The 70126-nt window shown below is 55.8% G+C and overlaps 2 protein-coding genes and 1 long non-coding RNA gene across 15 annotated transcripts; 2 read left to right on the top strand and 1 right to left on the bottom strand.

Annotated features, from left to right (window-relative positions):
- Positions 1–17712: 17712 nt before the first annotated feature.
- Positions 17713–19230, top strand: LOC112909788 (heat shock transcription factor, X-linked member 3-like). Its single transcript, XM_025985856.2, has 2 exons — positions 17713–18201; positions 18640–19230. Exons 1-2 carry the CDS (start codon positions 17713–17715, stop codon positions 19228–19230), a joined length of 1080 nt encoding a protein of 359 aa, XP_025841641.1.
- A 673-nt stretch (positions 19231–19903) lies between these two features.
- Positions 19904–54949, bottom strand: EOLA1 (endothelium and lymphocyte associated ASCH domain 1). Of its 13 annotated transcripts, none has more exons than XM_025985861.2 (4): positions 54461–54918; positions 53624–53676; positions 21610–21891; positions 19904–20745 (listed from the first exon to the last, which is right to left on the bottom strand). In XM_025985861.2, exons 3-4 carry the CDS (start codon positions 21860–21862, stop codon positions 20522–20524), a joined length of 477 nt encoding a protein of 158 aa, XP_025841646.1. In that variant the 5' UTR covers positions 21863–21891; positions 53624–53676; positions 54461–54918; the 3' UTR covers positions 19904–20521. The 13 variants fall into 13 exon arrangements, with proteins under 13 accessions (XP_025841646.1, XP_072600768.1, XP_025841645.1 ...); XM_072744667.1 differs by having other exon boundaries at positions 52443–53676; positions 54636–54918; XM_025985860.2 differs by having other exon boundaries at positions 54636–54918.
- A 108-nt stretch (positions 54950–55057) lies between these two features.
- LOC140596256 (uncharacterized) lies at positions 55058–57005 on the top strand. The gene is made up of 3 exons (XR_011998289.1): positions 55058–55274; positions 56530–56593; positions 56756–57005. It is a non-coding gene; the product is annotated as an uncharacterized lncRNA (long non-coding RNA).
- Positions 57006–70126: the final 13121 nt, after the last annotated feature.

Raw genomic sequence — 70126 nt, 5'->3', positions numbered from 1 at the left:
TGCTGCTGGGGGCCACCGCTGACTGGTGCTTCCCACGCCGCCCACCAGGCAGGCCGGACTCTGGCGGTCTTTTCTCTTGAGATAGGGCTGGGGGTCCAGTCGGTCCTCCCTCGGGGCCTTCGCATTGCTGCCTGGGGGAATCTTAGGATCCTCCATCTGCCGCCGTGAGGTCTCCTACAGACCATGGGCCCCACATCCCTGAGCACCCCCAGCCCTCGCTCGGGATCAGGCCCCGTCCAGCCCTCCCTGTGCTGAGAACAGGGAACCTGGACTCTCTAAGGGCCCTTCTCTTTTGTTTTTGTTTTTTTTTTAAAGTTTTATTATTTATTTATTTATTTTTTTAATTTTTTTTTTTTTTTAATTTATGATAGTCAGAGAGAGAGAGAGGCAGAGACACAGGCAGAGGGAGAAGCAGGCTCCATGCACCGGGAGCCCGACGTGGGATTCGATCCCGGGTCTCCAGGATCGCGCCCCGGGCCAAAGGCAAGCGCCAAACCGCTGCGCCACCCAGGGATCCCAAGGGCCCTTCTCTTTTGAAGGTGGGGGAACCTCCATACCCTCAGTCTTCCCAAAGGGTCCTTTGCTTGACGCCTGGCAAATCTTTGACCTCTTTTCCCTGCCCACCACATGTGGATTCTGCTATTGACCTGAAGCCACCCCTCTGAACGGAGACTCACCTCCCGGAGCCCAAGAAGATGGGTGCATCCAGCACCTGCAGCCACCCCGGAAAGTGGTGTTTGAGGATGCCAAGGCCGGGACACCGGGGCCCACTCTGTGTGGGTGGGGAACCCCTTCAGCCCCTTCAAGGTTCATTTTGATTCCCTGCAGTGCCTGCAGCTATCTCTACCCACCCTGACCATGCACCCCGCAAAGCCTGTCCCTCAGGACCTTACCACAGAGGTGAAAGGGCTGGTGGGGGAGCAGCCTGGCCTAGAGAGACCCGAGTGGCCAGGGCAGCGAGGGGCAGCGTCGGGCTTGGCTGCCAGGGCTCCCTTGTGTGCTGGGCTGGGCTGGGCAGGCCTGGTGAGGCGAGCCCCTGGCGCCAGGCTCAGAGAGAGCATGCACCTCACCTGGACCAGTGGCACCGGCGCACACGCGGTGCTCCTGTGCTCTGCGACCTTAGCGCTCCCACCTCAGACCGAGGGCTCTGCTGCCAGTTCTTGGAGGCCCTGCAGGAGGGAAGCAGGGGGCACCTCAGGGTGTAGACTGTGAGCCCAGCCCTGGGCCCCAGTGTGGACAGGAGGGCTGGATCCCACCCTGGGAGGTCCCAGCAGGCCAGGCAGGGTGGTCCCCTCCTTGGCCTCTCAGCAGACTGCTCTGGCCCCTGCCCTGGCCCAAACCCAGGCCCCATCCCTGGCCCCTGGCCCTTGGCAGGGCCCGTGCCCCAGGCCTCCATCGGCGAGCCTGAGGCCAAAGCATCCCCACAAGACCAGGTTGCCCCAACTCCCCACACAAGGAGCCCAGGGGACCGGCTCTGGGCAGGCCTGCCAAAGGTCTCCAGGGCTCGTCCAGAGCCACCAAATAAGGGATCATGGATCATGGATCACGCATCAGGGGAGGGATGACCCAGCTCTGGCTTCCCTCTGGGCCAGGATGGGGCGCCTCTCGCTCTTCACCTGGACCCTATGCAAGGCCTGGGAAGACTCTCTGGCTGGCCCTGAGGCCACCCTCCTTGCACTTTCCTTGCAAGGGCCCCTGCAACGACCCCCCACCAGCCAAAGTCCAGAGAAATCAGTCGGCCCACCCGTCCCGCCTCTCCCCATGGCCCACACAAGCGGCCGGGGCGGCCTGGTCCCCAGGGATCCTGCTGAGGAAGACATCCCCTCATTTCTCACCTCGAGCCCCGCCAGGGCCGGGACCGGGGCCAGGGCAGGGCACCCGCCTCCTCTGCTGATCTGAGTCCAGACCCTCAGGCCCAGGCCCTCCCCTCCCTGAGCCCAGGGATCTGAAGAGGAGGAGGGGCTTCGTGGGACAGGCCCCACCACCCCATCCCTTCCCAGGGCTGCCAGGGAGGGGCACCCAGATTTCTGGGCCATCCCCTCCTGGGCCTGAGGGCTGTCTTGGGGGCCACTCACCCCTTCAATGTGGGGGCGGGGGGTTGGGGGGTCCCCGTACTGACTCTTGGCAGGCCCCAGGACTCCTGGGTATCTATCCCCCAGGTGGGCTTGCTCCCAAGCCCTGACTGGGACCTCTCCCAGCGGGGTCCTCACCTCCCTGAGAACTGGGAGAGGAGGGGGAGGTGGCAGCAGTCCTTGCCCTCCACCTACATTCCACCCAGTTCACAGAGAGCTGGGAGCACTGGCTGGCCCCTCGGTCCTGGGCTAGGAGTCCACTCTGTCCTCAGGGTGCTCATGTGTATTTTCGGCAGGACCTGGAACTATCCCTTCTCACCTGAGTATGCATCCCACCCACAGGCCAAGGCCCCGAACACCCTGGGACCCAGGGGAGAAAGCAGGGTGCTCACTTTTCTTGACCCCTGGCCTGGCCTTGCAGGGCTGACCCCAGGAGCAGGTTTTCGCTGGGTCCCCTACGTCTGGGTGGGGGTCTGCTTAGTCCTCCCTCAGGATCGTGAGACTCCACCCTCTCCTGACCTGAGGCCACACTATAGGACCAAGGCTGGCACCTCCTGGGACCCTGGGTGCAGAAGTCAGGACACAGGTCGGCTGCTCCCCTCCTCCAGGGGAATGGCCAAGAAGGTGCCCAAGGGCAATCAAATCACTGTCTGTTTTAGGCTCTAAGGTCCTCAACTCTCACTCTGCACCCCTCCCGGACGCCAACCAGACCGGAGGCCCTGCCCTCAGCTGTCCTGAGTCCGTTCTCCTCTGACTGCCCCATGCACGGCTGAGATCCAAGGCCAAATTCGGGGTGCGCCTTAGGTGGCCAGCTGCTCAAGGGCCTCCCACTGATGACTCTGTCCTGGGGACCAGAGTCCCCTCAGTTCTCCGAGGGTCCTCACCTTGACTCTGGCAGGATCTGGGCCCTCCCTGCTGCCAAATCCAAGGACCTGCCTCTTACCCCCAGCCCCAGCCTCTGTGGGTCCCGGAGGCGGAAGCCCGCACACTCTGCTTGTCCTCCTTCTGCTCAGGGGCCCCCCGGGCCTGACTCTCCCAGGACCAGCCCCTCTATCCAGGGTCTCCCAGGTCGTACCTCTGGAGCCTCCCATCCAGGCCCACTCGCTCCTGACCCTCAGTTTTTAAACCAGGGCCCTAGCCTTGGTCAGGCAGTCCTGACACGCTGCCCGTGGACAGGGCACACACAGACCTCCCGGGGCCGACAGCAGGGCCAGCTTTCAGGGCGCTGTCCCTCTTGTGGAGTCCGGGCGCCTCCCTGAGTCCTCCCTCGGGGATCTCCACTTGCCCGCAGCACATCTGGTCCTCTCTTTGCCGTCTCCAGGCCTGTTCCTTCAGACCAAAGCCCTCATTGCCCCGAGAACCGCGGGCAAAGACTGTGGACGTCACAACAGGCTACCAAGTCTGGGGAGTCCCCGGGCTGATGGCAGAGGCTCACACGGTTTCCTTGGGGTCCCTCTGTACCCCATCTGGACTCCCTGGATGGCCTGTGCCTTCGGCTCTGCTGCCCGAGAGCCCTCCTTACGACAAGCTCTCTGTCTCACGACCCGGAGCAGAAGTCAGCACCTGCCCCGTGTCATCGTGCTCCCACCCAGGAGCCTCCTGGGACTGACTCCCTGCTGGGTCCAGGATCCCTCAGTCCTCCTTCTTGTCCTCATCTTGACTCCAGGAGAACCCCGGCCCTCCCCTGCTCTTTCCACCAGTCCCCCTGTCTGTCTGAGCCCCAGATGTGGAGGTCAAGGCAGCCCAAGTGTCCTCTGCCCAAGATGGGGAGCTTCCCTAGGTTGCTGCTCGGGATTGACATCTGTGGGGAAGCAGGCCTCTGTTCTGGGGTGCCTGGTCCCTCAGGCTTCCCTTGGTTGCTATCTGGACTCCCCACACAGTCTGTGCTGGGGCCCCGAGCCGACCCGAGCCCTTTCCCCTCGGACCCAGGTCCCAAGATCTCTCCAAAGGTTCAAGCATATTTCACTGGACACCACCTCCATAACCAGGGGCCCCCAGGGCTGCAGCAGGGACAGCGTACCTCTATCTGTCATGGGATGGGCCCTGTCTCCTCAAAGGGCCTGGGCCCTCCCCTCTGCCCACCTGAGGCCCTGCTCCTGACACCAGGCCTCTGGATGCTCTGAGACCCAGATACAGAATTTGGGCCTCACCACGTGTTCCCATCCCCCACCCCTCACAGACCTTCGGGGACTGACTCTGGGCGGGGATGCGGGGTCCCTTGGTCATCCCTCCGCATCCTCACAGGGAGTCCCAGCAGGACCTGGGCCCACCCTCTGCCCCCTCAGGGAGGCCCTGCTTGTAACACCAGGCCCTTAGTCTCTTAGAACCTCAGATGCTGAAGTGGGGCGTCATCACGTGTTCCCATCCCCCACCCCTCACGTACCTTCCAGGACTGACTCTGGGCTGGGGTGCAGGGTCCCTGGGTCCTCCCTCTGCATCCTCACTGAACATCCCAGCAGGACCTGGCCCCTCCCCTCTGCCCACCTGAGGCCCTGCTCCTGACACCAGGCCTCTGGATGCTCTGAGACCCGGATGTGGCTGTCTGCACTCCCCAAATGCCCGTCTCCTCCCCAGCCCATGAGGGGCCTTCCCAGACTGTCCTGTGTTTCTCCGTCCTCCCTCTGCAACCTCATGAGGAATCCCAGCAGGGCCTGGGCACTCCCCCTGCCCACCTGAGGGAGGCCCTGTTCCGACGCCAAGGCCTCCTGACTCCCCGAGACCCAGATGCCGACGCCTGGACTCGGCCCGTACTGCCAACCCCCAGGGGCCTTCCTGGACTCACACGAGGACCCCACCACCTAGAGCACTCCTCTTTTCTCCCTGAGGGTTCGAACCTTTGCTCAGGTGACTGCAGGGCCTCCTCTCTGCCCACCTGAGGGAGGCACGTGCCTTAGGCCTGTGTCTCAGAGACCCAGGGGCAGAAGTGGGGCTTTACCACCTGCTCCCACGACCCCCACCCCCCACGACCTTCCCGGGACTGACTCTGGGCTGCGGTGCGGGGTCCCTCCGCCGCTTCTGCATCCTCACCGGGAATCGCAGCAGCCAGGGCCCTCCCCTCCGCCCTCAGCATCTGCTCCCGCCACACCAGGCCTCAGGCTCTCGGGTACCCGGATGTGCCAGGCCTGCCGCACCCGCCACCACCATCCGACCCCATCCCGCTATGCCGCGGCCTTCCCGGGCTGACCGTGGGCCCTGCCTTCCGCCGGGTCCCCTCTGTCCTCCTCAGGGTCCATCCCTCGCGTCCCCTTAGCCCCTGGACCCTCCCTCCACCCACTTCAGCATCTGCTCCCGCCACACCAGGCCTCAGGCTCTCGGGTACCCGGATGTACCAGGCCTGTCGCACCCGCCGCCACCATCTGGCCCCACCCCGCTCCCCCGCTGCCTTCCCGGGCTCACCGTGGGCCCTGACCTCCGCCGGGTCCCCTCTGTCCACCTCAGGGTCCATCCCTCGCCTCCCCTTAGCCCCTGGACCCTCCCCTCCGCCTACCTCAGGGTCTGCTCCCGCCACACCGGGCCTCAGGCTCTCGGGTACCCGGATGTACCAGGCCTGCCGCACCCGCCACCACCATCCGACCCGATCCCGCTATGCCGCGGCCTTCCCGGGCTGACCGTGGGCCCTGAACTCCGCCGGTCCCCTCTGTCCCCCTCGGGGTCGGTCCATCCCTCGCCTCCCCTTAGCCCCTGGACCCTCCCCTCCGCCTACCTCAGGGTCTGCTCCCGCCACACCAGGCCTCAGGCTCTCGGGTACCCGGATGTGCCAGGCCTGTCGCACCCGCCGCCACCATCTGGCCCCATCCCGCGCCCCCGCGGCCTTCCCGGGCTCACCGTGGGCCCTGACCTCCGCCGGGTCCCCTCTGTCCTCCCTCAGGGTTCATATCTTGCCTTCCCTTAGCTCCTCAGCCATCGTGTCTGACCACCTAAGAGCTGCTCCTAACACCTGGTCTCTCAGAGCCCAGATGCGGAAGTGGGGCCTCACCACGTGTTCCCATCCCCCCCACGACCTTCCCCGGACTAACTCTGGGCTGGGGTGGGGGTTCCCCGGGCCTCTTCCCCATCCTCACCGGGATTCCCAGCAGCACCCGGGGCCCTCCCCTCTGCCCTCATGTCCTAGGCCCTGCTCCTGATGCCAGGGGCCCCCAGTGTCTCGGGAGACCGGGATATGGAAGTGTGGCCACACTACCCGAGCGGCCGCCCACCAGAGGGCAGGTCTCCGGTCCTACGGGGACCTCACAGCCCTGGCAACCGTCCGACGGGGTCCCCTTTGTCCCTGTCAATGGTCCATCCCTCGCCTCGCCTTAGCCCCGGGACCCTCCCTCCGCCCCCCTCAGCGTCTGCTCCCGCCACACCGGGCCTCAGGCTCTCGGGTACCCGGATGTGCCAGGCCTGCCACACCCGCCACCACCATCCGACCCCATCCCGCTATGCCGCGGCCTTCCCGGGCTGACCGTGGGCCCTGCCCTCCGCCGGGTCCCCTCTGTCCTCCTCAGGGTCCATCCCTCGCGTCCCCTTAGCCCCTGGACCCTCCCTCCACCCACTTCAGCATCTGCTCCCACCACACCGGGCCTCAGGCTCTCGGGTACCCGGATGTACCAGGCCTGTCGCACCCGCCGCCACCATCTGGCCCCATCCCGCTCCCCCGCGGCCTTCCCGGGCTCACCGTGGGCAATGACCTCCGCCGTGTCCCCTCTATCCCCCTCAGGGTCCATCCCTCACCTCCCCTTAGCCCCTGGACCCTCCCCTCCGCCTACCTCAGGGTCTGCTCCCGCCACAGCGGGCCTCAGGCTCTCGGGTACCCGGATGTACCAGGCCTGTCGCACCCACCACCACCATCTGGCCCCATCCCGCTCCCCCGCAGCCTTCCCGGGCTCACCGTGGGCCCTGACCTCCGCCGGGTCCCCTCTGTCCTCCCTCAGGGTTCATATCTTGCCTTCCCTTAACTCCTCAGCCATCACGTCTGACCACCTAAGAGCTGCTCCTAACACCTGGTCTCTCAGAGCCCGGATGCGGAAGTGGGGCCTCACCTCGTGTTCCCATCCCCCCCACCACGACCTTCCCGGAACCGACTCTGGGCTGGGGTGCGGGGTCCCCCGGGCCTCTTCCCCATCCTCACCGGGAATCCCAGCAGCACCCGGGGCCCTCCCCTCTGCCCTCATGTCCTAGGCCCTGCTCCTGACGTCAGGGGCCCCCAGTGTCTCGGGAGACCGGGATATGGAAGTGTGGCCACACTACCCGAGCGGCCGCCCACCAGAGGGCAGGTCTCCGGTCCTACGGGGACCTCACAGCCCTGGCAACCGTCCGACGGGGTCCCCTTTGTCCCTGTCAATGGTCCATCCCTCGCCTCGCCTTAGCCCCGGGACCCTCCCTCCGCCCCCCTCAGCGTCTGCTCCCGCCACACCGGGCCTCAGGCTCTCGGGTACCCGGATGTGCCAGGCCTGCCACACCCGCCACCACCATCCGACCCCATCCCGCTATGCCGTGGCCTTCCCGGGCTGACCGTGGGCCCTGAACTCCGCCGGTCCCCTCTGTCCCCCTCGGGGTCGGTCCATCCCTCGCCTCCCCTTAGCCCCTGGACCCTCCCCTCCGCCTACCTCAGGGTCTGCTCCCGCCACACCAGGCCTCAGGCTCTGGGGTACCCGGATGTGCCAGGCCTGCCGCACCCGCCACCACCATCCGGCCCCATCCCGCTCCCCCGCGGCCTTCCCGGGCTGACCGTGGGCCCTGACCTCCGCCGGGTCCCCTCTGTCCTCCCTCAGGGTTCATATGTTGCCTTCCCGTAGCTCCTCAGCCATCGCGTCTGACCACCTAAGAGCTGCTCCTAACACCTGGTCTCTCAGAGCCCGGATGCAGAAGTGGGGCCTCACCTCGTGTTCCCATCCCCCCCACGACCTTCCCCGGACTAACTCTGGGCTGGGGTACGGGGTCCCCCGGGCCTCTTCCGCATCCTCACCGGGATTCCCAGCAGCACCCGGGGCCCTCCCCTGTACCCACGTGTCCTAGCCCTGATCCTGATGCCAGGGGCCCCCAGTGCCTCAGGAGGCCCGGATGTGGAAGTCTGAGCACCCATACTCCCATGTGAGGGCAGGTCCCCACCCAGGGGGCCTCAAAGCCCTTATGATCCTCTGACGGGATACTCTTTGTCCCAGTCAATGGCCCATCCCTCGGTCCTCTTAGCCCCGCGACCCTCCCTCCAACCACCTCAGCGTCAGCTCCTGCCACAGCAGGCCCCAGGCTCCTGGGTACCCGGATGTGCCAGGCCTGCCGCACCCGCCGCCACCATCCGGCCCCATCCCGCTCCCCCGCGGCCTTCCCGGGCTGACCGTGGGCCCTGACCCCCGCCGAGTCCCCTCTGTCCCCCTCAGGGTCCATCCCTCACCTCCCCTTAGCCCCTGGGCCCTCCCTCCACCCCCCTCAGCGTCTGCTCCCGCCACACTGGGCCTCAGGCTCTCGGGTACCCGGATGTGCCAGGCCTGCCGCACCCGCCGCCACCATCTGGCCCCGTCCCGCTCCTCCGCGGCCTTCCCGGGCTGACCGTGGGCCCTGACCTCCGCAGGGTCCCCTCTGTCCTGGGCTCCTGGGTCCCCGCCCTCTCACCCCGCCCCCACCGTCACTCCCTGTGTCCCTGCCCCTTCTCAGGCCACTGCCCCAGGCCCCAGCATCGTGCCCTCAGCTCCACGCCGTGGCCCCGCCTTCCCCCGGTGGTCTCTCGGGGTTCCGAAAGGGCCCCCCCAACCCCGCCGACCTCCGGGGCCCCTCCCCCGCCCTCCGAGCCCCCTCCCGGGGCTACCTGCTGCCTGGCTGCCGCCGCCCGGGCCTGGCCTCCTTCCAGGGGACCCCACTGCGTCCCCCCACACGAGGCCCTCCGCTCTCTCAGACCTCCGCGGCGGAAGTCGGCCCATGTCACATCGGGACCCCGTGCACCGGTCCCTAAGGGCTGATTGCACGTCCCCTGGAGATGGGCTCCGCGGGGCGGTGGTAGGAGGACCCGTGTGGGAGGCTCCCTGGGTCCTCTCGCGGGGCCTCCCTCCCTGCACTCGGGCGGGCTGGGGCCTCGGCTCTCTGCAGACCTCAGCCTGTGCCCCTGACCCCGAGCCTCTCAGGCCCCGACGTCCCTGAGCGCCTGAGGGATGGTGGCTGCGGCTCGGGCCCCACCCCACCGGCTCTGCAGGTCCCGGGGTGGCCCAGGGCTGCTGGCAGGGGCACAGCAGGGTTCGGTGGCCCCCAGCGTCCTGGGACAGCTCGGCTCTCAGTCCTCTCCCAGGAGGCCCTCATCAGGACACAGGCCTGCCTGCAGCCTGTGCAGCTGCCTCTGCCTGCAGCCTCTGCTGTGCAGCCGCAGCGCCCTTTCTCCCGGGGCAGGGGCAGGGGCAGGGGCAGGGGCAGGGGCAGGGTAGGGGCAGGGGCCGCGAGGAAGCGCCCCTTCCCATGGGGTCCCTTGGCCAGCAGCCAGACTTTAGGAACATCGTGCTAAAGGTTTACGTTCCTGGGGGCGGCCGAGCAGCTGCAAGGGTGTCTAGGGGCGTCCAGTATTGCGGGGCCCACTGCAGGGGGTTTTCCCCTGACTTGCTGCGTCATCGGGAGAAACACACCGTCCCTCTCTACCGAGTGTGTCCTGTGCACGCGTATGAGTGCTGGCACGCTTACAGGCCTATTTATATATGTGTGGCCTGTGGATATACTGCCTTTAGGAAAGACTAACTTCTCACACTACATGTCAATACTCACTATTCTATTTCCGCTCCAGTGTTTATATCCTCTTCAAATAAGTTTTGAAAAGGACATCTTGCCATTGTAAGGTGATTTTAGATAGCTAATGCCAGAATCCAGAAGCATCCGCCTCAAACAGTGCCGTGTTCTCTGCTCTCCTGATACTTGCCCAGGGCTACTGGCATGTGTCCTGCCAGGTCGTGCATCAGGTTTGTGCCAGGAAGTAGGGGCAGAAGGTGAAAGTTGTTCCCACTCCCCCTGCTTTCCTCTGCATCTCTGCAGCCTACATTCTCTCCCCACATCCCTGCTGCCCCTACATCCCCACCCCAGATACCAGAATCCACCTGCACTCTTAAGGGTACCCCTGGGGCTTTCTTCTGTGTTGTTCTGATACTGCTGTTCATACTCTGTGTGTTTTGAAAGACTTGCCATTTTGTAGAGCACACTTAGGTGCAGGGAAACAGCACTATACACAGATTTCCCACTTAGCCGCTTCCACGCTCCTACATAGATTCCCTCATACCAACACCCCACCACAGCCACACGCTGCTCATCACTGATGAAGGCCCTCAATTCATCCACATCACACAGAGCCCATAGAACCCGTTAATCTTCACTCCTGGTATTTATTTTTATGGGTTTAAACTCATGTATGATGATGTGTATCCATCAGGATAGTACTAGACAGAGGATTTCACTATTCTGCCTATTGCTTCCTCCCCACACAGCCCTGTGCACCAATGATAGTGTCGTAGTCTCCAGAAATTTCCCTTTATACAGTGTCATTAATTGCGAATCATACAACATGGAGCTTTTCCACATGGGCTCGGTCACTCAGTAATATGCATTTCAGTTTCTCCAAAATTCTCATGACTGGATAGCTCATTTCTTTTGAGAGCACCCAGAATCCATTACCTGGTTTTACTACAGCTTATCAGGTAACCTACTAAAACACATCTGGGTACCTCTATATTTGAAAAAAAGATGACAAAAACAATAATAAACATCAATGCGTACGATCACATGTGGAAAAGTTTTTAACTTTCTTGGGTACATTCCCATATGGTTGGTGGATAATATGGTAAGGATACATGTACATATCTAAAACTGCATAAATATCTTTAGGGGACTTGTAGCAGTGGCATTCCCAACAAGGCAGGACGAGGTTTTCTGCACCTACACGTCACATCAAGCAATTGGTTTGTAAAAGCGGACATACGGGTGGAAGAGGTGAACAGTGGCGGGGGGATATGTACAAGTGGAGACAGTAGAAGCATAAGTATAAAAGACAACAAAAAAACACATATATTTAATATTTTTTCCTAAATACATATATATATGTATAGCATGTGTATATATATATGAACTTACACTATATGTAGTATTCAAGATGAGAGACCAAGCCATGTACTTTAGACTCCAGACAGAATCCCAGGGCTTTGAGGAAAAAAATGGGTTGGAAAGCGTCAAGGACAGAAGCTCAAGAGACAGGGTCGGGACGTGCAGCCAAGAAAAAGGAAAGTCTTTTGTTCTGGCTTCCTGTGCCTCCTCGCCCTTTCATTCTGCAAGGGCCTTCCCAGACCAGTGTGCTCTGGCATGGGTCGGGGCCGGTGGTATGGACGAGAAAGGGCCCGCGAGAGGCCAGAGGAGCCCTGCTGGCGGCTCCCTCACGGCCACACAGCGGCTGAGCTCTGCTCCCTGCAAGGCCCTGTGTGTGAGCAGTGAGGACACGAGGGGCCCGGGGCCACACCACGTTCAGGGACTGTGTGTAGCAGCCGCCGTCCCGCAGGGAGGTGGAGAGGGGTGCCCTGAGACCTGCGCCAGCCCCAAGGGGTGGAAGGGTGACGGGGGCGGCGGCCCCCGGGGCAGGCTCTCCAGGGGCGAAGGCCCCAGGGCCCTGGGGGCTCTGTGGGCAGCGTGACTCCTCGTGTGCAGCTGAAGAGCATGCAGTGGGCGGGGGGCAGTGGCTCTACTTAGAGAAGGGGCGCTTTAGGGGTGGGAGCAAAGTCTGAAGTGGGTGATTGCTCTGAGCATCCTTGTTGGATCCTGCAAAGACCCAGCACTGTCCTGTGACAGGAAGGAACGCTATTTGGTTTCTTCCCAACAGCATCAGAAACGTTGAGCCCAAGAAGTAGAGTTGTGTTGCCTTATCCTCTCCAGTGTAGAGTCTGTGGAGAAATGGGATCCCTTGTATGCTCTTGTGAGAATGTTACCCGGTCACAGCTGCTCTGGAAAAAGAGTATGGCAGGCCCTGGAAAAATTACGGGTGGAATTACCGTGTGACCCCGCCATGGTTATTCTGAGTGTATAGTCCAGGAATTGAAAGCTGGTCTCTAAACCTCTTTGGGCACCGTTTTCAGGGCAGCGGTCTTCAGACAGCTGCAATGTAGGCGTGATCTTGTGACCTATGAGGAGGATTTGGAGTGGGTCGTCCCGGGACCGAGACCCATTTCTCCTGTGTATCTGGGCTTGGTCCAGGGTCCTGCCTCAGAGCTCCCTTAACCCTTGTAATTCCAGAGTGTGGGGGGTAAGGAGGGTGTCTTCTGTTACGTCCCTGAGGTGGCTCCGGGAAGCCCCTTGGGATGGGGCCTGGTGGCCAGGAGAACCACCCAGGCCAGTGGAGGGATGGAACCTTCAGCCCCACCCCCAGCCCCAGGGAGGGCAGAGGGGCTGGGGATCGGGTGATGGAGCCTCCCCTACACCCCAGAGGCACAGGGCCAGAGAGCTGGCAGGCTGGTGAACGGGGAGGTGTGGGAGAGGGGCCGCGCAGACAGAGCAGCAGCTCTGCACCCCTTCCCACGTCACTTGGTCTGTGCAGCTCTTGTGTCTGGCCGCTGCTGAGCTACATCCTTTCACGATCCACCAGTGATGGAGGAAGTTACTTGTGCGCCTGCGTTCTGCGAGCTGCTCCTGCCACTTCATGGACCCCAGGGTGGGCCTGGGGATGCTCTGCCTTAGAGCCTTTTGGTCACAGGGACAGGTAACCGTTCCAGGGTTTGGGACTGGCAGGGTCGGCGTGGGCAGCCTGGTAGAATGGAATGTGTGGAATGTGCTGCTGTCTCTGTATGCAGAGTGGACAACTGCGGGGGATCCTGGCCACCCTGCCTGTCTACGCCCCATGTGTCTCACGGTGCTGCAAGGCTCAGTAGTCACTGTGGCCTCTGGCTGCGTGGCCTTCACATGGGCAGCATGGGGGTTTTCCTGGGGAGGAGGGCAAAGCTTCCAGGAGCACTTCCGGAACCCCAAGATCCCAAAGCTCTCCCCGTTCCCCCGTGTGCCCAGGGGTGGATTTGCTTTTCCTCCGTGATTACAAAATTGGTGTGTCAGGTCAGTAACCGAACTACATTATTCGCATCACCCAGGCTTGTCCCCCAGACCCCCTGGCCTGGAGACGTCCTAGGCAGTAGGTGCCAAAGCATGTTCGCATAGCACCTTTGTCGTAGAAGGAACCAGAAACACCCGGCACGGTCCAGAGGCAGTCGGGAGGACATCCTGAATTGTCTAGTTTGTGGAATGGGTGTAAGTCACTCTTCATCCTGGTCGGGAGGGGGCAAGGAAGGAGCAAGGCCTTCCCGGGGTGGGGGTGGGTGGCACATGAGGCCCCTCACAACCCGGTAGGTGCACCAGGAGAAAGGAGGGGGACATAGGCCACCAGTCCTCGTGGCAGACTGCAGGGAGCCGGGCCATCCTGCATGAGGAGGCGACAGCAGAGCTCCGTCCACTCGAGTGGGTCTGAGCAGATCTGCACTGAGCTCCTGGGGCACCCCGCTCCACTCCTGGGGCCTCTCAGGGCCTCCCGGGGCCTCGCCCCTTTGGCAGGCATCCTGAGTTAGGAGCCCCTCTCGGGTCTGGGTCACAATGCCACGTGCACGGGCAGCAGGAGAGGACAAGCCCTGTGTCATGCGTGTCTGTAAGGAATCCACCCGCAGGATGGGCCCCAAGGTATCTGCAGAGATGTGGGCCCCGCGTGGGGGCCCCCCGGGGAGGCCACGGTCCCAGAGCTCGGGGTCTGTCTGTGGAGCTGCCTGCTTCCCCTCCGGGGACGCCAAGGCGGCCCAGCCACCGGGGACACGTGCACATTGGGCTTGGTGTGCAAGCCAGCCAGCCAGGCTTGTGGGGTCAGCCTCTCCCAAGGCAGTGGCTTCCCTACAGCAGCAGGAGTCCCCATGACGGGCAGGAGCTTTCTGATGCCTTTCTGGCCTCGCCATCTTTAGGGGCCCCTCAACTGACTGCTGAACCCTGGTACCTCACCCTGGATCCACACCAGCCTCTGAGGGACAGACCTGTCACTTCCCAAGGGCGCATCAGCAATCGCGGGGGGCTCCAGGGATCTGGGGATGCTCCAGGAAGAGGACCAGACCAGGAGAGGCTGCAAGGCCAGCAGCGCCCCTGGGTGGCGCTGGCACAGGTCCAGTCACAGGGGAGCCCCTCCCAGCAGGACTCCGCCCAGGGGCCTATGGCCAGGGGGGCAGCAGGCAGGATGGGAGCGCTATGGTTGGAACGTGCCCCCCCCCCCCCGCCAACATGTGTGGAAATCCCAAGTGCCAGACACGATGGCGTTTGGCGACAGGTCCTCTGGGAGGTGCTTCAGAGGGCGCAACCCTCCTGGATGGGGCTCCACCTTCTAAGTAAGAGAGGCTCCAGAGAGTTCCCCAGGCCCCTCCAACATGAGAGGACCCAGGAGGAGGTGTCAGCTGGAGCCAGGATAGGGCTCTGGCTCCCCCTTGCTGGCACCTCGCAATTCCAGCCTCCAGCACCGGGAGAAATGACTGTTCCTTATTCCTAAGCCACCCAGTTGTGAGGTGATCTGTTCCGGGCCCAGCAGGCTCCTGGACAAAGGCAAGCTACAGACCGCGTGGGGAGGGGACTCAGTTCGGCAGCTCGAGAGGGAGCCAGGCCTGGGATCTCAGAACCGTGGGGCTCCAGCTCGTGTTCCCAGCAGAGGTAGGGTGAGGTGGGTGGGGTGAGGGTGGCAGGCAGGCGGGCTCCACGTGGCCAGCAGTCTGCCACTGTGAGCTGCATGGGAAACAGTGGCACCCGTGCAGGAAGATGTGAGCGGGTGCCCCAGGACGCAGCTGCTGTGATCAGACCTACCGCCGTGAGGCCTGGGGCTGGTGCGGGGCCCTACAGGACCCGAGGTTGGGGAGCACGGTGTCGGGGGGCCCAGCCCAGGGTGCTGTGCCCCACAGCGCAAGTGCAGGCCACGGGGGGGGGGGGCGGGCCTCTGGGCCCGGGGAGGAGGAGGGGGCAGCCTGGGACGTTGCCCCGGGGGCCACGGCTGCCACAAAGGCTTCCTCCTGACGGGGCTGAGGAGGCCCCTGAAGTGTGCAGGGACCCATGACAGGGCAAGGGTGGCGCCTGCATGGATGAGGCCGGGGAGGGGCGGCTGCTGGGCCCCGGGGAGCCCCAGCCTTGGGCCCCAGGCCCAGCACTCAGCACTTTCCCCAGGGCCACGCAGAAGCTGTGGCGAGTTCACACGGACCTAGTGTCCCCTTCGGGGTGGCCGTCCTCCTAGCCCACCTGGCCGTGTCCTGCTGGAGTCGCCGGCCCGGGGCTCTGGCCAGCTCTGGGGCCTCTGGGCCATGCCAGAGCAATCCTCTCTGCCAAGGGGTCTTGAGAAAGGAAGCAAAGAAGGCCCGTTTCCGTGGCGGCCCCGGGGCCCGGGCTGACATGCCAGGGCCCAGATGGCTTAGCCGCGGGAGGCCGAGTTTCCCATAGGCCAGTGCCTCCACCCAAGACGGCACCGTGGCTCTGTCCTCCTCAGGGGACAAGATGCGCTTGCTGTCCTTGACTCGGCCCCAGCCGAGATTTGGGGACTCAAAACACAGAATGTCACGCAAGGGTCCCACAGAAGAGCTAGGACCTGAGAGGGCCTCAAGCCAGCCTGACCCCACCCAATGCCTGCGTGCCCTGCGGAGCACCAGACTGTGCATCCCTAAGCCATCTCCTCTCCCATTTCCCTCCCACCCAACGGGCCCGTACCTCCACGGCTCAGGGCTCGCCGAGGCCTCGGCAAAGTACCCTCTTCATCCTCGAAAGAGCTCTGGGAGAGTCTTAGGGCTGCAACTGACAGAAGCTGGAGAGTCCAGGAGCCCCCTTCGGAGAAGCCAGCAATGGCTTTTAAAGTGTGGCTTTCCTTGAAGCTGCCACTGAATTGCTCAGGTCTCACAGCAGGCCCCGCCAGCCCTTGCTGACTCTAGAGTGGACACCAGGGAAAGTGTGGAGAAGCACGAAGACCACGAAGCAGGCCCGTGTCTCGAGCCGGGGGCTCATCGAGGGTTCCAACTTTTGGACTCAAAGTCCCCTCGGGAGGCTCTCTCTCAAACCTGCGTGGTGCTCCCTGTTTAGACACAGAGGACTGAGCCTCAGAGAGAGCGACTGGCCCTTCTGGGTGGCGGAGCTGGCACAAGGAGCTAGGGCCTCCTGGGGAGCGGTGGGGGGTTGGCCTAGCCATGGCACCAGTGAGGATGGAGAACAGAGTGGCCCTGGGGGAGAGAACATGTATCCCCCACACCGCCGTCCCACCCTCTCGTACTTGAAGATGACCTTGACCCGGGTGTTGTCCCCGCCCACACCCAGGCTCTCCTGGTTTCAGGTACTCCACGTTGGCCGCTAGTCCCATCCCGCTAACCGAATAGGAATCTTGCTCACAAGTGAGTCTGCAGGAAGCAGGCCCTTTGAAACATCAGCCCGGAGCCAACACCAGTACTCAGTGCATCTGCCAGTGAGGTGGAGGCCGGAGGGCGACACGGGAGTCGGGGTGGGCGTGGGCTCGGGGCAAGGGCGGTGGGGCCGGCCTGGGAGCGGGTCTGTGAAGTGATTTGTTTCAACACAACATATGCCACACCCCACGATCAAGACATTGAAAGGGGAAATGCTCCCAGGAGATCCAGTTTGGAAGCGGGGGGCCAGAAATCTGGGCAGGCTGGGCCCAAACCCCTCTACCAGGCCAGGAAGCAGGGCTTTAGAGGCAGCCAGCCTTGGGGGAGGCTGGAGGCAGGTGTGTGCGGGAGGGCCACAAAGGGCCAACTCAAGTGTCCCCAGGGTGAGCCCATCTTGGGTGGCGAGGGTAATTTCTCGAGGGAACAGGTGGAAACTAAAAGCAATCACACTGTGACGTGGAGAGGGACGAGAGCAGGGACAAGCTGAGCTCACAGGAGACTCTATGGCACAGCAGAGGAGGGGGTGCTGTGGGGGACACTGAGGTCGAGGAACAAGAGGTATGCTCCCACTGTGCTCGAGCACAGCCCTACTCTGGGGACAACTTGACCCAGGGATGGGAACAGGGGACTGTATGCTCAGGCCCAGCTGAGCAGGACCAACTGCCAGCAGGAGCAGGTGGGAGAGACCATAGCAGGAAGTGGGGGGGGGGGGTCACAAAGAAGAGGGGGGCTACCGAGTGAGACTAGGCCAACTGGACCTCCAGGGACTGCCCCCTGAGGGCCCCACCGACTGGGGCGGACTGGGCGGTAGCCAAGCCAGGACCACGCAGGGCCTGGCCCTTGAGCTGATCAGAGGCCCTCAGCGGGTGCCCCCTGCCGTCTCTAGGGGTGGGCATGGAGCTGGGATCTGGGTTTCCCTACCCTTCCTGGGCCGGGACCCAGGAAGCAATGTGCCTGGCTACAGACGGGAGCCTTTCTGGGCAAGGTGGACCATACTTTTGTGTACTTTGAGACAAGAGAGGAGCTGGGGGCCCTGTGTGTGGCCCCTCCCCCAGCCTTGGCCAGGGCTCCTTGTGCAGACAGGCTCTGAGCCACCTTTGTGACATCACATGACAGAGGGTGGGGACTCAGGCAGCTGGTTGCCCCACGACCAGGCTCTAGAATCCTGTGAACACTATTTATTGGGCGTCCCTGCACTGGCCCAAGGCATTTCTGACTCGAACGTCCAGTGAGACAGTCTCGGGGCAAAGATGCTCCTGATCTAGACTGGCTCCATGGCTAGTCAGGGTACCGACAAGATGTATGAAGTCAAGCTGGCCCCACCTGGGGATGGAGAGCCAGCGACAGGGATCCCGTCTGATTCACCCCCGGATCCAAATGTGGATTCCGGGGAGATTTTCGAGAAGAATGAGGATGAAGCTGTGAACCGAGATCCAGGACCGCAAGACAACCCACAGCCACAGGCCCAAGAACATGGTGCCGCCAACGTGGAAGAAAACATTCTCGGGCTCTCCTTCCCGAGGAAGCTTTGGAGGATCGTGGAGGACGACGCCTTCGCGTCGGTGCGTTGGAACGAGGACGGCGACGCCGTGGTCATCGACGAAGACCTCTTCCAGCGGGAGGTTCTTCACCGGAGAGGCGCAGAGAGGATCTTCGAGACCGACAGCTTAAAGAGCTTCATTCGCCTCATGAACCTGTACGGGTTCAGCAAAATCCGAGCCAGCAACCCCTCAGGTCACTCTCCGGGGAACAAGAAAATGATGGTAAGGTACAAAGGCCTCGCCTGCCCCCTCCCCTGTTCTCTGTCCCACTCACATAGTCCCAGTGGACTTAGATGACTCCCCTCGCAGAAGGGTTTCCTTTCCCAGGACAATCTCTTTCCTGTGACCCTGTTATCAAGGGAGAGAAAGGCTAGGCCTTCCCCTCGAACCCACAAGCCCCTCAGGGAGAGAGTGCTGCTGGGCCCAGACACAGGCTAGGTCATGTCAAATAGGCACGTGGACACCTGAACCCACATATCATGTGTAGTTCATGAGCTTGGCCTCTCGGGTTGGACAGCCCCGGTGGGCAACCTAAAGGGATGCCATCACAATGGAACCTGGCCATTGTGACAGTGGGGGTGGGGGGTGGCTGCCTTGGTGGCTGCGGCCGCCATGAACCTTCCCCTCCCACAGTGACTAACATGAGGACTCTTGTTTCAGATCTACCGAAATTCCAACTTTCAGAGAGACAAGCCCTTGTTCCTTGACAATGTCCAGAGAAAAGGTGACCTGAAAACCACCACTGCGTGCTCAGGGAGCAGCGCAACCACTCCCAAGAGAAAGAAGCCCACGGAAGCCACAAGACGTTCTCCACGAATCCATCACCAGGAATCCACCAAAGAGGACAAGAAGGCCCCCAGGGAAGCCCCAAATGCTCAGGGACCCAGTGGCACCCAGTCGTTCACATTCTCTGGCATCTGGTCTCTGAGCAGTGTAGCCGGGTACGCCACTGAAAATCATGGCCCCAGTGAGCTGGCTGGTCCCAGTGGGGAGGGTACCTCCAGGAATGTGATGTTCGCGTCCCCAGCCCTGGCCGGGAGGGACGGCGCAGGGGAACTGCCCCCCGCACCCCCCGTTTACCCAGATTACAGGTCAGTGATGTCACTCTACAACACCTGTTATTCCATCCTCTTGGCTGCCCTCTCGGTCATGTCCCCAAACGAGGCCCCAAGTGAGAACGAGGAGCACGAGGGCTCCTCAGATTACAAGTGTGCACTCTGTGAACACTTCAAGGAAAATCCGGGTCCCTAAGCTCAGAGGCCAATGGTGACAGATAAAAACACCACTCTGTAACCGCGAATCTATTTTCGGCTTTAATAAAGAAAAGCAAAACTCTGGCAGTAAATAAATGACCTACTGAGCAAGGCGAGTCTGTGTTGTTTTCTCACTTTCGATGCTACCCGTGCCTCATCGGATACCCCCGCGGAGGCTGGGAGTCCTGGCCCAGGACGGGTTTTGGCCCCCGAGAGTCCTCTTTCCTTTGAAACAGCAGCATCTTTGCACACCCAGTGGAGGAGCCGGCTAGGGAGGGGCGAGGAAAGCCCGGGGGGGGGGGGGACCTAAGCATAGCCTCCCTCCACACCTCGGCAGAGTCCCCTTATGTCACTGACCTATCTTGAAATGGGGGAGGGGGGCTTTCCTCAGGGACCCCCTCCCCCCATGATGCCGGGAAGTTGCCGGTCAGCAGCTGAGTGCATCTGGCCCAAGAGCCAGGGGCCTTCCACAGAGGCCCACTCAAAGGCAGGGCCACCCCATCCGCCAAGGGACGCAGGACCACTTGAGTGCAGCGCAGAAGAGACAGGCCATTCCAGTCAACGGCTGGAGGGGGTGCAGGTGGCCCGGCATCCTCACAGGTAACAACCACAACAACACACAAAACCTCACACAAAAACCACAACAACAAACCACACAATGACGCAATCCATCACTTTTCCATCAGTGCTGTATTGAGGATCCTTTCTTTGCATACAAAGTAGCCACGCGATGAGTCTAACATGCATACATCAGGGGCCATGGGATGGGACGTGTTGTCAACACAGCAAGAGTCCCTTGCGAGGAAAGACAGGTGCCATTTCTCAGTCTGACGTCCTCGTCTTTGTGAGCAGGGGCGTCTGTGGCTGGCCACTCCCGGGCCTTCCTTGAGTGCCCACTCCCAGCCTTCCCACAACATCCCCCGGATGCTGTTCCAACATTCCCAGACTTTGACCAGAACAAAGATGGGGGACACACCAACTAGGTCTCTTGAGACGTAATTCTTTGTACGACGAAGAAATCAGCAGGGCCCAAATGAGCGGCAGCGCAAAAGCCTTCAGGGCGGCTCTCCCTTCCTCCTGAGGGTCGAAGCCCTTGAGATTGGCGAGGATCCCAGGCAAGCACCTCACAAGGCAAGTCTGCCGACCTGTCCCCCATGCATGTGTGGACACACCTGTTTCCATGAACAGTGCACGGTGGCAATGCCAGACCTGACCGCTTCCCGTGTCTGCAGCGCCAAGGGTGGTGATGGTCCGCGTCCCACTGCTGGCTCCGTACCCTTGCAAAGGCCTCAGGCCTCCCGCCCCAAGGGGATCAGGTGCTCTGGGATGTCTACCTGGAAGACATCCTTTCCACCTTTCCCGGGGATGGGCTCCAGCAACCACCTAGGGTTTGAGAGTGCGGTGAGGTACTTCTGCTCCAGGCCGGTCAGTACAGCTTGAGTTTCCAGTTCCAGCAGCTCCTCAGGAGCTAAGTCCGCTGGGCACGGCAAGGTATCCCCAACATCGACGAGCCCTGTGCACAAGGACAAGCACACGCTGGTTTGTCCCTCTGGGAACCCAGGCCCGCCTGGCAGAGGACACGGTTACTGACAGTTACCCGCCCTGGAGACCAGGAGGGGCTCACCAAGGGGACGCAGAGGATACCGGGCCCCTGTGACCAAACATTTCTGCCATGCCAAACTCTGCTCAGGGAATGCTGGGGGAGCCGAGGGAGGGAGAGAAGTGAAGTGGAGGGGCTTGTCCTCAATGAGCACACCCAGATCATGGGCTGGACTCAGCCAGACTGCTTAGGGCAGCAGACGATGTGGGGTGGGAGGCAGGGGCAGACACGGGCCATCAGGTCCCTAAGCACTTCGGCAGGTGGCAGAGGCTGCTGTGGGGCCCTACCCACCACCGAGGGTTAGGGAACTTACCCAGGAAGCCAGGATAGTGGGGGCGGGGCATCGCACCGAAAGCCAGCAACAGCCTGAGTAAGGAGGCTACCCCGACCCACAGCCAGTCCTGGGTACCTCCCATGGTCTCTGCCGCACCTATGCGCATGTGCACACGCACACACTCATCCGCGGACACATGGGTGGACATGTACACACCCACAGACAAATCCCACATGGAGACCTGGAACCTGGCCCTGCCTCTCAGATCAAAACTGGGACCTGAGGCCCAGAGCAGATGCAGGGTTCACCTGAGGTCCTGGGGCCTCAGCAAAGTCCCCGCCCCCGGCCCAGGGCCCCCCTGCCCCCAGGAAGGTGGGGGTATTCCAGAAAGCACCACCCACATGCCTAGCAGTTCAAAGGAAGGCAAGCCAGAAAGCTCCTGAGCCTGGTCCTGGGGGGGAGCCCTCGGGGTGTGGGAGCCGCGTCTGCTGCCCAGCACTTGCCAGCTATCACGCCGCGGCCGTACTTTTCCCCTTCCCGAAGCAGGGCCTGAATCTGCGCGGGGGTCATGCCGAGCCTCTGCAGCAGCAGCTCCCTCCACGTGGTGCCCTCCCAGTCACGGTGAGCGATGTGGATGGCGATAGTCCGGTTCCGGTGGCCGCTCAGCACTGGACGCCAACGTGTCTCCACCGTCTTCACGCCATTCAGCACGAAACCCGCGTAAGGCTGCCGGAAGGAGAGGCAGCCGAACTGCATGGCCCTCCAGCTCCCGGGCCTCACCGGGCCTGCGGAAACACGGAACTGCCAATGGCCACAAGCGTCACACCCGGCGCTCCAAGCTCCCGACCGCGGGCCAGACCGCTCTGCAGTGTTCCCCGGGCGGCCCAAGACCCCACTGACCCGGACTCCTTCGTTCGAGCCCTATAGTCGGCTGACAGGCCCCAAGGAAGGGGCTGAGGTCGGGATGACCTGGCCATCAGCCGAGCCTCCGGGAGCCCCCAGGAGGGCAGGGCCAGCTGGAGGAGAGCTGGCCAGGAGAGCATGGGCTCAGTTCCACCCCAGGGGACACTGAGGCAGGAGAACCCAGAGCGGCAGGGCCCCCGGGTTCACAGCTCAGCCAGCTGGCCCCAGCCCTCTCCCAGCACAGACAGTCCCGGGCTTGGCTTCTTCTTCTGACAGCCCCCACCCCAACCCGCTTGGGGCCTGTGGCCGCCACCGACGCGCTGCTGAACTCATCTCCCGGTGCCCAGCCCGGGGCTGCCGAGCCCACATCCTTGGCATCTCAGCTCAGCGTTGTGATCGCAGCTGGCCCCGGCAGGTGTCTCCTCCACATCCCTTTGGGTGGGACCCTCCTGTGACCCCTTCCTGCCCCACCGCTCTCCACTATCAAAAGGCACCCCCCAACCCCGACCCGAACCTAGAGAAAGGAAAACACAAGAGCAAGGACAGCTGGTACTGCGCCACATGCACTGCGTCTATGCTGGGTGCTAGGGGTGGGCATAACCCACGCACATAGGACTCAACCCTCTGACACCCCGGGAGGGCAGCACCACCATCGCCCCACTCCATATGTGCAAAGGAGGGGCCGAGGGACAGACATGGCCTGTGATCACAGGAGATCTGAGCGCATGCACCCCCTTCCTCGCACCTGGATTGTGGGCACCTCCCTCCTCCTCCCGGGAGGACACAGCTGTGCAGTGGGCAGTGCGGGGCCCCAGGCCTGAACCTCCTTGCTGGGTCCCCGCACCTCCCAGAGCCTCAGTCTCCTGGGTGGCTGTGAGGATCGTTGACAAGTCGCCGAGGGAACCTAGTCCAGTACACGGCACCTCATGGGGCGGCTACAAAGGGTGGCTCCCCATCACCGCCACCCTCACCATCATCGGGCCTGGGGCTGTACATGGCCCATGAGCACCACCTCCTCCAGTCCAGCTCTGCTCCCAGTTCCGGAACTACATCTGCCCGGCCTCAGCGACAGTCCCTTAAGAAAACGCACCCACTCTCAGACTCGAGGCCTCATGATCACAAAAGCTGCCTCACACTGGCCCCCTTCCCAACCCACTGTCCCCACACCCAGAGCCACGGCCTGCCCCCACCTCTCCAGCTGAGCAGCCCTGTTGGGTGACCCCAGCTGTGCCCGGGACCCTGGCCCTCTCACTCACTCCAGGACCTGGCCCTGTCTGAGCCTGCTCACACACCCTCAGCCCATCCCTCTGAGCAGATGGTCCGTTTACAGACACCCACACGTGGAAGTCCCTCACTGAGGGTCAGACTCCCCCCAGCGCACCCCCGAGCCCACACACACCTCCAGCGCCTGCCACCTCCTCTAAACCCCTGCAGAGCAGTGGTCCCGATGGCCTACCCTTCCAGCCTCTACTTCTTTGCCACGCACTGTCCCCCCACCCTCCATAGCAGTCACCGCACTCACTAGTGACCCACCTCCTGGTGTTCTGTTCTAACTCACAGCCGGACAGCCCTGACGTGGCGACCACCTCTACGTCTCTTCTTCTCAGGCTTCTCCATAGCACGCTCGCCTGCTCTGCCTCCCTTCACACAGGCCCTGCCTATTTCGTCTCACCATCCACAGGCAGGACACTCTCAGGTCCCCAAGCCTCGCCACCCCAAACCCACTTCTTATACCGCTGCAAGTGGATTTAAACACCAATCTGTTGTTCGGTCCCTGAGGAAGCAGCTGACCCTGTTCCCTTACCTGCACCTGGGACTCACAGTGAGTGGGGCCGGCCCCAAGCCGAGCCAGAGTCTGAGTCCTCTCCATTGGCACTATGGCCATAATCCCTTTGGCCCCAAACCCCTTCAGCATCTGAACACTCTCCATGGTCCCCATGTCCACAATCCCAGTATGGCCCCAAACCTACGCAGAGTCTGAACCCCCTGCACCAGTCCCCATGGCTACAATCCAAATCTAGCCCCAAAACCTACTCAGAGCCTGAAGCCTCTCCATGGTCCCCATGGACAAATACTAGGATGGCTCCAAATCTACTTAGAGCCTAAGCACTCTCCATGGTCCCCACTGTGAAAATCCTAGTCTGGCCCTGAAACCTACTCAGTCTGATACCTCTCCATTATCTCCATGGCAAAAATCACACTCTGGCCCAAAACCTACTCAGAGCCTGACCCCTCATAATCATCTCCATCCACAATCCCGACTCGGTGCCTGACCCCCCCTCCATGGTCCACATGGCTACAAATCCAGTGTGAACCCAAACCTACTGAGACCTGACCCCTCTACATCATTCCCATAATCACGATCAGAGTCTAGCCTGAAACCTACATATAGGATGACCCCCTTCCTTTATTTCCATGGCCAGAATCCTAATCTTCATGAAATCTAGTCAAAACTTGAACTCTCTTCATGGTCCCTATGGACACAATCCCAGTATGGTCCATAACCTGCTATGAGCTTCACCCCTCTACATGGTACCCATGCCCAATTCTAGTCTAGCACAAACATACTCAGAGCCCGATCCCTTTCCATGGTCCCCATGACCACTATTCCAGCCTGTCTTTCAATCTAATTAGAGCCTTACCCCTCTCCATGGTCCCTTTGGCTACAAACACAGTCCAGGCTGAAACCTACTCAGCCTGACCCCATTGCATCATCCTGAAAATAAAAATTCTAGTCTGGACCCAAACCTACTAAGAGCCAGTCACCTCTTCATGTTCCTCATGGTCAGAATCCTAGTCTAGGCCACAAACTACTCAGTGTCTGACCCCTCTCAATCATCTCGATGGCCACAATTGCAGTCTTGCCCCAAATCTACTCAGAATCAGACCCTGTAGCATGGACCCATGACTACAATCCTATCTGGCCAAAGCTACTCAGATCTTGACCCCTCTCTATCATCTTCAAGGCCACAACCCAGTCTGGTACCAAACCTACTCAGAGCATGACCCCTCATCATTGTCTCTATGGCCACAATCATAGTTTGGGCACAATCCTACGCAGAGCCTGATGCTGCATCATGGAGGCCATGGCGACAATCCTAGTGCCCCCAAGCTACTCAGTGCCTGGCCCTCTCCATTGTCTCCATAGCCACAATCCGAGTCTTTCCCCAAACCTCCTCAGAGCGTGATTCCTCTCCATGCTCCTCATGGCCTCATCCTAGCTAGCCCAAACCTGCTCATAGCATGGGACATCTCCATATTCTCCACGGCCCAATTCCTAATATGACACCAAACCTACCCAGATCCTGACCCTCTCCATGGTCCCCATGGATGTAAATATAGTCTGGTCCGAAACCTACTCATAGTATGGTCCCCTCTACATGTTCGCCTCTCCATGGTCCCCATGGCTACAATCCCAGTCTGGCACCAATACTACCCAGTGCCTGACCCCTCTCCATTGTCTCAATGGCCAAATCCTAGCCTGCCCTTAACCTATTCAGATACGTCACCATGGTGACTGGAGCCACAATCTCAGGCTGGACCCAAACCTACTCAGAGCATGACCCTTCTCTCTCCTACAAATATCTACAATTTCTGTCGGGCACCAAATCTACTCAGAGACTAAACCCTCTTCTTCGTCACCATGGCCAGAATACTAATCTGCCCCGGACCCAACTAAGAGCCTGACCCCCCCTCCACGATCCACATAGCAACAATATCAATAGACCCCAACCCTATTCAGAGCCTGACCCCTCTAAGTAGCCTACATGACCACAAACCCGGGAGGCCCAAAACCAACTCAGAGGCAGACACCTCTTCATGGTCCACATGGCCACAATCCAAGTATGCCCCAAACATATTCAGAGCCTGAAGACTATTCATAGTCCACATGGCCACAAACCTAGTCTGGTCCCGAACCTATGCAGAGCTACACCTATGTCCATCATCACCTTGGTCAGAATCCGAATCTGATCCCAACCCTACACAGAGCCTGACACCTTTCCATGGTCCACAAGTCCAATATCCCAGTAAGCCCCGATTCTACTCAGAGCATCAACCCTCGCCATCATCTGCCTGGTCAAAATCCTAGTATTTCGCCAAACGTACTCACAGCCTGCGCCTTCCTAGGACCCCAGGGTGGCAATCACAGTAGGCACCAAACCAACTCTGAGCTTCCTCCCCTTCACTATCTGCATGGACAAAATCCTAACCTGGGATATAGCCTATTCAGGGCCCCAATCATGGACCACGTTTCCAGGGCCACAATACCAGTCTGGCCGCAATACTACGCACAGGGCACCCCCTCTTCAAGGCCATCACGGACACAACCCATTGTGGCGGGAAACTTACTCAGACCTTGACAACCACATAAGGGTTGCCATGGTTATGAACCTAGTTCCCTCAACCAACTCAGAGCCTGACCTCTCTTGAGACATGGTCCCTGTGCAGTCCAATAGAGACTGGCCCCAAACCTACTCAGGGCCAATCACCTCTCCATAGCTCTTGTGGCCACATTCGAAGTCTGGCCCCAAAACTTCTCAGAGCCTGAACCCTCTATATGGTCCACTAGGCAAATATCCAGGTAGGACCCAAACCTACTAAAAGAATAACCCCTCTCGATGTCCCCCAGGAAACAAGCTTAGTAGGCCTGCAAACGTACTTAGAGCCTCAAACCTCTCCATGGTCTCCCGCGTCACAAACCTAGCCTTTCACGAAATCCACTCAGAGCCTGTGGATGCCTTTTGGTCCCCAAGGTGGCAATCCCAGCGGGCCCAAAACCTACTCTGAGCTCCCTCCCCACCACTTGTCTCAATGGACAAAATCCTAGTCTGGGACACACCTATTCAGTGCCCCACCCCTATCCCTCCTTACCATGGCCGCAATCCCACTCTAGTCCCCAACCTACACAGAGGGTGTCCCCTCTTCAAGGCCATCATGGCTTCCACCCATTTTGGCTACAAACCTACTCAGAGCTTGAAACCACATCAAGGTTGCCATGGTTACAAACCAAGTTGCCTCAAGCTACCCAGAGCCTGACCTCTCTCCATGGTCCCCATGCATTCCAAAACAGACTGGCCCCAAACCTACTCAAGGTCAGTCACCACTCCATAGTACTTGCAGCCACATTCGCAGTTGGCAACAAACCCACTCAGAGCCTGACCCCTCTCCAAAGTCCACATGGACACAGTCTGAGTGGGCCCCAAATCTACTTAGAGCCTCAACCGTATCCATCGCCTCCCTGGTCACAAACGTAGTCTTCCACGAAATCGAATCCGAGCCGGATGATCTCTTTTGGTCCCAAAGGTGGCAATCTCAGGAGGCCCGATCCAACTCTAAGCTCACTCCCCTCACGGACTCAATTACCACTACCCAGTCTGGCCCCGAACCTAGGCACAGGGGTCTTCTCCTCAAGGCTATGAGAGCTACAACCCATTCTGGCCACAAACCTACTCCTACCTTGACCCAACTTCAAGGTTATCAAGGAACCAAACCTAGTTGCCTCACTACCCAGAGCCTGATCTTTCTCCATGGTCCCCATGCATTCCAAAAGAGACTAGCCCCAAATCTACTCAGGTCAGTCAGGACTCCATAGATCTAAGGCCACATCGCAGTCTCGCCCCAAAACTACTAAGAGCCTAACCCCTCTCCATGGTACAAAAGGCCAATATCCCAGGAGGACTCAACTGTACTCAGAGCCTGACCCCTCTACCAGGTCCACAGGGCCACAATCCGAGTAGGCTCCAAACCTACTTAGAGCCACAGCAGTCTCCATCGACTCCCTGGTCACAAATGTTCTATCACAAATCGACTCCGAGCCTGACGATCTCTTTTGGACCCAAAGGTGGCAATCCCCGTAGGCCCGAAACCAACTCTGACCTGACTCCCCTGCACTGTTTCCATGGCCACAATCCCAGTCTGGCACCCAACCTACGTACAGGGTGTCCCCTCTTCTAGGCCATCATGGCTACAACCCATTCTGGCCACAAACTTACTCAGACATTGACCCCCACATCAGGGTTGCCATGGTAACGAACCTCGTTCACTCAACCAACTCAGAGCCTGACCTCTCTCGAGACATGGTCCCTGTGCAGTCCAATAGAGACTGGCCCCAAACCTACTCAGGGCCAGTCACCTCTCCATAGCTCTTGTGGCAATATTCGAAGTCTGACCCCAAAACTTCTCAGAGCCTGTCCCCTCTCTATGGTCCACTACTAATATCCCGGTAGGAGCCAAACCTAAAAAGAGAATGACCCGCTGCATGGTCCACCTGTAAACAACCAGAGGAGGCCGCAAACGGACTTAGAGCCTCAACCATCTCCATCGTCTTCCTCGTCACAAACCTAGCCTTTCACGAAATCCACTCAGAGCCTGAGGATGCCTTTTGGTCCCCAAGGTGGCAATCCCAGTGGGCCCGAAACGTATTCTGAGCTCGCTCCCCTTCACTGTCTCAATGGACAAAATCCTAGTCGGGGACGCAACCTATTCAGTGCCCCACCCTATCCCTCTTTACCATGGCCACAATCCCACTCTAGTCCCCAACCTACACACAGGGCGTCCCCTCTTCAAGACATCATGGCATCTACCCATTTTGGCTACAAAGCTACTCAGAGCTTGAACCCACATCAAGGTTCCCATGGTTACAAACCAAGTTGCCTCATCTACCCAGAGCCTGACCTCTCTCCAAGGTCCCCATGCATTCCAATAGAGACTGGCCCCAAACCTACTCAGGGTCAGTCACCTCTCCATAGTACTGGTAGCGACATTCGCAGTTGGCCAGAAACCTACTGAGAGCCTGACCCCTCGCCATGGTCCAAAAGGCCAACATCCCAGGAGGACTCAACAGTACTCAGAGCCTGACCCCTCTCCCAGATCCACAGGGCCACAATCCGAGTAGGCCCCAAACCGACTTAGAGCCACAACAGTCTCCATCGACTCTCTGGTCACAAATGTACTCTTCCACAAATCGACTCAGAGCCTGATGATCTCTTTTGATCCCAAAGGTGGCAATCCCAGTAGGCACAAAACCTACTCTGAGCTCACTCCCCTTCACAGTTTTCAAACCACAATCGCAGTCTGGCACCCAACCTACACACATGTTGCCCCCTCTTCAAGGCCATCATGGCTACAACCCATTCTGGTCACAAACTTACACAGACCTAGCCCCCCACCTCGAGGTTGCCATGGTTACAAACCAAGTTGCCTCAAGCTACCGAGAGCCTGACATCTCTACATGGTCCCCATGCATTCCAATAGAGTATCGCCCCAAACCTACTCAGGGTCAGTCACCTCTCCATAGATCTACAGCCACATTCCCAGTCTCCCGACAAACTTACTCAGAGCCTGACGCCCCTCCATGGTCCAAAAGGCCAATATCCCAGGGGGACTCAACCGTACTCAGAGCCTGACCCCTCTCCCAGGTCCACAGGGCCACAATCCGAGTAGGGCCCAAACCTACTTAGAGCCACAGCAGTCTCCATCCACTCCCTGGTCACAAAGGTACTCTTTCACATATCAACTCCCAGCCTGACGATCTCTTTTGGTCCCAAAGGTGGCAATCCCTGTAGGCCGAAACCTACACTGAGCTGACTCCCCTTCACTGTTTCCATGGCCACAATCCCAGTCTGGCACCCAACATACGCACAGGGTGTCACCTCTGCAAGGCCATCATGGCTACAACCCATTCTGGCCACAAACTTACTCAGACCTTGACACCCAACATCAGGGTTGCCATGGTTACGAACCTCGTTCACTCAACCAACTCAGAGCCTGACCTCTCTTGAGACATCATCCCTGTGTAGTCCAAAAGAGACTGGCCCCAAACCTGCTCCAGGCCAGTCACCTCTTCATAGCTTTTGTTGCCACATTCGAAGTCTGACCCAAACCTTGTCAGAGCGTGTCCCCCTCTCCATGGTCCACTAGACAAATATCCCAGTAGGATCCAAACTTACTAAGAGGTTGACCCCTCTGCATGGTCTACCGGGACACAACCAGAGTAGGCCACAAACGTACTTAGACCCTCAACCTTCTCCATCGTCTCCCTCGTCACAAACCTAGCCTTTCACGAAATCGACTCAGAGCCTGAGCGATTACTTTTGGTCCCCAAGGTGGCAATCCCACTGGCCCGAAACCTATTCTGAGCACCCTCCCCTTCACTGCCTCAATGGTCAAAATCCTAGTCTGCGCCGCAACCTATTCAGTGCCCCAACCCTCTCCCGATTACCATGGCCACAATCCCACTCTACACACAGGGTGTCCCCTCTTCAAGGCCATCATGGCTTCCACCCATTTTGACTACAAACCTACTCAGAGCTTGAACCCACATCAAGGTTGCCATGGTTACAAACCAAGTTGCCTCAAGCTACCCAGAGCCTGACCTCTCTCCATGGTCCCTGCATTCCAATAGAGACTGCCCTCAAACCTATTCAGGGTCAGTCACCTCTCCATAGTACTTGTAGCCACATTCGCAGTTGGCCACAATCCTACTCAGAGCTTGACCACTCTCCAAAGTCCACATGGACGTAGTCTGAGTGGGCCCCAAACCTACTTAGAGCCTCTACCGACTCCATCGTCTCCCTGGACAAAAAGTAGGACTCCAAGAAATCGACTCAGACACGAATCATCTCTTTTGGTCCCAAAAGTGGAAATCTCAGTAGGCCCAAAACCTACTCTAAGCTCACTCCCCTCACGGGCTCCCTGGCTACAATCCCACTCTAGTCCCAAACCTACACACAGGATGTCCCCTCTTCAAGGCCATCATGGCTTCCACCCATTTTGCCCACAAACCTACTCAGAGCTTGAACTCACATCAAGGTTGCCATGGTTACAAACCAAGTTGCCTCAAGCTACCCAGAGCCTGACCTCTCTCCAAGGTCCCCATGCATTCCAATAGAGACTGGCCCCAAACGTACTCAGGGTCAGTCACCACTCCATAGATCAATGGCCACATTCCCAGTCTCCCCCCTAACCTACTGAGAGCCTGACCCTTCTCCATGATCTAAAAGGCCAATATCCCGGGAGGACTCAACCGTAGTCAGAGCCTGACCCCTCTGCCAGGTCCACAGGGCCACAATCCGAGTAGGCCCCATACCTACTTAGAGCCACAACATTCTCCATCAACTCCCTAGTCACAAATGTACTCTTTCACATATCCATTCAGAGCCTGATGATCTCTTTTGGTCCCAAAGGTGGCAATCCCAGTAGGCACGAAACCTACTCTGAGCTCACTCCCCTTCACAGTTTTCAAGGCCACAATCGCAGTCTGGCACACAACCTACATGCATGCTGTCCCCTCTTCAAGGCCATCATGACTACAACCCATTCGGGCCACAACATACATAGACCTTGCCCCCCACCTCAAGGTTGCCACGGTTACAAACCAAGTTACCTCAAGCTACTGAGAGCCTGACATCTATCCATGGTCCCCATACATTCCAATAGAGACTGGCCTCAAACCTACTCAGGGCCAAAAAAAACAAAAAAACAAAAAAAAAAAAACCTACTCAGGGCCCGTCAGCATTCCATAGATCTACGGCCACATTCGCAGTTTCGCCCCAAACCTACTCATAGCCTCACCCCTCTCTATGGTCCAAAAGGGCAATATCCCAGGAGGACTCAACCGTACTCAGAGCCTGACCCCTCTCCTAGGGCCACAGGGCCTCAATCCGAGTAGACCCCAAACCTACTTAGAGCCACAACAGTCTCCATCGACTCCCTGGTCACAAAGGTACTCTTTCACATATCGACTACAGCCTGATGATCTCTTTTGGTTCCAAAGGTGGCAATCCCTGTAGGCCCGAAATCTACTCTGAGCTGACTTCCCTTCACTGTTTCCATGGCCACAATCCCAGTCGGGCTCCCAACATACACGCAGGGTGTCCCCTCTTCAAGGCCATCATGTCTACAATCCATTCTGGCCACAAACTTACTCACCTTGACCCCAACATCAGGGTTGCCATGGTTACGAACCTCCTTCCCTTAACCAACTCAGAGCCTGACCTCTCTTGAGACATGATCCCTGTGCAGTCCAATAGTGACTGACCCCAAACCTACTCCAGGCCAGTCACCTCTGCATAGCTCTTGTCGCCACATTTCAAGACTGACCCAGACCTTCTCAGAGCCTGCCCCCTCTCCATGATCTACTAGACAAATATGCGAGTAGGACCCAAACTTACTAAGAGAATGTCCCCTCTGCATGGTTTACCGGGACACACCAGAGTAGGCCGCAAACGTACTTAGACCCTCAACCTTCTCCATCGTCTCCGTCTCCCACGGCACAAAATTAGCCTTTCAAGAAATCGACTCAGAGCCTGAGAATGCCTTTTGGTCCCCAAGGTGGCAATCCCAATAGGCCGAAACCTACTCTGAGCTCCTTCCCCTTCACTGTCTCAATGGACAAAATCCTAGTCTGGGCCACAACCTATTCAGTGCGCCACCCCTTTGCCTCCTTACCATGGCCACAATCCCACTCTAGTCCCAAACCTACACACAGGGTGTCCCCTCCTCAAGGGCAACATGGTTTCTACCCATTTTTCCACAAACCTACTGAGAGCTTGAACTCACATCAAGGTTTCCATGGTTACAAACCAAGTTGCCCCAAGCTACCCAGAGTCTGACCTCTCTCCATGGTCCCCATGCATTCCAATAGAGACTGGCCGCAAACCTACACAGGGTCAGTCACCTCTCCTTCCTACTTGTAGCCACATTCGCAGTTGGTCACAAACCTACGGAGAGCCTGACTCTTCTCCATGGTCCAAAAGGCCAATATCCCAGGAGGACTCAACCGTACTCAGAACCTGACCCCTCTCCATAGTTCACTAGACAAATATTCCAGTAGGACCCAAACCTACTGAGAGAATGACCCCTCTGCATGGTCCACCTGGACACAACCAGAGGAGGCCGTAAACGTACTTAGAGCCTCAACCCTCTCCATCGTCTTCCTCGTCACAAACCTAGCCTTTCACGAAGTCCACTCAGAGCCTGAGGATGCCTTTTGACCCCAAGGTGGCAATCCCAGCGGGCCCGAAACGTACTCTGAGCTCCCTCCTCTTCACTGTCTCCATGTACAAAATTCTAGTCTGGGCCGCAACCTATTCAGTGCCCCACCCCTATCCCTCTTTACCATGGCCACAATCCCACTCTAGTCCCGAACCTACACACAGGGTGTCCCTTCTTCAAGCCATCATGGCTTCCACCCATTTTAGCTACAAAGCTACTCAGAGCTTGCACCCACATCAAGGTTCCCATGGTTACAAACCAAGTTGCCTCAAGCTACCCAGAGCCTGACCTCTCTCCAAGGTCCCCATGCATTCCAAGAGACTGGCCCCAAACCCACTCAGGGTCAGTCACCACTCCATAGATCTACGGCCACATTCCCAGTCTCCCCCCACACCTACGCAGAGCCAGACTCCATGGACCATGGAGACTTGGTCCAAAAGGCCAATATCCCAGGAGGACTCAACTGTACTCAGAGCCTGATCCCTCTCCCAGGTCCACAGGGCCACAATCCGAGTAGGCCCAAACCTATTTAGAGACACAACAGTCTCCATCGACTCCCAGGTCACAAATGTACTCTTTCACAAATCGACTCCGAGCCTGATGATCTCTTTTGGTCCCAAAGGTGGCAATCCCAGTAGGCCGAAACCTACTCTGAGCTCACTCCCCCTCACTGTTTCCATGGCCACAATCCCAGTCTGGCACCCAACCTACGCACAGGGTGTACCCTCTTCAAGGCCATCATGTCTACAAGCCATTCTGGCCACAAACTTACTCAGATTTTGACCACTACCTCAAGGTTGCCATGGTTACGAACCTAGTTCCCTCAACCAACACAGAGCCTGACGTCTCTTGAGACATGGTCCCCGTGCAGTCCAATAGAGATTGGCCCCAAACCTACTCAGGGCCAGTTACCTCCCCATAGCACTTGTGGCCACATTCGAAGTCTGGCACCAAACCATCTCAGAGCGTGTCCCCTGTCCATGGTCCACTAGACAAATATCCCAGTAGGACCCAAACCCTACTAAGAGAATGACCCCTCTGCATTGTCCACCTGGACACAACCAGAGGAGGCCGCAAACATACTTAGAGCTTCAACCCTCTCCATCGTCTCCCTCATCTCAAACCTAGCCTTTCACGAAATCCACTCAGAGCCTGAGGATGCCTTTTGGTCCCCAAGGTGGCAATCCCAGTGGGCCCCAAACCTACTCTGAGATCCCTCCCCTTTAATGTCTCAATGGACAAAATCCTAGTCTGGGCCACAACCTATTCAGTGCCCCACCCGCTTGCCTCCTTACCATGGTCACAATCTCACTCTAGTCCCCAATCTACACACAGGGTGTCCCCTCTTCAAGGCCATCATGGCTTCCACCCATTTTGGCTACAAACCTACTCAGAGCTTGAACCCACATCAAGGTTGCCATGGTTACAAACCATGTTCCTAAGCTACCCACAGCCTGACCTCTCTCCATGGTCCCCATGCATTCCAAAACAGACTGGCCCCAAACCTACTCAGGGTCATTCACCTCTCCATAGTACCTGTAGCCACATTCGCAGTTGGCCACAAACCTACTCAGAGCCCGACCCCTCTCCAAAGTCTACATGGACACAGTCTGAGTGGGCCCCAAATCTACTTAGAGCCTCAACCCTCTCCATCATCTCCCTGGTCACAAATGTAGTCTTCCACGAAATTGACTGAGAACCGGGTGATCTCTTTTGGTCCCAAAGGTGGCAATCTCACTAGGCCCGATCCAACTCTAAGCTCACTCCCGTCATGGACTCCATTGCCACAACCCACTCTGGCCCCGAACCTAGGCACAGGGGTCTTCACCTCAAGGACATGATAGCTACAACCCATTCCGGCCACAAACCTACTCCTACCTTGACCCCACTTCAAGGTTGCCAAGGTTCCAAACCTAGTTGCCTCAAGCTACGTAGAGCCTGACATCTCGCCACGGTTCCCATGCATTCCAATAGAGACTGGCCCCAAACCTACCCAGGGTCAGTCACCTCTCCATAGATCTACGACCACATTCCCAGTCTACCCCCAAACCAACTCAGAGCCTGACCTCTCTCCATGGTCCAAAAGGCCAATATCCCAGGAGGACTCAACCATACTCAGAGCCTAACCCCTCTCCCATGTCCACAGGGCCACAATCCGAGTAGGCCCCAAACCTACTTAGAGCCACAACAGTCTCCATCGACTCCCTGGCCACAAAGGTACTCTTTCACAAATCGACTCCGAGCCTGACGATCTCTTTTGGTCCCAAAGGTGGCAATTCTTATAGGCCCGAACCTACTCTGAGCTGACTCCCCTTCACTATTTCCATGGCCACAATCCCAGTCTGACACCCAAAATACGCACAGGGTGTCCCCTCATCAAGGCCATCATGGCGACAACCCATTCTGGCCACAAACTTACTCAGACCTTGACCCCAACATCAGGGTTGCCAAGGTTACGAACCTCATTCCCTCAACCAAATAAGAGCGTGACCTCTCTTGAGACATGATCCATGTGCAGTCCAATAGAGACTGGCCCCAAACCTACTCCAGGCCAGTCACCTCTCCATAGTTCTTGTCTCCATGCTCGAAGTCTGACCCAAACCTTCTCAGAGCCTGTCCCCTCTCCATGGTCCACTAGACAAATATCCCAGTAGGACCCAACTTACTAAGAGACTGACCCCTCTGCATGGTCTACCGGGACACAACCAGAGTAGGCCGCAAACGTACTTAGACCCTCAACCTTCTCCATCGTCTCCCTCGTCACAAACCTAGCCTTTCACGAAATCGACTCAGAGCCTGAGCGATTACTTTTGGTCCCCAAGGTGGCAATCCCAGTGGCCCCAAATCTATTCTGAGCACCCTCCCCGTCACTGTCTCAATGGACAAAATCCTAGTCTGGGCCGCAACCTATTCAGTGCCCCAACCCTCTCCCGATTACCATGGCCACAATCCCACTCTAGTCCCCAACCTACACACAGGGTGTCCCCTCTTCAAGGCCATCATGGCTTCCACCCATTTTGGCTACAAACCTACTCAGAGGTTGACCCACATCAAAGTTGCCATGGTTACAAACCACGTTGCCTCAAGCTAACCAAAGCCTGACCTCACTCCATGGTCCCTGCATTCCAATAGAGACTGCCCTCAAACCTTTTCAGGGTCAGTCACCCCTCCATAGTACTTGTAGCCACATTCCCAGTTGGCCACCATCCTTATCAGAGCTTGACCACTCTCCAAAGTCCACATGGACACAGTCTGAGTGGGCCCCAAACCTACTTAGAGCCTCTACCGTCTCCATAGTCTCCCTGGACACAAAAGTAGTATTCCAAGAAATCGACTCAGAGACGACTCATCTCTTTTGGTCCCAAAGGTGGCAATCTCAGTAGGCCCAAAACCTTCTCTAAGCTCACACCCCTCACGAACTCCCTGGCCACAATCCCACTCTAGTCCTCAACCTACACACAGAGTGTCCCCTCTTCAAGGCCAGCAGGGCTTCCACCCATTTTCCACAAACCTACTGAGAGCTTGAATTCACATCAAGGTTGCCATGGTTACAAACCAAGTTGCCCCACGCTACCCAGAGCCGGACCTCTCTCCATGGTCCCCATGCATTCCAATAGAGACTGGCCCCAAACCTACTCAGGGTAAGTCACCTCTCCAAATGACTTGTAGCCACATTCGCAGTTGGCCACAAACCTACTGAGAGCCTGACCCCTCGCCATGGTCCAAAAGGCCAATATTCCAGGAGGAATCAACCGTACTCAGAGCCTGACCCCTCTCCCAGGTCCACAGGGCCACAATCCGAGTAGGCCCCAAACCTACTTAGAGCCACAACAGTCTCCATCGACGCTCTGGTCACAAATGTACTCTTTCACAAATCGACTCAGAGCCTGATGATCTCTTTTGTTCCCAAAGGTGGCAATGTCAGTAGGCACGAAACCTACTGAGCTCACTCCCCTTACAGTTTTCAAGGACACAATCGCAGTCTGGCACCCAACCTACACACATGCTGCACCCTCTTAAAGGCCATCATGGCTACAACCCATTCTGGCCAGAAAATTACACAGACCTTGCCCCCCACCTCAAGGTTGCCATGGTTACAAACCACATTGCCTTAAGGTACCTAGAACCTGACATCTCTCCATGGTCCCCATGCTTTCCAATAGAGACTGGCCCCAAACATACTCAGGGTCAGTCACCACTCCATAGATCTACGGCCACATTCCCAGTCTCCCCCCAAACCTACTCAGAGCCTGACCCCTCTCCATGGTCCAAAAGGCCAATATCCCAGGAGACTCAACCGTACTCAGAGCCTGACCCCTCTCCCAGGTCCACAGGGCCACAATCCGAGTAGGCCCCAAACCTACTTAGAGCCATAGCAGTCTCCATCGACTCCCTGGTCACAAAAGTACTCTTTCACATATCTACTACCAGCCTGACAATCTCTTTTGGTCCCAAAGGTGGCAATCCCTGTAGGCCCGAACCCTACTCTGAGCTGACTCCCCTTCACTGTTTCCATGGCCAAAATCCCAGTCTGGCACCCAACATACTAACAGGGTGTTCCCTGTTCAAGGCCATCATGGCTACAACCCATTCTGGCCACAATCTTACTCAGACATTGACCCCAACATCAGGGTTGCCATGGTTACGAACCTTGTTCCCTCAACCAACTCAGAGCCTGACCACTCTTGAGACATGGTCCGTGTGCAGTCCAATAGAGACTGGCCCTAAACCTACTCAGGGCCAGTCACCTCCCCATAGCTCTTCTGGCCACAGTCGAAGTCTGGCCCCAAACCATCTCAGAGGGTGTCCCCTGTACATGGTCCACTAGACAAATATCTCAAAGGACCCAAACCTACTAAGAGAATGACCCCACTGCATGGTCCACCTGGACACAACCAGAGGAGGCCGCAAACGTACTAAGAGCCTCAACCCTCTCGATCGTCTCCTTCGTCACAAACCTAGCCTTTCACGAAATCGACTCAGAGCCTGAGGATGATGCCTTTTGGTCCCCAAGGTGACAATCCCAGTGGGCCCCAAACCTACTCTGAGCTCCCTCCCCTTCACTGTCTCAATGGACAAAACCCTAGTCTGGGCCACAACCTATTAAGTGCCCCACCCTTTGCCTCCTTACCATGGCCTCAATCCCACTCTAGTTCCAAGCCTACACACAGGGTATGCCCTCAAGGGCGTCATGGCTTCCACCCATTTTTCCACACACCTACTGAGAGCTTGAACTCACATCAAGGGTGCCATGGTTACAAACCAAGTTGCCTCAAGCTACCTAGAGCCTGACATCTCTCCATGGTCCCCATGCTTTCCAATAGAGACTGGCCCCAAACCTACTCAGGGTCAGTCACCACTCCATAGATCTACGGCCACATTCCCAGTCTCCCCCCAAACCTACTCAGAGCCTGACCCCTCTCCATGGTCCAAAAGGCCAATATCCCAGGAGACTCAACCGTACTCAGAGCCTGACCCCTCTCCCAGGTCCACAGGACCACAATCCGAGTAGGCCCCAAACCTACTTAGAGCCGTAGCAGTCTCCATCGACTCCCTGGTCACAAAAGGACTCTTTCACATATCTACTACCAGCCTGATGATCTCTTTTGGTCCCAAAGGTGGCAATCCCTGTAGGCCCGAACCCTACTCTGAGCTGACTCCCCTTCACTGTTTCCATGGCCACAATCCCAGTCTGGCACCAACATACCCACAGGGTGTCCCCTCTTCAAGGCCATGATGGCTACAACCCATTCTGGCCACAAAATTATTCAGACCTAGACCCCGGCATCAGGGTTGCCATGGTTACGAACCTAGTTCCCTCAACCAACTCAGAGCCTGACCTCTCTTGAGACATGATCCCTATTCAGGCAAATAGAGACTGGCCCCAAACCTACTCAGGGCCAGTCACCTCTCCATAGCTCTTGTCGCCACATTCGAAGCCTGACCCAAACCTTCTCAGAGCCTGTCCCCTCTCCATGGTCCACTAGACATATATCCCAGTAGGACCCAACCTTACTAAGAGAATGACCCCTCTGCATGGTCTACCGGGACACAACCAGAGTAGGCCGCAAACGTACTTAGACCCTCAACCTTCTCCATCGTCTCCCTCGTCACAAACCTAGCCTTTCACGAAATCGACTCAGAGCCTGAGGGATTACTTTTGGTCCCCAAGGTGGCAATCCTAGTGGCCCCAAACCTATTCTGAGCACCCGCCCCTTCACTGTCTCAATGGACAAAATCCTAGTCTGGGCTGCAACGTATTCGTGCCCCAACCCTCTCCCGATTACCATGGCCACAATCCCACTCTAGTCCCCAACCTACACACAGGGTGTCCCCTCTTCAAGGCCATCATGGCTTCCACCCATTTTGGCTACAAAGCTACTCAGAGGTTGAACCCACATCAAGGTTGCCATGGTTACAAACCAAGTTGCCTCAAGCTACCCAGAGCCTGACCTCTCTCCATGGTCCTTGCATTCCAATAGAGACTGCCCTCAAACCTATTCAGGGTCAGTCACCTCTCCATAGTACTTGTAGCCACATTCGCAGTTGGCCACAATCCTTATCAGAGCTTGACCACTCTCCAAAGTCCACATGGACACAGTCTGAGTGGGCCCCAAACCTACTTAGAGCCTCTACCGTCTCCATCGTCTCTCTGGACACAAAAGTAGTATTCCAAGAAATCGACTCAGAGAAAAATCATCTCTTTTAGTCCCAAAGGTGGCAATCTCAGTAGGCCCAAAACCTACTCTAAGCTCACTCCCCTCACAAACTTCCTGGCCACAATCTCACTCTAGTCCTCAACTTACACACAGGGTGTCCCGTCTTCAAGGCCATCATGGCTTCCACCCATTTTGCCCACAAACCTACTCAGAGCTTGAACACACATCAAGGTTGCCATGGTTACAAACCATGTTGCCTCAAGCTACCCAGAGCCTGACCTCTCTCCATGGTCCCCTTGCATTCCAATAGAGACTGGACGGAAACCTACTCAGGGTCAGTCACTTCTCCATAGATCTTGTGGCCACATTCGCAGTCTCACCCCAAACCTACTCAGAGCCTCACCCCTCTCCATGATCCAAAAGGCCAATATCCCAGGAGGACTTAACCATATTCAGAGCCTGATCCCCCTTCGAGGTCCACAGGGCCACAATCCGAGTAGGTCCCAAACCTACTTAGAGCCACAGCAGTCTCCATCGACTCCCAGGTCACAAATGTACCCTTTCACAAATCGACTCAGAGCCTGATGATCTGTTTTGGTCCCAAAGGTGGCAATCCCATTAGGCCGAAACCTACTCTGAACTCCCTCCCCTTCACTTTCTCAATGGACAAAATCCTAGTCTGGGCCACAACCCATTCAGTGCCCCACCCCTTTGCTTCCTTACCATGGCCAAAAACCCACTCTCGTCCCCAACCTACACACAGGGTGTCCCTTCTTCAAGGCCATCAGGGCTTCCACCCATTTTTCCACAAACCTACTGAGAGCTTGAACTCATATCAAGGTTGTCATGGTTACAAACCAAGTTGTCTCAAGCTACACAGAGCCTGACCTCTCTCAATGGTCCCCATGCATTCCAATAGAGACTGGCCCCAAACCTACTCAGGGTAAGTCACCTCTCCATACTACTTGTAGCCACATTCGCAGTTGGCCACAAACCTACTGAGAGCCTGACCCCTCTCCATGGTCCAAAAGGCCAATATTCCAGGAGGAATCAACCGTACTCAGAGCCTGACCCATCTCCAAGGTCCAAAGGGCCACAATCTGAGTAGGCCCCAAACCTACTTAGAGCCACAGCAGTCTCCATCGACTCCCCGGTCACAAATGTACTCTTTCACAAATCGACTCCCAGCCTGATGATCTCTTTTGGTCCCAAGGTGGCAATCCCAATAGGCCGAAACCTACTCTGAGCTCACTCCCCTTCACTGTTTCAATGGCCACAATCGTAGTCTGGCACCCAAACTATGCACAGGGTGACCCCACTTCAAGGCCATATGGCCACAACCCATTCTGGCCACAAACTTGCTCAGACTTTGACCCCGACCTCAAGGTGGCCATGGTTACGAACCTAGTTCCCTCAACCAACTAAGAGCCAGACTTCTCTTGAGACATGGTCTGTGTACAGTCCAATAGAATCTGGCCCCAAACCTACTCAGGGCCAGTCACCTCCCCATAACTCTTGTGGCCACATTCGAAGTCTGGCCCCAAACCATCTCAGAGCGTGTCCCCTGTACATGGTTCACTAGACAAATCTACCAGTAGGACCCAAACCTACTAAGAGAATGACCCCTCTGCATGGTCCACCTGCAAACAAGCTGAGTAGGACACAAAAGTACTTAGAGCCTCAACCCTCTCCATCGTCTCACTCGTCACAAACCTAGCCTTTCACGAAATCAACTCAGAGCCTGAGGATGATGCCTTTTGGCTCCCAAGGTGGCAATCCCAGCGGTCCCCAAACCTACTCTGAGCTCCCTCCCCTTCACTGTCTCAATGGACAAAACCCTAGTCTGGGCCACAACCTATTAAGTGCCCCACCCTTTGCCTCCTTACCATTGCCTCAATCGCACTCTAGTTCCAAGCCTACACACAGGGTATCCCGTCCTCAAGGACATCATGGCTTCCACCCAGTTTTAACCAACCTACTGAGAGCTTGAACTCACATCAAGGGTGCCATGGTTACAAACCAAGTTGCCCCAAGCTACCTAGAGCCTGACATCTCTCCATGGTCCCCATGCTTTCCAATAGAGACTGGCCCCAAACATACTCAGGGTCAGTCACCACTCTATAGATCTACGGCCACATTCCCAGTCTCCCCCCAAACCTACTCAGAGCCTGACCCCTCTCCATGGTCCAAAAGGCCAATATCCCAGGAGGACTCAACCGTACGCAGAGCCTGACCCCTCTCCCAGGTCCACAGGGCCACAATCCAAGTAGGCCCCAAACCTACTTAGAGCCACAACAGTCTCCATCGACTCCATGGTCACAAAGGTACTCTTTCACATATCGACTCCCAGTCTCACGATATCTTTTGGTCCCAAAGGTGGCAATCCCTGTAGTCCCAAACCCTACTTTGAGCTGACTCCCCTTCACTGTTTCCATGGCCACAATCTCCGTCTAGCACCCAACCTAGGCACAGGGTGTCCCCTCTTCAAGGCCATCATGGCCACAACCCATTCTGGCCACAAACTTACTCAGACTTTGACCCCCACCTGAAGGTTGCCATGGTTACGAACAGAGTTCCCTCAACCAACTCAGAGCCTGACCTCTCTTGAGACATGGTCCCTGTGCAGTCCAATAGAGACTGGCCCCAAACCTAATCAGGGCCAGTCATCTCCCCATAGCTCTTGTGGCCACATTCGAAATCTGGCCCCAAACCATCTCAGAGTGTGTACCCTGTCCATGGTCCACTAGACAAATATACCAGTAGGACCCAAAACTACTAAAAGAATGAACCCTCGTCATGGTCCACCTGCACACAAGCTGAGTAGGACGCAAACGTACTCAGAGCCTCACCCTCTCCATCGTCTCCCTAGCCAGAAACCTAGCCTTTCACGAAATTGACTCAGAGCCTGAGGATGATGCCTTTTAGTCCCCAAGGTGGCAATCCCAGTGGGCCCCAAACGTACTCTGAGCTCCCTCCCCTTCACTGTCTCAATGGACAAAATCCTAGTCTGGGCCACAACCTATTCAGTGCCCCACCCCTTTCCCTACTTACAATGGCCACAATCCCACTCTAGTCCCAAACCTACACACAGGGTGTCCCCTCCTCAAGGGCATAAGGCTTGCACCCATTTTTCCACAAACCTACTGAGAGCTTGAACCCACATCAAGGTTGCCATGGTTACAAACCAAGTTGCCCCAAGCTACCCAGAGCCTGACCTCTCTCCAGGTCCCAATGCATTCCAGGAGAGACTGGCCGCAAACCTACACAGGGTCAGTCACCTCTCCTTCCTACTTGTAGCCACATTCGCAGTTGGTCACAAACCTACTGAGAGCCTGACCCTTCTCCATGGTCCAAAAGGCCAATATCCCAGGAGGACTCAACCGTACTCAGAACCTGACCCCTCTCCATAGTTCACTAGACAAATATCCCAGTAGGACCCAAACCTACTAAGAGAATGACCCCTCTGCATGGTCCACCTGGACACAACCAGAGGAGGCCGCAAACATACTTAGAGGCTCAACCTTCTCCATCGTCTCCCTCATTACAAACCTAGCCTTTCACGAAATCCACTCAGAGCCTGAGGATGCCTTTTGGTCCCCAAGGTGGCAATCCCAGCGGGCCCCAAACCTACTCTGAGCTCCCTCCCCTTCACTGTCTCAATGGACAAAATCCTAGTCTGGGCCACAACCTATTCAGTGCCCCACCCTTTGCCTCCTTACCATGGCCACAATCTCACTCTAGTCCCCAATCTACACACAGGCTGTCCCCTCTTCAAGGTCATCATGGCATCCACCCATTTTGGCTACAAACCTACTCAGAGCTTGAACCCACATCAAGGTTGCCATGGTTACAAACCATGTTCCTAAGCTACCCACAGCCTGACCTCTCTCCATGGTCCCCATGCATTCCAAAACAGACTGGCCCCAAATCTACTCAGGGTCATTTACCTCTCCATAGTACCTGTAGCCACATTCGCAGTTGGCAACAAACCTACTCAGAGCCCGACCCCTCTCCAAAGTCTACATGGACACAGTCTGAGTGGGCCCCAAATCTACTCAGAGCCTCAAACCTCTCCATCGTCCTCCTTGTCACAAAAGTAGTCTTCCACGAAATCGACTCAGAGCCGGATGATCTCTTTTGGTCCCAAAGGTGGCAATCTCAGTAGGCCCGAAACCTACTATAAGCTCACTCCCCTCACGGACTCCAGGCCACAATCCCACTCTAGTCCCAAACCTACACACAAGGTGTCCCCTCTTCAAGGCCATCATGGCATCCACCCATTTTGGCTACAAACCTACTCAGAGCTTGATATCACATCAAGGTTGCCATGGTTACAAACCATGTTGCCTCAAGCTACCCAGAGTGTGTCCTCTCTCCATGGTCCCCCCATGCATTTCAATAGAGACTGGCCCCAAACCTACCCAGGGTCAGTCACCTCTCCTTAGACCTTGTGGTCACATTCGCAGTCTCGCCCCAAACCTACTCAGAGCCTGACCCCTCTCCATGGTCCAAAAGGCCAATATCCCAGGACGACTCAACCGGACTCAGAGCTGATCCCTCTCCCAGGTCCACAGGGCCACAATCTGAGTAGGCCCCAAACCTACTTAGAGACACAACAGTCTCCTTGGACTCCCAGGTCACAAATGTACTCTTTCACAAATCGACTCCTAGCCTGATGATCTCTTTTGGTCCCAAAGGTGGCAATCCCAATAGGCCGAAACCTACTCTGAGCTCACTCCCCTTCACTGTTTCCATGGCCACAATCCCAGTCTGGCACCAACATACCCACAGGGTGTCCCCTCTTCAAGGCCATCATGGCTACAACTCATTTTGGGCACAAACTTACTCAGACCTTGACCCCAACATCAAGGTTGCCATGGTTACGAACTTAGTTCCCTCAACCAACTCAGATCCTGACTTCTCTGGAGACATGGTCCCTTTGCCGTCCAATAGAGACTGGCCCCAAACCTACTCAGGGTCAGTCACCTCTCCATAGCTCTTGTGGCCACACTCGAAGTCTAGCCCCAAGCCATCTCAGAGCCTGTCCCTTCTCCATGGTCCACTAGACAAATATCCCAGTAGGACCCAATCGACTAAGAGAATGCCCCCTCTGCATTTTCCACCTGGACACAACCCCAGTAGGCCACAAAGGTACTTAGAGCCTCAACCCCCTCCATTGTCTCCCTGGTCACAAACCTAGCCTTTCAACAAAATCGACTCAGCACCTGATGATGCCTATTGGTCCCCATGGTGGCAACCTCAGTAGGCCCCAAACCTACTCTGAGCTCCCTCCCCTTCACTGTCTCAATGGCCAAAATCCTAGTCTGGGCCCAAACCTATACTGTGCCCCACCCCTCTTCCTTGTTACCATTGCAACAAATTCTGGACCCCAACCTATGCACAGGGTGTCACTTCTTCAAGGACCTCATGGCCACAATCCATTCTGGCCACAAACCTACTCAGTGCTTAACCCCTCATCAAGGTTGCCACGGTTACAAACATAGTTCCCTCAACTTACTCAGAGTCATACTTGTCTCCATGGTCCCCATGCATTCAAATAGAGCCTGGCCCCAAACCTATCCAGGGTCAGTCACCTTTCCTTAGTACATGTGGCCACATTCGTAGTCTGCCCTAAAAAGTACTCAGAGCCTGACGTCTCTCCATTGTCCACATGGTCAAAATCCAGGAGGCCCCTACTCTACTCAGAGCCGGACTCCTCTGTGTGGTATCCAGGGCCAAAAACCTACTCTGGTCACAATCCACTCAGAGATTGAGCCCTGTCCATCATTTCCAGAATCCTAATCAGACCCCAAACCTACTCAGAGCCTGACGCCTCTCTATGATCCACAGGCCGATACCCAGGGTTGCCCCAACCCTTCTCAGAGCCTCAATCCTCTCCATTGTCTCCCTGGTCACAATCCTAGTCTTTCACCAAACCTACTCAGAGCCTGCCCCTTCCGCTGTCCCCAGGGGGGCAATCCCAGTAGGCCCCAAACCTACTCTGAGCTCCCTCCCCTTCATTGTCTCCATGGACAAAATCTTAGTCTGGGCACCAACTTATTCAGTGTCCCTCCCCTCTCCCTTGTTACCATGGCCACCATCCTAGTCTGGCCCCCTAACCTACTAACAGGGTGTACCTTCTTCAAGGCCATCATGGCTACAACACATTCTGGCCCAAAACCTACACAGACCTTGACCCCACATCAAGGTTGCCATGGTTACAAACCTAGTTCCCTCAACCTACTCAGAGCCTGACCTCTCTCCATGGACCCATGCATTCCAATAGAGTGACCCCAAACCACCTCACGGTCAGTCACCTCACCATAGTACTTGTGGCCACATTTGCAGTTTGACCCCAAACCTACAGAGACTGACCCCTCCCCATGGTCAAGGCCAATATCCCAGTAGGACCCAACCCTACTCAGAACCTGACCCCTCTCCATGGTCCAAAGGCTAATATCTCAGTAGGACTCAATGCTACTGAGAGTCTCACCCCTCTCCAAGGTTCACATGGCCACAATCCCAGAAGGCCCCAAACCTACTTAGAGCCTCAACGGTCTCCGTCGTCTTCCAGGTCACAAACGTAGTCTTTCATGAAATCGACTCAGAGTCTGATGATCTCTTTTGGTCCCAAAGGTGGCAATCCCAGTAGGCCCCAAACCTACTCTGAGATCACTGCCCTTCACTGTCTCCATGGACAAAATCCTAGTCTGGGCACCAAGTTATTCAGTGTCCCACCCCTCTCCCTCGTTACCATGGCCACAATCCCAGTCTGGCCCCCAACCTACTCACAGGGTTTCCCCTCTGCAAGGCCATCATGGCTTCAACCCATTCTGGCCACATACCTACTCAGACCTTGACCTCGCATCAAGGTTGCCATGGTTACAAACCTAGTTCCCTCAAACTACTCAGAGTCTGACCTCTCTCCATGGTCCCCATGCATTCCATTACAGACTGGCCCCAAACCTACTCAGGGTCAGTCACCTCTCCATAGTACTTGTGGCCACATTTGCAGTCTGGTGCCAAACCTACACAGTGCTTGACTCTCTTCATGGTTTCCAAGGCCGAATGCTAGTCTCCTCCCAAACCTACCCATGCCTGACCCCTCTCTATGGTCCACATATCCTAATAGCAATCACATTCCAAACTAACTAAGAGCCTGCATCCTCTCCATGGTCCATATGGCTTCCAGCTGAGTCTGTCCCCAAACCTACTCAGAGTGTGACCCCTCTATTTCCTGATAGACAAAATCGTAGTTTGCCCTCAAATCTAGAGCCTAACCCCTCTCCATGTTTCCCAAGGCTACAATGCCAGGCTGGCCCCAATCATCAGGGACTGACCCCCCTCCATTGTCTCTATGACCAAAATCCTAGTCTGCTCCTAAACCTACTCACAGTCAGACCTCTCTCCATGGTTCCCGTGGCTGCAGTCTCAGGCTGGACCCAACCCTACTCAGACCATGATCCTTCTCCCTCATCTACATATCCACAATCTGTCTGCCCCCAACCCTACTCAGCCTGATCCCTCTCCATGGTCCACATGGCCAAAATCCCAGGAGGCCCCAACCTACCCGGAGCCTGACTCCTCTGCATTGTATCCATAGCCATGATCTTAGTCTGCTCACAACCTGACTCAGAGCTTGACCCGGTCCACCTTCTCGATTGCCAGAAACCTAATGTCACCTGCACCCTCCTCAGAGCATGACCCCACTCCATGTTCTCCATGGCCAAAATCCCAGGAGGCCCCAACCCTACTCAGAGCCTGACCCCTCTGCATCATATCCATGGCCACAATCCTAGTCTGTTCACAATCTGACTCAGAGCTTGACCCCCGTCTATCATCTCCTTGGCCAGAATCCTAATCTGACCCCACCCTCCTCAGAGCATGACCCTGCTCCATGGTCCCCATGGCTACAATACGAATCTATACTCAATCCAACTCAGGGCCAAGCTCTTGCAATCATCTCCATGGCCACAAACCCAGGCTGGCCCCAATCCGACTCAGTGCCTGACTCCTCTCCAATATCTCTATGGCCAAAATCCTAGTCTCCCCCTAACCTACTCACAGTCAGACCTGTCTCCATGGTTCCCCTGGACACAATCTCAGACTGGATCCAACCCTACTAAGAGCATGATTCTTCTCCATTGTCCACATATCCACATTTTCTATCTGCCCACAACCCTCCTTAAAGCCTGACCCCTCTCCATGGTCCACCATTAGGCCACACCTAATCTGGTCCAAACCAACTGAAAGCTTGACCCCTATCCATCACCTCCTTGGCCAGAATCCTAAACTTCCCCACACCCTACTCAGAGCTTGACCACTCTCCATGGTTCACATAGCCACAATCCCAGTAGGCCCCAACCCAACTCAGAGCCTAACCCCTCTCCATGGTCCACACGGCCACAATCCCAGTAGGCCCCATACCTACTCACAGCCTGCCCCCTCTGTATCATATCCATGGTCACAAACCTAGTCTGGTCCCAAACTTAATCAGAGCCTTGCCCCTCTCCATGGTCGACAAGGCCAATATCCCAGTAGGACCCAACCCTACTCAGAGCCTGATCCCTCTCTGTGGTCCACATGGCCACACTCCCAATAGGCCCCAAACCTACTTAGAGCCTCAACTGTCTCCATCGTCTCCCCGGTAACAAACCTAGTCTTTCACAAAATCGACTCAGAGCCCGATGATCCCTCCTTAGTCCCCAGGGTGGCAATCCCAGTAGGCCCCAAACCTACTCTGAGCTCCCTCCCCTTCACTGTCTCAATGGACAAAATCCTAGTCTGGGCCCAAACCTATTCAGTGCCCACCCCTCTTCCTCATTACCATGGCCACAATCCCAATCTGGGCCCCAACCTACTCACAGGGTGTCCCCTCATCAAGGCCCTCATGGCCACAACCCATTCTGACCACAATCATACTCAGAGCTTGACCCCTCATCAATGTTGCCACAGTTACAAACATAGTTCCCTCAACGTACTCAGAGCCATACCTCTCTCCATGGTCCCCATGCATTCAAATAGAGACTGGCCCCAAACCTACTCAGGGTCAGTCACCTCTCCATAGTACTTTTGGCACATTCGCAGTCTGGCTCCAAAAATACTCAGAGCCTGACCCCTCTTCATGATTTCCCAGGCCAGAATGCTAGTTTACCCCCAAACCTACCCAGAGCCTGACCCCTCTCTACGGTCCACGTATCCTAATACCAGTCACACTCCAAATGAACTAAGAGACTGCATCCACTCCATGTTCTGGATGGCTTCCAGCTCGTCTGGCCCCAAACCTACTCAGAGTGAGACCCCTCCATGGACTGATAGACACAATCCTAATTTGCCCTCAAATCTAGAGCCTAACCCCTCTCCATGGTTCCCAAGGATACAATCCCAGGGTGGCCCCAATCCCACTCAGCGCATGACCCCTACCCATTGTCTCTATGACCAAAATCCTAGTCTGCTCTTAAACCCACTCACAGTCAGACCTCTCACCATGGTTTCATGGCCACAATTTCAGGCTGGACCCAACCCTACTCAGACCATGATCCTTCTCCCTCTTCCACAATCCACAGTCTGTCTGGCACCAAACCTACTAAGAGCGTGAACAGTCTTCATTGTCTCCATGGCCAGAATCTTAATCTGCCCACAACCATACTCAGAGCCTGACAGATCTCGATGGTCCCCGTGGCCACAATCTCAGTAGGCCCCAACCGTACTCAGAGCCTGACCTCTCTCCATGGTGGACATGGCCACACACGCAGTAAGCCCCAACCCTACTCAGAGCCTGACCCCTTTGCATGGTCCACATGGCCACACTCCCAGTAGGCCCCAACCCTTCTCAGATCCTGACCCCTCTCCATTGTCCCCATGGCCAGAATGCTAATCTATACCCAAACCTACTCAGGGTCACCCCCTTGCAATCATATCCATGGCCACAATCCCACTAGGCTCACATCCGCCTCGATGCCTGACCCCTCTCTTTGGTCCATATGGCTATATTCCCAGTGTGGCGCCAAATCTACTGAGAGCCTGATCCCCCTTCATCGTCCACATGGCCACAGTCATAATCTAGCCCAAAACTGACTTATAGCCTGACCCTTTTCCTATGTCTCCATGGCCAGAATCCTCATCTGCCCTGAAACCTATTCAGAGCTTGACCCCCTCTTCATGTTCCCCAAGGCCACAATCCAAGTCTAGCCCCTAACCGAATCAGAGCAAAACTCCTCTCCACAGTCCCCAGGCAATGATCCTACTCTGACTACATACCTACTCAGACCCTGAAGACTCATGCTCTCCAGGCTAGAATCCTTGCCTGCTCTCAAACCAACTCAGAACCAGGCCCCTCTCCATCGTGTCTGTGGTCACAATCCTAGCCTTGCCCCAAACCTACTTAAAGCCTCACCCCTCTCCATCTTCTCCATGGTCACAATCCTAGTCTTTTGCCAAACCAACTCACAGCCTGATCCCTTTGTCCTCAGGGTGGCAATCCCAGTAGGCCCCAAAACTACTCTGATCTGACCCCTCTTCTTGTCTCCATGGACAAAATCCTAATCTGGGCCCCAAGCTATTCAGCGCCCAACCCCTCCTTCACTTCCATGGCCACAATCCAGTCTAGCCCCCAACCTTCTCACAGCGTGTCTCCTCTTCAAGGTCTTCATGGAGACAACCAATTTTGGCCACAAACCTACTCAGAGCTTGACCCCTCATAACGGTTACCACAGTTAGAAACCTAGTTCCCTCAACCTACTCAGAGCCTGACCTCTGTCCATGGTCCCCATGCACTCAAATAGAGTCTGGCCCCAAACCTACTCACGGTCGGTCACCTCTGCATTGTCTTTGTGCCCACAATCATAGTCTGGCCCCAGAACTACTCAGAGCCCAACCTGTCTCCATGGTTTCCAAGGCCAGAATACTAGTCTGGCCGCAAACCTACCCAAGGCCTGACCCCTCTCTACGGTCCACATACCCCAATACCAGTCAGGCTCCAAATGTACTCAGAACCTGCATCCTCTCCATGGTCCGGATGGCTTCCAGCTCAGTCTGGCCCCAAACCTACTCAGAGTGTGACCCCTCCATGGACCGATAGCCACAATCCTAGTTTGATCTCAAATCTAGAGCCTAACCCCTCGCCATTGTCCCCATGGCTACAATCCCAGTCTGGCCCCAATCCTACTCAGTGCCTGACTCCTCTTCATTGTTTCTAGGCCAAAATCCTAGTCTGCTCCCAAACCTACTCAGTCAGAGCTATCTCCATGGTTCCCGTGGCCACAATCTCAGGCTGGACCCAACCCTATTCAGAGCATGATCCTTTTCCCTCGTCCACATATCCACAGTTTCTGTCTGGCAACAAACCTACTCAGAGCCTGAACCCTCTTCATCGTCTCCATGGCCAGAATCCTAATCTGCCCCCAACCCTACTCAGAGCCTGACCCCTCTCCATGGTCCCCGTGGCCACGATACTAATCTTTACCAAAACCTACTCAGGGCCAACCCCTTGCAATCATATCCATGGACACACTCCCAGTCAGGTTCCCATCCTACTAAATGCCTGACCCCTCTCCGTGGTCCACGTGGCTGCAATCCCAGTGTGGCGCCAAATCCACCAAGAGCCTAATCCCTCTTCATTGTCTCCATGGCCATAGTCAGAGTCTAGCCCAAAACCGACTTATAGCCTGAGCCTTTTCCTATGTCTCCATGGCCAGAATCCTCATCTTCCCCGAAACCCAGTCAGAGCTTGACCCCTCTCCATGATCCCCATGGCCACAATCCAAGTCTGGCCCCATAACCTAATCAGAGCATGACTCCTCTCCACGCTCCCCAGGGCCACAATCCTACTCTGACTGAAAACCTACTCAGACCCTGAAGCCTCATCATGCTCTCCAGGCTACAATCCTTGTCTGCTCTCAAACCAACTCAGAACCTGACCCCTCTCCATTGTGTCCATGCTCACAATCCTAGCCTTGCCCCAAACCTACTTAGAGCCTCAGCCCTCTCCATCGTCCCCATGGTCACAATCCTAGTCTTTTGCCAAACCTACCCGGAGCCTGATCCCTCCTTGGTCCCCAGGGTGGCAATCCCGGTAGGCCCCAAACCTACTCTGAGTTGACCCCTCTTCATCGTCTCCATGGACAAAATCCTAATCTGGGCCCTAACCTATTCAGTGCCCGACCCCTCTCCTTCGTTTCCATGGCCACAATCCCAGTCTGGCCCCCAAACTACTCACAGTGTGTCCCCTCTTCATGTTCTTCATGGTCACTACCCATTCTGGCCACAAACCTACTCAGAGCCTGACCCGTCTCTATGGTCCACATGGCCACACTCCCAGTAGGCCCCAACCCTCCCTACTCATTGCCTGACCCCTCTGCATCGTATCCATGGCCACAAACCTAGTCTGGTCAGAATCCTACTCAGAGCTTGACCCCTGTCCATCATCTCCATGGTCCAAATCCTAATCTCCTCCCAAACCTATTCAGAGCCTCTCCACTCCCCTTCTTCTTCATGGGCAAAATCCAAGTCTAAAGCTCTCAAGGTCCCATTTAGCACTCAAGCGGTGTCCTGCTCACCTGCTGCGTCACCGCTGGCCCAGAGCAGTGTAGTGTCTGCACCGTGGCCAGAGTGATTCTGGGGCAGGAGTGATTCTATCACATGACTTCCCTGTCTAAGCCTTCTAGGGGAGTCCTGTCCTCTCCAGGACAGATCCACACCCATCACCAGGACCCAAAGACCCCCCATGATGAGCACCCCATCCCCTCTAGGTCATCTGCTCTCTTTTCCCCTCTACTCACCATCCTGCAGCCATAACGTCCTTCCTTCCATTTCTGGAAGATTCCAAGTCCATCCCTCCCCCAGGTCCTTTCTTGGTTGTTACGGGTTGCATTACATCCCTGCCAAATTTGTGTTGGAACTCTCACTCCCCGGGTCCTCCAAAAGTAACCCCATATATAGAAGGAAGTGCTCCTCACAGAAGTACTGAAGTGCCCATGAGCTCAGTTGCATGGACCCTCACCCAGTATGACTGGTGTCCGTATACAATCACAGACAGGCTTGTGAGGACGCAGGCGAGATCTAGAAGCCATGGGATGCCAAAGGTGGCCGGCAAATCACCAGACGCTGGGGGGCAGGGCGGAACACATTGTCTCCCAGCTCTCAGAGGAGGCATATTCAGCCGACGCCTTGAGCTCGGACTCCCAGCCCCCAGAAGTGGGAGACAATTCATTTCTGTTGTCTAAGCCACCCGGTCTGCGGTAGTTCAATACAACCACCCTGGCAAGCTAACACAGAGGGTGGAAGCTGTGTCCTGGACAGCTCCACAGGGTGCACGATGATTTCTCCATCGACGGCACATCCGGAATATTCCTTCATGTCTGGACATCTCCATCTGTCCTATGTTTCACTGCCTGTGTGGCATCCCGTTGTCGCTGTCCCACAACCTACTGCCTACTCCCTTACTGACGGAGAGTCGCAGGCTGCTTTGCACTTTCCGCCACTAAAGAGGACATCCTCACAAACACTCACTGGCATAGGACTTGTTTAGAAGGCGGCTAGGGTCACGGCAGGGGTGTCTGAGATGCTGACACATGCCTGCACACGGCCTTCCACCAAGGCTCACCTGTGTATGCTCCACCCACCACAGGCAAGGGCTCCGTTTCCTCACTCAGCTGTCGGCCCTGAGCACGGTTACTCTGCTCACCCCTTGCCAACCCGACGGGTGACAAAGGGTCGCCCTGGTCACTGGCAAAGGATTATTCACGAGGGAGGCTGGATGTCCTCCCCCCACCCCCCGGCGCGGCCTGGCCCTTTCTCTTTCTTGTACTGGGGCATGTAAGTGGACTGCAGTTTTGCCTCATGTCTGCCATTCAGGGTTTTGGCCAATCCTTTTCTCACCAGGACAACTGAACTGTGTTGGGGGAACCCCTAGAGGGATGGATCTGTAACAGGTGCCCTCCTGCCTCAGCATGCAGAGTACCTGCTTTGTGGCCTGAGGAGGAAACGCTATTCCACTTCTCTGGGCTTCTTCACCTGCACAAGGATTGGGGGTGGGTGGGTGGAGGAGAAAAACTCTTTAGGTACAAGACGACAATGTTGGCGAACATGCCAGAACAGGCTTTCTACTCAGCAGGGATGGGGGGCCACTGGCACTGAGGAGGGCCCACCAGATGGGAATCACCCCTCATGGTTTGGTTCTGCTAATCATGCCCCAGCCAGCAGCAGAGAAAACCATTTCACGTAAGCAGATCACGTTCTCACAGCCTAGCCCACCCCGTACCCAACAGGAGAAAGAAGACGCCACCCCCCCTTCCACCGTCACAAGATTTGGGCGCCCTGCAATCCGGTTCCCCTCAATAAAATCCTGAGTAGGCCCCACGGGGATGAGTGCCAAGGGCAAGCAGCTCAACGCCGCACAGCCGGGGTCCTCGGTGAGGCAGGTCACAGCCTGGGGGCCCAGGGGGAGGCGAGGAGGGGCACAGTGAGGGCAGAGTGGTCCGCGTGGACCGGCACGCTCACGTTTCTTGGCGCACACATCCTTCCCTGGTATATGCGCTTAGAAAGATGGGGAAAGGCGGGGGAAGGGGGCAGGGAATGGTGGCCCGGGCCGCTCTGCGCATGCTCCCAGACCCCCCCGCCCCGCCCCGCCCCGCCCCGCCCCCCGAGTCCGGGAAACCCCAGCCCAGGGGTACTGTCCCACGCCAGGTGAAGCAGGCGGGGGCCACAAAGGCTTCCTGGCTCCCCTCGCAGGGGGTGGGGGCGGGCCTCCGGGCACCTGTCCCACCGGCCAAGCGAGCCGAGGGCGCGCTAGGCCCACCTGGCAATCCCAGGGCGCGGGGGACCACCCCCCCCACGCTCAAGCGAGGAGGCGAGGCGGGCCGCGGAGAGACGACAGAGCGCCATGCCCGCGTCGGGACTGTCCCGCCCTCGCTGCGGCCCAGCACCGGGGACCACCGACAGGTGACCGGCGCCAGGCGCCACCGGCCCCTCACCTGATAGGCTCGCACAGACGCCGGCGTCCTTTCTTTGCGTGGCGTACGCCGGCTCGAACCCACGTACGTCCTTACGCGCCCACGGGGGTACGCAGAAGGCTCGTGCGCAAGCCCGTAGGCACGCAGCCAAGCAGTTCCGTACACACGCACTTACGTACACACGCACATAGGCGCGCAGGCCCCGGCCGCTAGACGTCGTTGGACTCACGCGGCCCCGACTCGCGCGGGAGGATCAGGCCGGACCGGGAGGTGGACGCCGGCGGCCTGAGCGGAACCGGAAGGAGGAAACAACGGGGTGGGGCGAGCGGTCGGCCAGAAGGGGCGGGGCGGGGCGAGCTTGGGGGAGTGGTTGTGGGCGGGGCTAAGGGGGGCGGGGCTGGGGAGGAGAATGCGGGGCGGGCCTGTGGGAAGGAGCTGTGGGAGCGGGAGCTGGGAGACGGGGCTGGGGAGTAGCTGGGGCGCACCTGCCAGAGGATTCAGCTCCGGGTGTGAGAAGGAGTTGGGGAGGAACTAGGGCAGTGAGCGGGAAGGAGCAGGACGGAGCCGGCGGCAATGTTGCGGAGGAGGTGCTCTGCCAAGAGCAGGTTGGGCCTTGGCGGTGTCGCCGCGGGAGGTGCACGGGGTTCTGGGGAACGCTGGGTAAGCGGAGCCTGGGGCAGAGCACAGGACTATCCGTGGGCCCCTGGGGATGAGGACCGGTGGAGTTGTAGGGCTGGGTGGGAGACCCTGGAAAGCCAAACTTGGAGTAGGGCGTGTCTGGTGGAAAGCCCGGAGGAAGAGCTGCGGCTGAGCGGGGCGGGGCTGGGAAGGGGCGGGGACGGATTGGCGGAAGGGTTGGAGAAGTAGCTCCCAGCGGGGTCTGGGGCTGGAGCGCGGCTCGCGGGAGGAGCTGTGGAGGTGCAGGCGGGACTGAGGCGGAGCAGAGGCTGGGCGGAGCAGGAGGGGGCTGCGGAGGGGTAGGGCGAGTTGAGGGAAGGCTGGGGGGAGGAGCTGGGGCGGGGCTAGGGCGGAGCATGGAGGGCCGGTTTGGGTACCTGGTGGAGGTGGGGCGAGCAGGAGGACAGCTGTGGGGAGGAGCTGGGGAGGAGCGGGGTGGGCCTGGTGGAATAGCTGGGAGGAGGAGCTGCAGAGGAACTGGCGCGGCTCCGGGTGGGGGTGGGCGGCTGGGTGAGATTCTTAGTGTGGCTGGGAGGCGGGGCTGGGGAGGAGCTGGGTGGGACTGTTGGGGGAGTTGGGAGGCGTGGCCGTGGGGGGCGGGCAGGAGTAGTTGGGGGGGGTAGTTAGGAGGCGTGGCTGGGGAGGGGCAGGCCGCAGTGGTGGGCGGAGGGACGGGTCGTGGCTGGGACGGGGTGGGCAGGAGTGGTGGACGGGGAGGCGGGGCTTGGCCGGGGTTGGTGGGGCCGGATTGGTGGACGGCCGGGGGGCGTGGCCGGGAAGGGCCTGCGGGGATGACGGGCGGGGGAGGCGGGGCGTGGCCGGGGAAGGACGGGCCGGATTGGTGGGCGCTCGGGGGGGGGGGCGTAGCCCGGGGGGGGCGGGCAGGAGTGATGGGCGGGGGGGCGGGGTTTAGCCGGGGTTGGTAGCGCCGGATTGGTGGGCTGCTGGGGGGCGTGGTCCGGGGGGGCGGGCAGGAGTGACGGGCGGGGGGGCGGGGCTTGGCCGGGGTTGGTAGGGCCGGATTGATGGGCAGACGGGGGTGGGGTGGGGGGGTGTTGCCGGGGAGGGGCCTTCGGGAATGGTGGGCGGAGGGGCGTGGCGCGGCCGGGGAGGGCGGGCAGGAGCGGTGGGCGGTTCGTGGGCGCAGCCAGGGGTGGGCGGGGCGGGAGTGGGTCCCCGGGAGCGACGCGGGGGCTGGGACTGGGCGGCCTGGTAGTGTCTGACCCCCGTGCGACAGGCATCCAGTCGGCGCCGCAGCGGTGTGAACAGCGTGGCTGCCCCTGAGACCTCAGCGACCTCAGGTGACCCTCAGAATGGACGCCGAGAATACGGAGGCGGGGAGGGGCGGCGGGGACGTGTCGGGTGCGGCCTGCCCCTTGGGAGCTGATGGCAGGGGCGGGCGAGTCTCCTTCCAAGCCACCCTGGGACGGCCAGCGGGGTCTTCATCTGAACTTTTTTTGCAGGTGAGAAGAGAAATTCTCCTGTGTTTCCTGCTGCGCCTCTAACCTGACCTGTGCCAGATGAAGCCAACGGCCCTGTCGGTGCTGTTTCCTATCCTCTACCTCCCAGTCAGGGGCTCCACACACTCAGTGTTGTGGCGCTTTGCTCTTTGGGTTCCCTTACCCTCACCCTCCTTCCGCAGTTGCTTGGTGACCGAGTCCTGTGTCCCTGCCTCCCACATGCCTGATCAGAATAAATTCTCCTCTTGCTGTCCCCAGTGCTACTTCCTTGAGTTCAGGCCTGCGGTCTGCACCTCCCCACCTGCCTGGACATTTCCGTCTTTCCTCCTCCAGTGAGTCCTCCACATGCCAGCAGTTCAGTTTGGTTTCTTAGCCGCACATCTCTCCTTGGCAACCCTGTACTGAAAACACTGGTGAACCCTCTCTTATTTAGGCCTGGCACCTCGGGCCCCAGGAGAGCCTGCCAATGCCACTAGCTCTCTCCATCCTTATAGCCAAACACTTTGGGTCACTGTGCTGCAGATTCCCTGTGCCCTGAGTGCACATATTCTCCAAACACTGCCTGCAGCCTGGAATATCCACCTCCTCTTCCCCTGGCAAACTCCTGTCCTTCTTCCAGGTATAACTTTAGCATCCCCTGTACTGCCCCATACCCAAGCATGAAGCACTCTTCTCTGCCAGTTCTGGAAGCACTCTGTACTTTCATTCCTACCTTCCTTCCCTGGACTCTCATCTCCCAGTGCTGTAAATGCTCTTCAAACGTCTGTAGCCCCCTCAGGGGCACCAAGTTCCTCACAGGCAAGGACTATGTCTTCCTCGGTTCTGTAACCCAGGTGCTCAGGACACGGCAGTCGCTCAGAGAGGACTGCTTTGTCTTCCAGTGAGCTGTACAGTCTCTTTGCAGAACCTGGAGGAAACAGGAATGCTGGCCATGTCTTCGTAGAGTTTTAGGCCTCAGGCCTGCAAAGACCATTTTCTGCAGACCACAATTCTGTGTCCATAATACACCGTGTCTTCCTTTTAGAAAGTCCTTGCTATTTCACCATCGTTCTTTGCCGTGCCACTGTCTCCAAGACAGCGCCTCTTGCCTTTGTAGTTTCTCATCCTTCTCTCCGGTGACCTTGTTGCTAGGCCCCTGGCTGCAGCTGCCCCCTTATGACCTGGCTCCTGTTGTTTGTCTTAGTGCTCATCACTCTGGTTCTGCTGTCCTCTTTGGCCCAGATGTTCTCCTGCCTACCTGATCCTCTGTGCTCAGTGTGATCCGTATGCACCTCCTCCCTTTCTCTCCTTCCCTGAGCCTGTCACCCATTCTTTCACCTGCCAGGAGGTGCAGACCACAAGGTGCAGAATGCCATTGCCTCCCCACCCCCTGTGCTTCTTTAACCTTAAGGCCAGAAAGGCCTCTGGTTTGCTCCTGCCACATGTTTTGCAACACCATGGGTCTGGGACCAGCTTGACCCAAATCCCTGGTTTCCCTCATATATGTCTTGGAAGGTCTGGTTTCCTCCTCTCTGAAGTACTTTTTGCCCGTCTTTCTATTGAATGGCTTGTAGCTCTTGTACCGAGTTGTGAGAGCACCTTTTCTTCTTTTAATTTTTTTTAAGTAGGACCCACACCCATCATGAGGCTTAAACTCATGTCCCCAAGATCAAGAGTGGCAGGGGGAGCTCTTTTTGTTTTTTTTTTTTAATAAATTTATTTTTTATTGGTGTTCAATTTACCAACATACAGAATAACACCCAGTGCTCATCCCGGTGCCCCCCCCAGTGTCCGTCACCCATTCACCCCACCCCCCCCCGCCCTCCTCCCCTTCAAACACCCCTAGTTCTTTTCCCAGAGTTAGGAGTCTTTATGTTCTGTCTCCCTTTCTGATATTTTCCACACATTTCTTCTCCCTTCCCTTATATTCCCTTTCACTATTATTTATATTCCCCAAATGAATGAGTTTGGGTAAATGTGAGTAAGAAGGAACTACTGGTGTAGAGAAAGGAGCTGCAGAAAGCTTCACAGAGGAAGAGCTGGGTCTTGAAGGCACCTCAGGGCTTTTTGGGTGGAAAGTGGGGGAAGGGCTACCATAAAGGGCCAGATGCTTGCAGAGAACTGAAGGAAGGTTGCTGGCTGGAGCAGGCATGTTTGTGAAGGACACATTAATTCGGGTCTGCGGTAGAATTTTTGGCCTAGGAGTTTGGCAGATGTTGATCCACTGTGAAGTTGTATTCATTGCCCACAGAGGGAAGTGTGTGAGTGCACACGCAAAGCTATCTAGAAGAGGCTGGCCAGGCTCCTGTCCTCTGCAGGGGAAGCACGGCAGGAAGTACAATGTTTTTTCTGTGGCCACAAACCTGGGACTGATCTGTGGCACTGCCACTACTGTAGTGTCAGTCCAAGCAAATCACTTCACCTCTCTGAGCCTCAATTTCCTCCATCCAAAAGATGGGCATGATATAAAAATCTTAAGGAGTAATAATATTTTCCAGTTTACCTCCTGGGAGTGAGGATGACACGAGGTAGTTCCCATGAGAGCAATCTATAAACCATAAAGCATTCTTCTGCGAATTGTGGGTGAAGAGGCATCTCTTCCAGAGAAGGCTTTGCTACATAAGAGTGTGTGGGTGCTGGCCTGTGCCTTGACACCTGCTGATGGGAGATAGGCAGATGCCAAAAACTCTTTAGCTTGTAAAAGAGGAGGAAGAGTAGTAACACCCTTGGCCCCCGGTCCCAAAGCTCCTACAGGATGTGGCCTGGTTGGGGTCTCAGGTGCTATGCATGGATTTTGACCAAAGATGTATAGTGAGTGGCCCCTGGGGCCAATGGGGAGGCATTGTGAGCCTACTTGAACTGCCCAGGTTTGAGAAGTGGGAGCTCTATGGGTGCTGGGGAGGCATAAAATTCGGAGTCTCTTCCCAGATCTGTGTGGGAGTCAGTGTCAGCCTGCTGCCTCAGGTCACCCAGGTCCAGGATCTGCTATCCACAATTCTGTCATTCGTAAAGCTTTGGTAACCAAAAGTGTTTTCTTTTCATCTTAAAGATTTTGTTTATGTATTCATGAGAAAGAGAGAGGCAGAGACACAGGAAGAGGAAGAAGCAGGCTCCCTACGGGAAGCCCGAAGCGGGACTCGATCCCAGGACTCAGTATCACATCCTGATCCAAAGGCAGACGCTCAACCACAGAGCCTGGGTGTTTTCATAAGCTTGACCTAAACTCTTTTGGTGGTAAAACAGAAAACGGATGGCATGAAGTTATTTAGAGAATCCTGAATTTTCTTTATATCTTTCTGGTTCCGTTCTTTATTTGGCTTGTTAGTAACACTCGGTGTTAACGGTCACATGTTTCCCCGCAGCACTGTCCACGTGTTTGCTAGACCCAGCAAGGGTGTCACCGTCATATGGTCTGTCCCCATCACCTTTCTGATTTCTGAAACTCCTCTGGCCCTGAGATTTTGGGTAAGGCGGTGTGCACTTGTGCTGCTAATACCAGCCAGAGGCAACATTTGTTGAAGATTTACAGAGGGCCAGGGTTCCTAGATGTATGGCCTTCCTCCAGCTTTCAGCCAGCAGGGATGCCCTTCCTGAGGCAGGCAGGACTGGGTCCACTCAGATGGCCAGATGCCTCCCTGATGCCAACCTGCATCATAATGAGAAATCTTGTTGGGTACCAACCACATCTCCCCATACTGGCTGAACGCGGAGCTCAAAATAGGAGGGCCCCTGGATGAGCATGTCTGTTCACTAGTCTTTTGTATCAACTACAGTCGGCCCACAGCGTTACTTCATGCGGTCCTGAGCCCCCATGCTGTCTCCCAGTGCACACAGACCCTGGGCCCACTCACATGATTTCAGGGGTACCATGTGATTCGGAGTCTGACTGTGAGCTGAAGGTGATGACGCAGGCAGCTTGGTGGCCTCAGAGGCCCTGCTGCAGCTTTCATCATGTGCTCTTCACCAGCCCCAGTGGGAAAGTGTGGGCAGGGAGGGCACCCCACAGCCTGCCCTGGTCACCCTTGCACAGGCCCCTGCCCAAGCGGCCTGTTGGTTCTCTCCGAACAGAACAGTAAGATGCCAGAAAACAGCTTGCCGAGGCCGGTCTTTGATGCTCTCATTTTTGTCCAGCAAGTCTATTTTTTTTCCACGAGGGATGTGTTCTCCCCTCGCCTTGAGGCATCCTCCATGGAGAGCTCATGTCTTGCAGCCAACCCAGGGGAACGTGAAGGAGGCAGGGTGGGGAGGCAAGGCTGGGCAGCCTGGAGGCCGACACAGGCAGCACAGGGCCTGGCACACGGGGGGCACCTACCACAGGGTCGTGTGTGAAGGTCACACGGGCACGTGTGGCTGGTTTATTGTCTTCCTCTTCACCGAAGCAGTGCTGAGGCTAAGCGAGGGAGCAGGGCTGGAACCCTGTCATGGCCAGTCTTTGTCACCTAGAAGCTGGGTGACCTGAGCTTACCTCCATGTGCTCCTCCTGTAAACTGAGGACAGGAGGACCCATACCCAGTGCTGCTGGAACAGATACTTCTGGCAGTGGCATCCAGTTCTTATTGCATGCTTGGTGGCTAAGAATATTATCATTAGAATTAATTCGGAGTCTGAATTGCCAAGTGCATGTGTTCCCTGAGCAAAATTAGGGTGGTGTGCCAGCCGACATCTGGAAGCTGTGTCTTGCCTGCCCACCCTGCTTCCGTGCCTCAGTGACCCTCCGCGTAACCTGATTGCCTGTGAAGACATGCCATGATTGCTCTCACAGCACCGGGGCTGAGCAGCCCAGACCAGGGTCCCCAGCCTGCAGCAGTGTGGCATCGTGGCTAAGAGGCCCGGGTTTGGGTTCCAGCTCTGGTGGCTGTGAGACCTTGGGCCAGTGATGCCCCTTCTCCAAGTCTTGGTCCGAACCTCTGTGTGCTGGAGTTGATAGCAGGGCACGGGCCCCAGGGCAGCAGTGAGGACTCACTCGGGTGGAAAGGCTGGAATGGATTTGGTGCACAAAGATGTTACAGGAAAGAGAAGCAAGACAGTGGTGTTGGGGTCTTCTGACTTGCCCCCACCCCACTCCCACACCAGCTGACAAAGGCACAAGAAGTACTGATGCCACCCCACCACCAGCCTGCTATCATATGCCCCAGGAACTTATTCTTTAAACAGCTTATTGTTGATATAGAAGACAAGTTACACAGGAAATGGAAAACCAGGATTCCCTTCATCTTAGTACCATGAAAGGGGCACCAGGAAAGTGCCACATGTGCTCCCTGGAGCCTGTCTGGTATCTGGGCAGGCATCGCTGGAATGAAGGCCGGAGATCCCCATGCTACAGACTGGCTTTATAAGTGGAGATGTTTTGCTGGCCCAGCTGGCATCTCTCTGAAGCCCACAAGCCATGGTGTGGGGCTCGGGTGAGCCGACAATCACTGTATGCCCCAGTGAAGCTGGAGCTGGGTAAGCTGGGTAGGCTGGGAGCTGGGACTCCATGGGCTAGAGTCCAGCCAGGCAAGCACAGCCTGCTATACGCAGCTCCCGTGTATTAAGTGCCTGCTGGAGGCTGGGAACGGGGCCCCTAGGCGGTCTCTTTGTGGGATTCACCTCGCCTGGTGAGGCCCAGAGAAGTCTGACAACAGGCTAAGTCCCCACTGTGGAGCTAGGATTGAAATCAGCTCTGATGGCAGAGTCGTGCTCTTTCAACTGCCCCATTATGTGGCCACTCAGTGCCCTGTCACCCAGGGCTAGGACTGGGAGTCACAAGGCTTTGCTCCTGCCCACTATCCAAAGGCAGCACTCGGGGCCCCAGGATTCAGTGGAGAGAAATCGCAACATTGAGGGCTTTTGAGGACTTTAAATGTGAACAACATATCCCCGGAGCAAGAACCCCCTTCGGAATGCCTGCCACCTGTGACTATTTTTATTGGTCCCATAGAAACCCTTAGAGACGTTTTCCATATTGACAGACTTTTTTAATGACGTTACAGAAAAGTCACATCACACCAGTTCCACAAAGGGGAATGCACGCTGCTTCCCAAATGCCACGCTCATTCAAGGAAAACACAGATGACGATGTGTGGTATATAGAGACCTCATGCCTTGCTAAAGATAGAAATGAAATTCTTGGTAAGACACATCATCCCTTTCAGTAGCTAACCATGTCATAGCAAATGAGGGCTGATGTTCCTCATCAAGCCAGCAAGGTTGGTGACCACTCTATTTTGGTGTCAACTATTAACGTCACACGGGCATCTGTTGGACAATGCACATGGTGATTTGGTGCACCTCCGAGGAGTTCTTCTATGCTTCTGTTTTTATCCCTCAGTGGTGTCATATTTCAGGCTGTCTTTAGCTGTCCCTTCTATCAATGCATGGTTCCACACCTGAGGTGTGCTTCATAGGACACCAGGAGAAGGGCCCTCCCGGAGGAACATCACCACAGCCCTGAAGTGTTTCCCAGTCTGACTCATCCTCTGGCTTTTACTTCAGAAGTGCAGGAGGCAGTGGGGGTCATGTTGGCAATCCAGCTGTGTGCTCCCCTTTGCAAGAAGCATCTGCTTGTCAGAGCCTGAGCGTGCAGGCTGGCGATGCCTGGTGACATCCTGGGCCATGCCTGCAGACCCAGGGACCAGAGCGCCTCCCGTGGTGCAGAAAGCCTTCCACGATGAAAGCCCTGTTTTATTCCCAAAGAGCTGTCATTGTTTCCCTTCCCTGAGGTTCTGTGTAAAGCCAGATCTGGGGGGAATAAGCAGAAATTCTCCCTAAATCCAAGCGGAATGGTAAGCCAGGAGGGGAGGGAGTGGCCACATGTAAGCTCCTCATCCAGATGAACACAACGCAAGTGGAGAAAGAGCCAGTCATACCTCATTCAGTGACAGAGCAATGCTTACAAATTCGTGAGTAGGCATTTTTGTGCTACTCAGTTTGTTTTAAGCTTATGCTTTATAAAAACAAACAAACAAACAAAATACATTTTTGAGGAAATGAATCACCCGGGAAGCTGCTCTGGCAAACACCGGCGCTCGCGCGACCCCTGGTGGAAGCCTTCTAGAAACACTCTGCTTCCTAGCCCCCAACAGCTGGAGGGCCGCTGGCTCCAAGCCCTGCCCTTGCACCCAACCTGGGCTAAGCTGGCGGAGTCCATGAAGAGAAAGATGGAAAATCTGGGCTTGAAGAAGGGAGATGAGAGACGGAAGAGAGGTGGGGAGGGAAGGGAAAGATTGCTTACCGGATAATGTAAGATGTCCAGAAGCAAATGGGACTGTGACGAAGTCCTTCCCTAGGAGAGAATCCTCTTGCCTTATAAAGTCCTTGGCTCCACGTGTGACCCAGGGTAAGAGCGGCGACTGTGAAGGCTGCGGGGTTGTCCAGCCCCTCCTCTGCCCCTCATGCTCCATGGGGCCTCTGCTTTAACTGATTCAGATGCTGGTTGTGATCTGATTCACTCTCACCCCCATGTGCCCCCAGCTTGGAGCCAGGCTGTGATTGCTGCATCACAGACCCTAGGGGCAGCCCAGCCCCAGCCCTGTCTGTCTGGCCCTCCTCAGGCAGTTGACTGTGAGTAAATCAGAAGGGAGATTATCCTGGGTGGGTCTGACCTAATCAGATGAGCCTTTCAAAAGAGGGCCAGGCCTTCCGTGAAGTTAGAGCACTCCCTGACTGGCTTTGGAGAAGTAGACCACCATATTGTGAGAGCACTGATGAGAGGGTCATCTGGCAAGGAACTGTGGGTAGTCTTGGGGACCTGAGAGTGGCCCTGGACTGATGGCCAGCTCACAAATGGGACCTCCGTCCTACATCCACAAGGAACTGAATTCTGCCAACAACATGAGGTGAAAGGGAAGCCAGTGACTCAGATGAGAACACAGTGCCAGCCAGCATGTTGATCACAGCCTTGGTGAAACTGAGCTGGGCAAACGGCCCAGCCCAGCGGCACCCAGACTTCTAACCAATGGAAACCATGAGGTAATGAATTAGCGCTATTTACAGTCCCTAAGATTGTGGTGATTTGTCACACGGCACTCCTGGATCCCTTTCTCTCACTCATTGAGGACTCCAGCACCTGGCTCACAGGCTTGCTTGGCACCCTGAGCCCTGGTATTATCCTGGGTGACTTCAGCATCGGCCTGGGCAGCCTGTGCCACTCACAGCCCCTTGCTTTCTTCTGCATCTCTGACAACCTCTCTTCCTCTCCACCTCAGCCTCCCATATTCAAGGCCATATCCTAGACCTTTTCATTGTCAGGATCTGCTCCACCTCACATGTCTTAAACTTCAGGATCCCACTCTGACCCAGACCAGTTCTTACACCCTCAGTCTTCACTGTCATCACCCAAACTGCTCTCTCCCTGGCCCTCTCCACTTGTCACTCTCGTACTGCTGCTGCTACTTCCTGCCCAACAAAACACGTGCACAAGGGGCGCGTGTTGTGCCAGCTGGGCCACGTCATTTTCTGTCTGAAGAAGAAGCCCACCTTCTTCTGCACAGCCCATCGATCTCAGTATGTTTGAAATGTCTGTAAGTTGTATTAGTTTTGGGGGGCTTCTGTGACTAAGTGCCACAAACTAGACGGCTTAGAACAACAGAAATTCGTTGCCTTACAGTGCTGGAGGCTAGAGACTGATGTTAGGTGTTGGCTGAGCCATGCTTCCTCTGACACTGGTAGGGGAAGGATCGCCCCTTGCGTCCTCCAGCTTCTGGTGGTTTCCTGGCAAGTTTTTCCATTCCTTGGCCTGGAGATGTGCCACTCTCATCCTCCACATTCATGGGAACATCTGCCTTCTGTGTGTGCTTGCGTTTGTCCAAAAATCCCCTTCTTATGGGGACTTCAGTCAGATTACGCCCCACCTTAATGGCCTCATTTCAACTTGATTATCTTTTCAAGATCCTATTTCCGAATAAGATCAGATGCTGAGGTTTTTTGGGGTTAGGACAGCAACACATATTTTGGGGGGGGGAGGTGGGGGGGTACACAATTCAACCCAAAACAGAAGTCAAAGAGAACAAAAAGCATATAATACAAAGCAAAGAGCCTGTGCCATAGCCCTCAGCAGTCCTATTCTCATTTTGAATAATTCTAGTTTCACTTCTGGTAGTTTGCCTCTGTCTGGGTAAACACTGTGCTTCTATCTATATCAACTTCTTATGTTAACTTTAGACATTCTCAGCTGACTTCTTGTGGTGATAGAGGAGATTATGGTTCACTCATCATTGCCTCTTTCATGTATATTTTAAACTTTTGACTGCAGGAATCGATCAAACATAGACAGAGGCACATAGAATAGTATCCTAAAGCTCAGTGCTCATCACTAAAATGTATCAGTTACAGACTCGTGACCATTTCATCTCTGCCTACCCTTCTCCTGTATCTTAATCTATCAGTATATCACTATTTCCAGGTTTCTTTTTATCTTGAGATAACATCCCCATACCTCTATGTCTTCTCCCATCAACTGGAGACAATAACTACCGGTTTTCTACTTTGCAATGCTGTTATTCACGTGCCAGGGCTTCCCTCCACCTCTATCCTTTCCTTCCTCCTTCCAACTCTGACAATTGTTGCAGGTCAGGTCCTCAGGGACCCAGGCTCTAAGCTGGAGATCAACGTGCAGGAGTTTCTTAGGGAGTTATCTCCATATCAACACCTGTTGAAGGGAAGGGAAGAGATTGGATGGATGGAGAAGGCGGGCTGTGATGCAGTCTCAAAACATGCTCTGGCCCATCACCTGGGGAGCCCTGAGGCTGGGATGGCCTTGCAAAGATGTGGATGTGGGCTTCCTGAGGACTGGTGTGATTTAGTCAAGGTAGCTGTCTTTATCCAACGCCATTTCTGGGGAGGGCCGACAGCAGCTGACAGCCCTCAAGCCAGCTAGGGAAATAAGAATTTCAGTCTTCAGGGAGTTCTGAGCAGTGCATCGCAGCACCACCACAGATGTGTTTGTACTTTTTTCATTGCTCTTTAACTGTAATTAAGTCTTCTGGGCTTTGTTTCACTTCTTTTTTTTTTTTAAGATTTTATTTGTTTATTCATGAGAGACACACAGAGAGAGAGAGAGGCAGAGACATAGGCAGAGGGAGAAGCAGAGGGAGAAGCAGGCTCTATGCAGGGATCCCGGCTTGGGAGTCGATCCCGGGTCTCCAGGATCACGCCCTCCTGGGTGAAGGCAGCGCTAAACCGCTGAGCCACCCGGGCTGCCCAAGTCTTCTGGGCTTTGTAACGGGTTGATTCTCAAAGCTGAAAAGTACCCAGCTGCGCAGTATTGTGACTATGGTCATATTATTCATTACACTGCAGTGTAGGGTTAGGATTCCATTCCCATCTCTTTTTTCAGTTGAAGTACAGTTGACATGCAATGTTATATTAGCTTCAGGTGTACAACATAGGGATTGGACGACTCTATATGTTACTCAGTGCTCACCACAAGAAGTGTAGTCCCCATCTGTCACCATGCATGGTTATTACAATATTATTGACTGTATTCCCTATAGTGTACTTTTCATGTCTGTGATTTATTTATTTTATAACCAGAGGTTTGTACCTCTTCATCCCCTTCACCTATTTCGCCTATCCTCCCACCCCTCCCCTCTAGTAGCCATCAGTTTGTTCTCGGTATTATGAGTCTGCTTCTGTTTTTATTTTATTTGTTCACTGGTTTTGTTTCAGATCCCATTTCTATCATTATTCATGACCCCCTTGCCTTTCAAATGACAATGTTCAAATGGAGTCTCCTCTTTTAAACCTTTTATTTTCTGTCCCAAATCTTACCACATTCTCATAACACACTAGAATGTGTATGTTAAACCGTGACTCTCTTTTATAGTTTTTGTTTTTCCTGGGATTTCTGGCTGAATTTTTATTTGGAGATGGGAGAAAGAACAAACGCCTTCTTATAGCCACAGCCTTATCTTATCTTTCAGCTTTTTTGTTTGTTTGTTTCTGTGTAAGTGCTGCAATCCTTCCCATTCTTCTTCTGGAAGGCCACTGACTTCTGTTCCAGTTTGAACTGGTTGGTTAATATTTGGACACAGACTTTTAGAGACTTTTGTTGTTTCGTTTTGCTTTAGGCACTGTATGCTTTCAGCATATGCTTTCCTTCCAATGCCTCAGTTATATTATCTATTGGATGAAATTCCCTTGTTTCCTGTGGATCTTCCTTCCAGAGTCTCTAACCTTCTATTTCAATCTGGACCAGTTACCCTCTAGGTCTCCTGACAGTTGTCATGCTGGAGAATTTCCTAAACAAATGTGTATAATTAGTAACTTAATTTACCTATATTTAATGTAATATATATATTTATATGTATAAATGTATAGTTAATGTAATTTAGTGTAATACATATATTACATTATATATACATACACATATATATGTATATCCTAGTTTTTTAAAATAAATTTATTTTTTATTGGTGTTCAATTTGCCAACATACAGAACAACACCCAGTGCTCATCCTGTCAAGTGCCCCCCTCAGTGCCCGTCACCCACTCACCCCCACCCCCCGCCCTCCTCCCCTTCCAACACCCCTAGTTCGTTTCCCAGAGTTAGGAGTCTTCATGTCCTGTCTCCCCTTCTGACACCTCCCACACATTTCTTCTCCCTTCCCTTATATTCCCCTTCACTATTATTTATATTCCCCAAATGAATGAGACCATATAATGTTTGTCATTCTCCGATTGACTTCTTTCACTCAACATAATACCTTCCAGTTCCATCCACGTTGAAGCAAATGGTGGGTATTTGTCGTTTCTAATGGCTGAGGAATATTCCATTGTATACATAAACCACATCTTCTTTATCCATTCATCTTTCGATGGACACCAAGGCTCCAAGTTTTATATACGTATATATTAGCTATGGTGGTGGTAGTAATGATGGCATTTAGTTGCTGGAGTGCATCCTCAAGAAGCCTTGTAAGAAAGGATCAAGTAGGGGGTAAGTTTTTGAATTTTTACATATCTGGAAAAGTCTCCATTCTCTTCCCTGTTTGACAGTTTGGCTATGTATAAATCCGCACGCTGAGATTTTGCATGATTTTTGAACCTCTAAAAGCTTTTAGAATCTTTTCTTATCCTTAGTGTTCTGAACTTTCACAAAACTGTGCATAACCTTGGGTATGTTTTCATTCATTGTGCTAGGAGCTCAAATCATTACAGTCCAAATTCAGTTTTTTTCTTAAGCTCTGAGGCTGTTTTTCTAATATGTCATTTGGTGGCCATGAGGGCTCATGTGTTTTGAGTATATGCATTCTAGTTTTTCTCCACAACCTCACCAGCACTTGTTATTATCAAAGTTTTTGATAATAGTTGTCTTAGTGGGTGTGAAAACTACTTCTTCATGGTTTTGATTTACATATCCCTGATAACTGATGACTTTGAGCATCTTTTTCCATTCTTTCTTGCTGTCAGGTTCTATTGTTTTTGTTCCTTCAGGATTATTTTAAAGGGGGGAAGAGTTATGGTGAACAGAGGGATATGCCACCATTTTGGTGAAGGCCTTATTGCCCCAGTTGCTGAGAGTGCCCTTCCTTCAGAGCTGTCCACCCCTTCAGGGCTTGCCTTAGCCGCAGAAAGCCACCTTGACCAAGCTTGGACCCCTCCTAGGGTAGCTGCATTCAGTGACTTATCAAGGTGATATATAAATATCTGGCCACATTGGCCTCATTTGAGATGACTCTAAAGGGCTATTCTAGTTCAAGACTGCCCCATGAGGTTAGGAAGGGCCTGTATCACAGCTCAACTGCTGCTTCTTCCCACTCTTGCTCCCTTCTCATCCTTTCTACAGCCCAAAAGGCACTTGCTGATAAACATCCTGCCCTCCTAACTCTGAGTCAGCTTTCTTTCTTTATTTTTTAAGATTTTATTTATTTGTTCATGAGAGAGAGAGAGAGAGAGAGAGGACGAGACATATTCAGAGGGAGAAACAGGCTCTCCACAGGGAGTCTGATGCAAGACTTGATCCCAGGACCTGGGGATCATGCCCTGAGTCAAAGGCAGATGCTCAACCACTGAGCCACCCAACCACCCCCAGAGTCAGTTTTCTGATGAACACAACCCATAAAAGACAATAAATGCATCTGTCTGGTTCACTACTTTGAACTGGAGGTGGAACCAATAATTATTTATTTAATATTCCAGAAACATATTTAATACTTAATTGTGCATGTAGAAAGATTGGGGCTGTTTTCTTTGGTTGCCCCTATTAAGTCTCATGTAGGCACTGAGCTAAAAGTGGTGCCAATCTGGAGACCTGGGAGTCCTGATTTTATGATGCTCTCAACTAAATATTTTCATTTTTAGTGAAACCAGGCTATTCCCTTAAAAGCTTCTCGGTGAGCTAAAGCTACTGTGTGAATGGCCTTGATATTTAGGAGGCTGTTTCACACTTTGTTGGGGTATGCAAGTACTTGGGAA

Source organism: Vulpes vulpes, chromosome X, assembly GCF_048418805.1.
Source record: "Vulpes vulpes isolate BD-2025 chromosome X, VulVul3, whole genome shotgun sequence".
NCBI classification, from domain to species: Eukaryota; Metazoa; Chordata; class Mammalia; order Carnivora; family Canidae; genus Vulpes; species Vulpes vulpes.
The sequence above is the reverse complement of the archived record's forward strand: the minus strand, read 5'-3'. Positions and strand labels throughout refer to the sequence as shown.

What these genes read in the sequence shown, in the direction of transcription:
- LOC112909788 (XM_025985856.2), top strand. Translation starts at nt 17,713, where the DNA reads ATGGCTAGTCAGGGTACCGACAAGATGTATGAAGTCAAGCTGGCCCCA. An exon ending in CGGGGAACAAGAAAATGATG is followed by an intron (nt 18,202 to 18,639) that starts GTAAGGTACAAA and finishes CTCTTGTTTCAG; the next exon opens with ATCTACCGAAATTCCAACTT.
- EOLA1 (XM_072744667.1), bottom strand. Translation starts at nt 52,473, where the DNA reads ATGGAAGGAAGGACGTTATGGCTGCAGGATG. An exon ending in GACGTTATGGCTGCAGGATG is followed by an intron (nt 21,892 to 52,442) that starts GTGAGTAGAGGG and finishes GTGTTTCCGCAG; the next exon opens with GCCCGGTGAGGCCCGGGAGC. An exon ending in CGGCCGCGGCGTGATAGCTG is followed by an intron (nt 20,746 to 21,609) that starts GCAAGTGCTGGG and finishes CCTTGTGCACAG; the next exon opens with GGCTCGTCGATGTTGGGGAT.